Source organism: Ylistrum balloti, unplaced genomic scaffold, assembly GCF_031769215.1.
Source record: "Ylistrum balloti isolate Yb309-2 unplaced genomic scaffold, AGI_CSIRO_Ybal_v1 Utg370204, whole genome shotgun sequence".
Lineage (NCBI taxonomy): Eukaryota > Metazoa > Mollusca > Bivalvia > Pectinida > Pectinidae > Ylistrum > Ylistrum balloti.
Window position 1 is genome coordinate 1,140,131 of NW_026782177.1, and position 72,089 is coordinate 1,212,219.

The following is a 72,089-nucleotide window of genomic DNA, read 5'->3' on the forward strand; positions in this document are numbered from 1 at the left end:
TGATGAAAACTGAAAGAAATTTGCTGCTAAACACATTCCTGAAAAAAATTCATAAAGAAAAGTTATAAATGATGGGAATATTTTGAAAGAAGCACCGATGCTGGCAAAGATTGATGGAGACAAGGGATGAATTGAAACACAAAGAATACATAAAGGCAAGAAATAAAGTGAAAAACTTGGTGAGAAAGGCCAAAAAAAAAAGATGGAACAATCTTGGTTTTTCCAGTAATGGTCTAACTCGGTTTTAAACCTATCGACAGTTTTTGCAGTAACAATATGGTCTGGTAATTTTTTCTAGATCAATGCTGATCTTATGGAAAAAAATTTTTGCGTAGTCTAGTTGAAGCTGGTTTTGGAAAAATTGTTTTCGAGTTGACTCGCCAACTGTGGCATTGAGTGGCCTCAGCCCATAGTTGGACCGAGTTGCAGCATTCCTGGTCATACATTCCATGGGTGATTTTATGAAGTTCAATCATTTCTCCCTGACTCTCCTGATGGCTAAAGTTGGTAGGTTCAGCTTTTCCAATCTCTGGCTGTAGGTAAGATTTTGCATGCCAGGTAGGCATTCAGTTGATCTTCTTTGAACTTGCTCAATTTTATCAACATACTTCATCTGGTATTGTGCCCAGACTGAGCTCGCATAGTCCAAGTGAGAGCGTACTAAGCATTTATACAATGGGATGAAAGATTGTTGATCCATGAACTGAAATGTCCTTCTGAGCAGTGCAAACACGGAGCTGGCTTTCTTTACTTTTTCGCTTACATGATGACCAAATGATAATTCCGAGTCTATGATAACTCCGATATCCTTTTCCTGAGCCCTAGCCTGCAAGGATTTTCCCTGGAGTTGGTAGATTTGCGTGAATGTTTCCTGTCCTCTGGCTGTTCAGTTATATAATCTGATGTGTTTGCGCTTGTCAGGATGCATTTGAAGTAGCCACATGTTGCTCCAATTTGTCATGTGATCTAAATCCTTCTGCAGACTAATAGTATCCTTCTCGTCTTGTATGACTTTATAAAAATTTTAGTATCATTTGTAAAGAGGTCAATGTCTTAACTACACTTGGTAGGTCGTTTACGAAGATTACAAATAATAACGGCCCAAGTACAGTTCCTTGGGGTATTCCAGACGTTACCACAGCCCATTCGGAATCTGTGCCATTTACTGACACTTTTTGTTTCCGACCTTTTAAAAATGCTGCTATCCAGACAACTATCTCTTTTGGAATACGTACAAACAGCTAGATGGAATTGCTGCTACACCGCCGACGTCCTCAGCCAAGGCCATCCTTCATCGCATGTTTCCACCCCTTTCTCGGTACACTCTCAGGATGGGGGGTCCACAGTGGTGATCAGTCACTGCGTGTCGATGGTGGGTCTCCAGCTACTCTCGTCCCTCTTCATCCAAACCTAACAGGATGCCCTCTCTGCTGCCTGGGTGAGCCGCTGCACTACCCTTCTTCTAGTACAGCCGGTAACACCCAGTGCACTGAGCATTCTCCAAACAGATGGTGCTGGGAAGCCTCTACACCCAATCTCTACCGGGAAGTTCCAAGTTTTCCAGCCTTTCTCCCTGCATTCTGCCAGTAGCTCTTCATGCTTGGCTTTCTTCCTCTCATGGGCTGTGTCTGTTCTTTCCTCCCATGGTATGGTCAACTCAATGACTGCAATCTTCTTTGTCCCTGATGACCAAAGGACTAGATCTGGTCTGAGGTAGTTGGTACAATCTCCGGGAATGTAAGTTGCTGGCCGATGTCTGCTACCAACTTCCAATCTCCCGCCAGATCCAAGATGCCGCTTCGCCCTATCTTTCCTGTTGGTAATGTTTCCCCTGCCTTCACAAACTGTATGGTCTTAGGTCCCGGTGCCTTCTGCTTAATCCTGCTCATCCTCTCCCTTTCCAAGATGTCTGCCAGCTCTCGTAGGACCTGATTATATCGCCACGTGTACCATTCCTGTGACAGAGCAATGCTGCAGGAAGACAGTATATGCTCCAAGTTCCCTCTCCTTTCACAAAGGGGGCAATTCGGGTTATCGGTTAGGCTCCATCTCTCTAGGATGGCAGGTGTCGGCAGAGTGTCATAAACTGACCGTAGGAGAAACCTCAGCTGGTAATGAGGGTACCTCCAAAGTTCTGTCCAGGTAAGTGATCTTTGCTCTGTGGTCCATCTGGTCCACACCCCCTGGCTTCCCATTTCGACGGCCTTTGCTTGCCTACTCTCTTCTTCCTTGGATCGAATCTCTCTCTGGATCATGTCCCTTCTCTCTGATGTACTTGCATCTTTCCCGTAGGTCATTTCCGTCATCCCGAGGCCTAGTCTACCTTGTGCGACTGATCCAACAATATCCTTATGTGGGAGTCTACTTTCCGCCTTGTCTACTGCTTTGCTAGCTGACCACTTCCTCCCTGTTCTTACTTGTACTCCTGCCATCCGCACTTTCTCATCCCTCGAGTCTCGTAGGGTCATTTTCAGCCTGGACTTTCCCACCTTAAATTCCTCCACTAACGAGGTGATTGGTAATTGGAGTTTGGCTGTTCTGCTGTAGAGGCCAACGGATGTGAAGCTTGGTGGTACACCAAGCCACTTCCAAAGATTCCTGTTGACAACCCTTTCAATCTTCTCTACTTGTGAGAGTGATTTCATACAACATCAATGGCCATGTAAGTCTGGGTAAGAGTCCATGCTGGTACATCCACACCTTAAATTTCCCTGGTAGACCGGTCTTGTCAATGTTTCTCATCCCTTCCTCCACTTGAAAATTATATGACTGCAACTTGCTGATCAGGCGATTGTGTGTTACTGTATCAAATGCTTTTCTATAGTCCATATATATACAGTCTATTTTGTTTCCTTTATCTAAAGCCTTTGTCCATTTATCCAATACTTTCAAAAGTTGTAGGGATGTTGACCTTCCTTGTAGGAAACCATACTGTCTATCTGAGAAGTAACCATTTTTCTTCATATGACTATAGATATGTTCCTTTATTACAGATTCTAGGATTTCTCATATTACTGATGTAAGGCTTACTGGACGGCAGTTTCCAGCTGTGCACTTGTCACCCTTCATGAATATGGCAGAAACTCTTAGCTAATTTCCAGTCTTCTGGTTTGCTTCCCGTGGATAAAGATTGGTTGATTAGTTTTGTTAGTGGGTACACTATGTTATGGGCAATGTTTCTGAGCAACCTTGGTTGTAGATTTTCCAGACTTTTCAGGTGTTAAGGTCTTCAATATTTTCAGTACCATTTCTTCCTTTACCGTTAAGAGTGGCATTTCATCGATGACCTCCTTCAGGGGTAGACATGGCATGTCTTCCTCCTCCTCTTCCTTCACAAAAATATCACTTAAGAATTAGATCTTTTTGCTTTTTCTTGAAAATAGACCATGATGCCTTTTGACTTTCAAAGGACAATTTTTATCTTTTAGTATTTTGTTACATATTTGACATCACAATGTAAAGATAAACATGCTTATTACAATACAGTTTCAACAGATGCAAGATTTTATCTATTTAATAGGTTTTGGATCAAAAACTGACCCTTGGTGTACACCTGTGGTTCACTACATTAAATGAGTTATAGCACAGGCCCCTGGGGCCTTTTGGAATTTTTAGGTCATCTAATCCGAAGGGTCGAGATGACCTATAGCCATCGTGCTTCATCCGTCGTTGTCCGCCGTGCGCCGTCCACTGTGCGCCTGTGCATTGTCTTTTCATTCAAAAAACTTCTTCTCAAATACTAGAAGGCCTAGGGGGCTAATACTTGGCCCATAGCATGCTGGCATGGAGCCTTACAATGTTTGTTCAAATTAATGACATTGACCCACTTTCAAGGTCACAGTGGTCAAATATGTTGAAATATACAAACGACTTCTTCTCAATAAGCAAAAGTCCATGAGTGCTGATATTGGGTCTGTAGCATGCTTGGGTGAAGGACTACCAAGTTTGTTCAAATGAAAGACCTTCACCCACTTTCAAGGTCACAGGGGTCAAATATGTTAAAATATACAAACAACTTCTCAATAAGCAAAAGTCCAAGAGTGCTGATATTGGGCCTGTAGGATGCTTGGAGGAAGGGCTACCAAGTTTGTTCAAATAATGACCTTGACCCACTTTCAAGGTTACAGGGGTCAAATATGTTAAAATATACAAACAACTTCTTCTCAATAAGCAAAAGTCCAAGAGTGCTGATATTGGGGCTGTAGGATGCTTGGAGGAAGAGCTACCAAGTTTGTTCAAATAAATGACCTTCACCCACTTTCAAGGTCACAGGGGTCAAATATGTTAAAATATACAAACAACTTCTTCTCAATAAGCAAAAGTCCAAGAGTGCTAATAATGGACCTGTAGGATGCTTGGAGGAAGGGCTACCAAGTTTGTTCAAATAATGACCTTGACCCACTTTCAAGGTCACAGGGGTCAAATATGTTAAAATATACAAACAACTTCTTCTCAATAAGCAAAAGTCCAAGAGTGCTGATATTGGGCCTGTAGGATGCTTGGAGGAAGGGCTACCAAGTTTGTTCAAATAAATGACCTTCACCCACTTTCAAGGTCACAGGGGTCAAATATGTTAAAATATACAAACAACTTCTTCTCAATAAGCAAAAGTCCAAGAGTGCTAATAATGGACCTGTAGGATGCTGGGATGACATGCTACTAAATTTGTTCAAATGAATGACCTTGACACACTTTCAAGGTCACAGGGGTTAAATATGTTAAAATAAACAAACAACTTCTTCTCAATAAGCAAAAGTCCATGAGTGCTGATATTGGGTCTGTAGTATGCTGGGATGAAGGGCTACCAAGTTTGTTCGAATGAATGACCTTGACCCACTTTCAAGGTCACAGGGGTCAAGTATGTTGAAATTTTTAAACAACTTCTTCTCAACAACTAAAAGGTTCAGAATGCTGATATCAGGTCTGTAGCATGCTGGGATGAATGGCTACCAAGTTTGTTCAAATGAATGACCTTGACCGACTTTCAAGGTCACAGGGGTTAAATATGTTAAGATATGCAAATGACTTCTCAATAACCAAAATGATTAGTGCTGATATTGGGCCTGTAGGATGTTTTGAAGAAGTGTTACCAAATGTGTTCAAGTGAATGACCTTGACCCACTTTCAAGATCACAGGGTTCAAATATGTTAAAATCTGTTAACGACTTCTGCTCAGTAACCAAAAGGCTCGGAGTGCTGATATTGGGCCTGTAGGATGCTGGGAGGGAGGGCTACCAAGTTTATTCAAATGAATAAAGCCCACTGTTTAAACGGCAGACTCACTGTTGTTAGAGTTTAGCTTGCTTTTTATCAGATGACCGTTAAAGCCCATAGGCCTCTTGTTAAAACTCATTTCCTAGTTTGTCTCTCAAGGTGCTACAAATAGCATCCAGTTTGGTTTTAATTGGTTTGTGGGCAAAATTCTGTTGTTCCTGAAAGAGGTCCTTTTAAACATATATTGATATTTATGTTGGTGGAGTTTGAATCGTCTGTAATTTCATCGAAATCTATTTGGCTTAGTTCTGTATTAATCGCTGCATAGTTTGCAGTATTGTAGCAGGATTTCTTCTTCTGCTGGAGATTAATCTTCATATTGCACATAACATTGAACACTTAAGATGCAGTGGTCACTCTTGCCCAGTGGATTTGATATTCAGTTGTGGATATTGTGCTTTCATTGTTAGTTATTATAAGGTCCAAGATGTTTGGGTTGTCTCCTCCTCTCCATCTTTGTCTGGATCTTTTCTATAAATTTGTATTCCCTATACTCTGTATTATCTCCTTTAGTGTTCCAAGAATCCCACTTTATCCCTGGGTAATTACAGCCCCCCATTATCAAGAGCCTTTTGTGGCCCTTGTCTGCAGCTTCCATCAACAAGTCTTGTAGTCTATTGTTAATTTCTATTGACCAGGAATCTGATCTATATATAAGGCCTATTAAAATTTTTGAGCTATAATTAATTTTTATAGATACAAAAAGATTCTCCTGGAATGATGTAGTAATGTTTACTTCCTTGATCTCCGGGCATTTATCATTAACAGCATACCCCCCTGCATTTTCAACATTTTTGCTAAATATTTTATAATTTCCATTACCTTCAATATTGTATTCTGATGCTTTAGTGTTCTGTACCCTTTGCTTTAACTTGAGTGATGTCAATGACATCTGGGTTTGTATCATTTACTCTAATACTTAGTTCTGACATTTTCTTTTTTTAATTGGTCTGCATTTGTGTACATACATTTAAAATTATTTATTGATTTAAATTTACAGCCTGTTTCCCTATTATTATTTTTCGTTTTTTGAAAACTGGTCTATTTTGCTGTTGTCCACAGCTTGGTAACTTTACGGCCCATGGCCGGCTGCAAACTTTTTATCTTTCCTGTGACGTCGAAAGTGTTTTGGAAGTTTGGCGCAGAATTCAACTTCAGCATTCACCTGGTACTGTCACATTATTTATCATATTTTTAGTTGTTATCACACACATATTTAATCAAGTACGTATGCATATGTTAGCAATTGATAACATGTTAAATGGAAAGCCATGGATGTATACATGTACATCCGGGAGAAAGTCTACTAGTCAGCTGATCACAGACTTGCATTATTTATATCTGTATTTAAAGTCTGTGGTATTATCAAGATGTCTTTGGATGTGAAAAATCTATCACAGAAAACGTGTTAACAAGTAGTCACACTCAAGAAGCGACACATCTTTCCTTTTTATACTCATTCTTAATAACATGAATGGTTCAGTATTTTAAACACCATATAACAACCTAATAGTAGCTAAAATTCTCATGATTACTTAACTACCATAGAAGTATAGAAAAACTGTGTTAGGTTTGATTTTTCAGAGAGTGTGTGTAACTATTCTGTGTGTGAATCGGTTAAATTTGGTTTTAAGTAGGTTGAAAATTATGTCTGTGCCCCGTATACTAATACGGATACAAGTCATGACGCTGACTCATGGTTTGGCTTGGTGGCCGTTTTCTGCCATTTCGTTGTTTTGTCATCCCAACATAACACGCCTAGATACTCCAGGGGCAATGATCACTGTCTCTGCGTAATCTACATTCCCCCGCAAATTATTACATTGTTTTAAATTTAAAGCCTGCACATGCCAGCATAGTGTTCCTCCATGGCTCTTGTGGCCTTTGCTGGTCTACAAAGTACTAATCACCATTGTTGTAGAGGCAACGGACACAATGATCAGCAGATATCTGTGGTGTTATGGTTGAGCGTACCCTGGAGCTTCAGAAGTGTAAGTTTGTACAGCTCAGGAGCCAAATTCAAGGTAACCAAGCTGTGACAGGTCATCATTCTGAGGGATAGTTCTGAAGAGCAAGGGTAGAGACAAGGACAGGAAGGAAATGGAACTCCAAGCAGGCATTAGACATAGCACAGGCCATACTCCAGCATGGCTTGGGAGCTATTCCAAGACCACGATTGGGGTAATTCTAACCAGCGGGAACACAGGGACATGGCTCAGACAGAGATTAGAATGATGGATGAACAGACAAGTGAGGGCAGCTGGTATGAGATGGCAAGGGAGCTGGACTCACTGGATGGGAACAGCAGAGAGTATCCTAGCTGTGGCAACACCTGGAACATGGAATTGTGTGCAGGCTTAGTTTCCTCTTGAAGTCAAGATATGGTGTTCTGCAGAGTCCTTCTGGGGGAATTAAGGACAGCACGGCATGTGCACTGTAACCGAGAAGTTAATTTAGCTCATTTGCTTACATAATGCCAGGCAGCACTGACAAACGACAAATACACATGGCAGCACAACCATCTTGGGCATCAGACTGTAGCACCAACATGCAGTGGCGAGAGCCAACCAGTCTCTGGTTGGGCCTGTTCAACCTAGCCGCTGCACCTCTGGAGGTCATCATGGAAAGCACCGAAACATCTGAAGGAAGAGGATCTACCTGATGATGGGACTGGCCAGCATTAGATTATTCCAGCATGTTCAAGGTAGTCATTTATAGAGACGGCACCCACCAATAACAGATCCCAGAGGGATCTTGGCGCCCACCATTTGAGGATCTGTTTTCAGTTCTTGAAGATTTGTTTATTTTTTTATGTTTGTTACAGGTGTCGTAAATGTTCATGAACTGGTCTTCATTGAATGTACTAAATGATGGCACAAGATATTTCTATTAAGCACCTATTAGCAAATATCATTTGAGAAAGATCCTAAAGTATTGTTAGATAGCAGTCAGTTACAGGTGGATAATGGACAATATGCTTGTGCTGTGTTACTGTCGACATCCAAGATGGCTGCCTGTGGGCCACCTTGATTTTAAATCAGTCCAAAAAAAGGTACAATGCACAACTAGGGACCAAGGGAAAACAATATCTATGAAATATCAGAAGGATCCATCCAGTACTTCCTCAGATATAGAGCAGTAACAAGATTTTACTCTCAAAATCCAAGATGGCTGACAGGCAGCCATCTTGATTTCGGATCAGTCCGAAAAGGTATAATGCACAACTTGGAACCAAAGGGAATCTGCATATGAAATTTGAGAAAGATTCATCAAGTACTCTCTCAGAAATAGCGGTAACAAACTTTTACTTCCAAAATCCAAGATGGCCACCTGAGAGTTAATGACACACCATACTGATGATAACATGGTTAAATAGTTTTGAGTGTATATGACACACAGTACTGATGTTAACATGGTTAAATCACTTAGAGTGTTAATGACACACAGTACTGATAGTAACATGGTTATATCCGATCAACATTTGTGTTATCCCAGTGTTTGTGTATTTTGTAGATAGATACCAGCTTGTAGAAGTTGAAAGTTCTGTTCTTGTTGTAATACAAATGTAATGATTTATTTCAGTGATAGTTTTAATTATCTATCTTCTGTAAAATGAAGGACCTCCAGACTGGATCAATACAGGGCTTTATCTAAGATGTAGGACCTCCAGACTGGATCAATACAGGGCTTTATCTTAGATGTAGGACCTTCAAACTGAATCAATAAATCAGGGCTTTATCTTAGATGTAGGACCTCCAGACTGGATCAATACATCAGGGTTTTATCTTAGATGTAGGACCTCCAGACTGGATCATTACATCAGGGCTTTATCTTAGATATAGGACCTCAAGACTTGATCAATACATCAGGGTTTGATCTTAGATGTAGGACCTCCAGACTGGATCATTACACAAGGGCTTTATCTAAGATGTAGGACCTCCAGACTGGATCATCACATCAGGGCTTTATCTTAGATGTATGACCTCCAGACTGGATCATTACATCAGGGCTTTATCTAAGATGTAGGACCTCCAGACTGGATCAATACAGGGCTTTATCTAAGATGTAGGACCTCCAGACTGGATCAATACAGGGCTTTATCTAAGATGTAGGACCTCCAGACTGGATCAATACAGGGCTTTATCTTAGATATAGGACCTCCAGACTGGATCAATACATCAGGGCTTTATCTTAGATGTAGGACCTCCAGACTGGATCAATACATCAGGGCTTTATCTTAGATGTAGGACCTCCAGACTGGATCATTACATCAGGGCTTTATCTTAGATGTAGGACCTCCAGACTGAATCAATACATCAGGGTTTGATCTTAGATGTAGGACCTCCAGACTGGATCAATACATCAGGGCTTTATCTTAGATGTAGGACCTCCAGACTGGATCATCACATCAGGGCTTTATCTTAGATGTAGGACCTCCAGACTGGATCATCACATCAGGGCTTTATCTTAGATGTAGGACCTCCAGACTGGATCAATACAGGGCTTTATCGAAGATGTAGGACCTCCAGACTGGATCATCACATCAGGGCTTTATCTTAGATGTAGGACCTCCAGACTGAATCATTACATCAGGGCTTTATCTTAGATGTAGGACCTCCAGACTGGATCATCACATCAGGGCTTTATCTTAGATGTAGGACCTCCAGACTGGATCATCACATCAGGGCTTTATCTTAGATGTAGGACCTCCAGACTGGATCAATACATCAGGGCTTTATCTTAGATGAAGGACCTCCAGGCTGGATCGTTACATCATGATTTATCTGGGATGTAGAACATCAAATCTGGATTGTTCGTTACATCATCATACCAAAGTTTTGAAATACCTCCGAGAGATTAACAATAATCTTTAACTGTCAAATCCAAAATTGTTGCTGTACTGCCACTTTCATTTTTTCTAATAACCCCAAAATGAAAGGGCACAACTAGCGACCAAGATGAATCTGCATATGAAATTTGAGGCACTAGATCCATGCTGTATTTCTAAAGAAAAAGTGATAGCAACTTTCGTTGTTAAAATCCAAAATGGCCACCTGATCATGCACAGTCCTAAATAAAACAGGCACAACTAGCAACCAAGATGAACATACAAAAGGAATTTGCAAGAGATTTATCCAAAATTTTTTATACTGTCAAGAAAAAGTGGTAAAGTTTCACTGTTTAAATTCATCATGTCTACCTCTCATCAGCCATTTTCTGTTTTTTGATCAGTATCAAGATCAAAAGGGCACAGATGAGAACCAAGGAGCATCTACATGGGAATTTGAGAGAGATCCATGCAGTATTTGTCAAGTAATAGTGACAACAAATTGTCAAAATCCTTCAATGCTTGCAGATGCTTATACGACATTGACACAAGACGGTCGCATGCTAGATGATCGATTCTAAATTGGTTACTAAAGATGTTCTTACTGCACAGGTAGAAGTTGATCATGTAATTTATTTTAAAAATTTGAATAATTGGTTTACTTTCTATTAGTTTCTATACTTTCGAGCTATCTGGTAATTTATGCTGATTAATTCCTATAATTATTAATTGTTTCATAATTTCTGCCAATTAGTTCCTATAGTTCAAAAGTGTTTCATAAGTGATAACTTCCAAAGCAAATGAACAAATCTTTCTCTCTAAAATCAAGGACTTATTCAAGTATCATTTTTAAATGCAGTTTTTTATTTAAACAAAACTATAGGCTTTCTGTTTATTAATGGTGAAACAATACATACACAATGTTTACATTTACTAGTCAAGGGTAAATAATTATACAATATACATTGTTGAACAAGTTGTGATATAACAGCATTAGCACTGATAGAACATTCAATTAATTACGCAGGTATTGCAGATCTGTCACAATAAATAAGTATTCAAAGGAAACCGCTGAAAAAGCACTTTATCAAGACAAAAAACTTCTGCCAAATGATTTCCTTGACCATGTATGGAAAGCGAAGCAATCTTGTGACCTTGGCCTACTGATTATGATGCACCTTCACTCAGAGATGAAAGGATGTGTCCTAAATATCTGTCCTAGAGTCTCAGTTGTCCTAAAGTCTGTCTGATAGTTGTACATGTTCTACTGTCTGTCCTACACAGCTAATGGTAGTGTCAGCTCCTCACAAATGTCTGGCTGTCGGTGTTACACATCTGCGATAGTGTCTGTCCTCTACAGTTACAGTAGTGTCTGTCCTACACAAATGTCTGTCCTATATGGCTCTGTCCATCACAAAGGTCCTTGTGCATAGCCTACTCATCTGTCCTACATAGCTGCAGTAGTGCCAGCCCTTCACAAATGTATCATTGTCTGTCCTACACAGTAGTTCTAGTGTTTGTCCTACACACTGCACTAGTGTCAGTCCTGCACAGGTGTCCTAATATACAATTTTATCAGTGTCTACTGTCCTACACAGCTGTAAAAGTGTCTGTCCTACACAGCTGTACAAGTGTCTGTCCTATGCAGGTGAACTGGTGTCTGACCAACACAGCTGTCCACTTTTTTGTCCTACACAGTTGTTATAATGTCTGTCCTAAACAGTTGTCTTAATGCCTGTCCTACACAGCTGTAATAGTGTTTGTCCTCTACAGCATTAGAAGTGTCTGTCCTATACAAATATATCATTGTCCTACACAGCTGTACATGTGTCTGTCCTACATAGGTGAACTGGTGTCTGCTCTAAAATGGACTAGTGTCTGTCCTACACAGCTGTCCTATTCAGGTGAACTGGTGTGTATCCAACACATCTGTTTCCTTGTATGTCCTACACAGCTGTACTAGTAATGCTGAGGTTAGACACTGCACGGATCAGAGAGTTGTTTTCCAATACCAATTTCTGGTTTTCATCATCAAAGTCCTCAAGATCCTGAAAATAAACAAAGCAATGCAAGTATAGAATACTAGTACTCAACTTTTCCCCTGACAGCTCATATTAAACATACTGAAAATAATGTTTTGAACAGTATTTTTATTTTACATATCAGTGTTGACAAGCAATGTTGATTTAGAGGGACATCACTGTAAAAATGTTATTCTTTGATCTTTTTGATCGTGCATTTTTTACACACTTCCACTTATGTTTCTTTGCTAACCCGATATTCTCAATCAATTTCAAATTTTGAGTTTGACCACTCATTTGGGAAATTTCTCACAAATTCAAAGCGGATAGCATCACGTGACAGTTTTGAAAACAAGGCAGATCATTTGTATACATGAACAAAATGTAGAGATGCAGTACATTAACACCCATATTTTGATACCCGAGTTTGTTAACATTAATAGTTTCTGTAAAACACTTGTCTGATAAGTTCCCATCTACCATGGTAAGCTCCAGTGAAATTCTAATTTTTTCTTCTGCAAATCTGTCTGTCCTTTGATTTGTGGCTGGCACTCAAATATTTTCTTCAACTGTAACCGATTCACGTGGGAAGCCTTTCTTACTGATGTGGCAGGTTGTGTTTTATATATAAAGAAATTTGATCAATGGTGAGAGTTTCCTTTTACAATTATTAATTTAAATTTTCGTGTGTATTTCAGTAGACACAAAGTAGTATTGTCAATAAGGTAATATGCAATATATATGCAAAGGGACAAAGCCGCAATTGGCCAGGTTGCGCGATGAGTGCAATGTTATATGGTATCTATAAGATAGTTAAGGGTGTTTCATTTGTTGAGTATGTAGAATATTTGTTATAAGAGAGAAAGTTTGGTTGTATTTTATTAATTGGTGCAGACGAAGGGCATTTGAAAAAAGAAGTCATTTTTGATTCTTAGATGTTCAAAAAATAGACAATGGACATCTAGGGCCCCAAGGTGATTTATATGAGGAAAATGACTAAGTTCCTAAGCCTGGAAAATCCTGAGAAATGTCCAGAATGAATCCATAATAGGAGGTGCACATCTTCAACATATATATATATAAACATTCTACAAAGTTTCAAGCTTCTACGTCAAAAACTCTAGGAGGAGTTGATTCTACAAAACTGATGCCCCTTTTCCTGCCAAACTGCGGAAAAAAACTAAGTTCCAAAGCCCAGAAAATCCAGAAAACTGTCCGAAATGAATCCATGATAGGAGGTGCACATCTTCAACATATATGTATATATATAAACATTCTACAAAGTTTCAAGCTTTTATGTCAAAAACTCTAGGAGGAGTTGATTCTACAAAACTGGTACCCTTTTTCCACACCCGCCCGCCCATCCAATTTCACCATACTATAACCTGGATTTGCACTATGTACAACCTGGCCAATAATAATAAAACAACAGAGAAATAATTGTTTTACTATGGTAATTAATCATTTCAGCAGATACTGGACCCTCAGTATGATCTCCAATTTACATTTATAGGAACAGTACACTTCAAAACTCAGGTGCTATGTATTCATGTCCACAATTTTACATTCTTATGTGATCTTCAGTTGGACATACAATGAATTACTCTAATAATTAAGCAATAAAGTATTTAACAGTTACATACATTTATAATGTATATTTCCCAAGAAGAAACCTTCCAAGTAGCATATATAAGACCTGGGAAACTGTCAATTAGACAAACACATTAAACACACAGGAAACTGTCAATTAGACAAATACATTCAACACATAGGACACTGTCAATTAGACAAACACATTAAACACACAGGAAACTGTCAATTAGACAAACACATTCAACACACAGGAAACTAAATTAGACAAACACATTCAACACGCAGGAAACTGTCAATTAGACAAACATATTCAACACACAGGAAACTGTCAATTAGACAAACACATTCATACACATGTCAGAGAAGAGGACAGTTAGACATATAGGAAACTGTCAATTAGACAAACACATTCAACACACAGGAAACTGTCAATTAGACAAACACATTCAACACATAGGAAACTAAATTAGACAAACACATTCAACATGCAGGAAACTGTCAATTAGACAAACACATTCAACACACAGGAAACTGTCAATTAGACAAACACATTCAACACACAGGAAACTGTCAATTATACAAACACATTCAACACACAGGAAACTGTCAATTAGACAAACACATTCAACACACAGGAAACTCAATTATACAAACACCTTCAAACCACAGGAAACTGTCAATTAGACAAACATATTCAACACACAGGAAACTGTCAATTAGACAAACACATTCAACACACAGGAAACTCAATTATACAAACACCTTCAAACCACAGGAAACTGTCAATTAGACAAACATATTCAACACACAGGAAACTGTAAATTAGACAAACACATTCAACACACAGGAAACTGTCAATTAGACAAACATATTCAACACACAGGAAACTGTCAATTAGACAAACATATTCAACACACAGGAAACTGTCAGTTAGACAAACACATTCAACACACAGGAAACTGTCAATTAGACAAACACATTCAACACACAGGAAACTGTCAATTAGACAAACACATTCAACACACAGGAAACTGTCAATTATACAAACACATTCAACACACAGTAAACTGTCGATTATAAAAACACATTCAACACACAGGAAACTGTCAATTAGACAGACACATTCAACACACAGGAAACTGTCAATTAGACAAACATATTCAACACACAGGAAACTGTCAATTAGACAAACACATTCATACACATGTCAGAGAAGAGGACAGTTAGACATACACGTCAGTGAAGAGGACAGGTAGACATACACATGTCAGTGAAGAGGACAGGTAGACATACACATGTCAGTGAAGAGGACAGGTAGACATACACATGTCAGTGAAGAGGACAGGCAGACATACACATGTCAGTGAAGAGGACAGGTAGACATACACATGTCAGTGAAGAGGACAGGTAGACATACACATGTCAGTGAAGAGGACAGGTAGACATACACATGTCAGTGAAGAGGACAGGTAGTCATACACTTGTATGTAATGGGGACAGATAGTCATACACGTGTATGTGAAGGGGACAGGTAGTCGTACACATGTATGTGAAGGGGGCAGGTAGTCATACACATGTCAGTGAAGAGGACAGGTAGACATACACATGTCAGTGAAGAGGACAGGTAGACATACACATGTCAGTGAAGAGGAGACATACACATGTCAGTGAAGAGGACAGGCAGACATACACATGTCAGTGAAGAGGACAGGTAGACATACACATGTCAGTGAAGAGGACAGGTAGACATACACATGTCAGTGAAGAGGACAGGTAGACATAGACATGTCAGTGAAGAGAACAGGTAGATATACACATGTCAGTGAAGAGAACAGGTAGATATACACATGTCAGTGAAGAGGACAGGTAGACATACACATGTCAGTGAAGAGGACAGGTAGACATACACATGTCAGTGAAGAGGACAGGTAGACATACACGTGTATGTGAAGGGGACAGGTAGACTTACACATGTCAGTGAAGGGGACAGGTAGACATACACATGTCAGTGAAGAGGACAGGCAGACATACACATGTCAGTGAAGAGGACAGGTAGTCATACACATGTCAGTGAAGAGGACAGGTAGACATACACATGTCAGTGAAGAGGACAGGTAGACATACACATGTCAGTGAAGAGGACAGGTAGACATACACATGTCAGTGAAGAGGACAGGTAGTCATACACGTGTATGTAATGGGGACAGATAGTCATACACGTGTATGTGAAGGGGACAGGTAGTCGTACACATGTATGTGAAGGGGACAGGTAGTCATACACATGTATGTGAAGGGGGTGGATGGACATACATGTATCTGAACAGTCAAATAAAACACATGTAATTAAACAGACCAGTAGGTCTTTTCCAAAATCTTTACTAAAAAGGTGGTATTTTTTATTTTTATTCGTGTACAGAGATGAAGCAGGATGTTTCAGATCCCAGATGATTTAATGGTAACTGTTTGGAAGACTTAATTAAGTGACCTAGCTACCTTGTTTAAAGAAGAAACTTCCTTTTCCAGCTCTGCAATTTTCTTATCTTTTGATTCTAACATTGCCTTCAGTTTCCTGTTTTCTTCTTTTTCTTTTTCCAATAACTGTAAAAGAAATCATCTTAAAGTATCAGAAAATAATTATAACTCCCTGTCCTAATTTCAGAATAGTGTATCAGATAACCCCCTGTCCTAATTTCAGTATAGTGTATCAGATAACCCCCTGTCGTAATTTCAGAATAGTGTATCAGATAACCCCCTGTTGTAATTTCAGTATGGTGTATCAGATAACCCCCTGTCGTAATTTCAGTATGGTGTATCAGATAACCCCCTGTCGTAATTTCAGTATAGTGTATCAGATAACCCCCTGTCCTAATTTCAGTATAGTGTATCAGATAACCCCCTGTCGTAATTTCAGTATAGTGTATCAGATAACCCCCTGTCCTAATTTCAGTATAGTGTATCAGATGATCCCCTGTCCTAATTTCAGTATAGTGTATCAGATGATCCCCTGTCCTAATTTCAGTATGGTGTATCAGATAACCCCCTGTAATAATTTCAGTATGGTGTATCAGATAACCCCCTGTAATAATTTCAGTATAGTGTATCAGATAACCCCCTGTCCTAATTTCAGTATAGTGTATCAGATAACCCCCTGTCCTAATTTCAGTATAGTGTATCAGATAACCCCCTGTAATAATTTCATTATTGTGTACCAGTCTTCAGATTAGGTAAATAACAGTCAAACTGAGGTTTAAAAAAGAAAAACAAATCACAAGAATTGAGAGAATGCTTTTGCAAAGTTCCCAGAGATAACAATATTTCCTGGTCATTATCACTAAACAGTTGATATATATAGGCAGAAATCAATTTGGTCACCTACTCCAGTTTGTCTCCCTTGGACACAGTAACTCACCTGCTACAGTTTGTCTCCCTTGGACACAGTTACTCACCTACTCCAGTTTGTCTCCCTTGGACACAGTTACTCAGCTGCTCCAGGCTTTGTCTCCCTTGGACAGAGTAACTCACCTCCTCCAGTTTTTGTCTCCCTTGGACACAGTTACTCACCTGCTCCAGTTTTTGTCTCCCTTGGACACAGTTACTCACCTGCTCCAGTTTTTGTCTCCCTTGGACACAGTAACTCACCTGCTCCAGTTTTTGTCTCCCTTGGACACAGTTACTCACCTGCTCCAGTTTTTGTCTCCCTTGGACACAGTTACTCACCTGCTCCAGGCTTTGTCTCCCTTGGACACAGTTACTCACCTGCTCCAGTTTTACGTCTCCCTTGGACACAGTTACTCACCTGCTCCAGGCTTTCGTTTGCTTTGGACCGATTTAAGAAGAGTTTGTGGCTGACCCCTGATCTCTGAACGTTGTCATGGTGACGGAAACCACTGTAACCATTATTGTCACTGTCTGATTTACTTTCCTTGTATCTGTTCACTACAGATGTCAAAGGCTTTATCACGGGTAAATCCTTTTTCACTACGCTATTCTCTTCTGCTTCCTGCCACTCAGCTGCGTTAGTAGAATATCCATACCTACTATGATGACTGCCCTGAAGAGAGCTTGATGAGGATGAGAGAGGCTTGGTATCACAGATGTTTGGAGAGCTGTAAGGTTTGATATGAGACACTTTTGTGGATGGAATGTCTACATTACTTCCAGGACCATATTTCGGAATGTGTTTATAGTTTGATTCTTTGGAATCTGGTTTTCCAATTAAAGTCAAGTTGGTCTCTGATTGACTGACGGTACTGTCATAATCTTGGTTGTCTTCCAAGTCAGCTTCAAGATCAGATGGACTGAAAGACAATCAAATAAAACAAAAGCATCAATGAGAAAGTTTTAAAAACAAGAGGTCCGATGGGCCTAAATGACTTATATCACCAAGTATTCAATACAGTACTAACATTTTTAAATACTCAAAGTGAGCTGAAACATTTTCACATCAACTGCCTTGAAACTTTGTTAATATCATATTGGAATTGTCGCTAATAGCAATGAAAAATTCTCATTATCACTTTACATCAATAGTAATAGTCTCTCTCACATTCACAGTGATATGACATCACGAATGAAAGACTTTCACATAATGTCACTGTATCAGACTGAGCTTGAACTTCACAAGTTTTGAAAGGTCTTCCAGAAAGGAAATACACTTAAAATATGGTCCTTATGCCAATTTTTTGTCAAACTTTTGAGGTTTTCTTTTGAAATTTCAATAGAATAAATGCTAGAATCTTGTATTTAACAAGTGAATATATGCAAAATATTTTTAAAAATTTTGCTGCTGTGGTATTTGATAGACTGACACAATAGACCCTCTCATGGTGGTATTTTTTATGTCGGCAAACTGAATATTTTTGTTACTGTTGTATCTTTAAACTTTGAAATCAATAAAACCATAACTGTATCCCTCTGTAGATACAAGGAATAACTTTCTATTTGGTTCAGGTTCTGAGAACACAATTGACTGGGAATTTTTTTTTTTACATAACTTGCTTCCCCTGATAACCTCAATAAACAGAAAGTTAATTTGTAAATATAGTGCCAACTTTAGGCTACAGCACTAATTCTGTTTGATTACATCTGAGGTATTACTACTTGTTCCATCTACTGACTTAAAAATATTACAACAGTTACATTAAGCTGTCTGAGAAGATATATCAGTGAAGAGTTTAAGAAGGAAGAAGAATTCACATCTTAACATTGATCAGATAAGTAAATGGATACTCGTCTGAATAGTTCTGTATAAACATATATTTGAGCCTAAGTGGGATGACTTACCTCTTAGTTCTCCTGGAAATAAAACCTTTGGGGATATGGCGATCCTGAAAAAAAAAAAACATTAGATGTAACTGAGAAGTCTGTAACCAATATCTTGTCCCAATAAATCAAGAGTACCGAAACATCACATTCAAATTAAAAACATCCTATTTAGACTCATGTGAACGATGAATGCTAGCTTGAATGAAGGCCCTGACAGAAACCTCTTCCAAAAGTTTAGGTAATTGGTTCTAGGTGAACTGATTAGGGATTAAGATACTCTAAATATGGTTATTTCACCGGAGGTACCAAGGGGAACCTGCATGATGAAATTTCACAAAAGATCCACCCAGTATTTTTCAATAAATTCATCAAAACAATAACAAAATTTCAAAAATGTAAGATGGTCACCTATGGGCTATTTTTGTTTTTCTGATCCGTCTCAACAAATGGAGTAACATCACTGTACTAGTGACCACAGGGAATCTATCAATTTAGTAAAACCGCTGTACTAGTGATCACTGGGAATCTATAAATTTAGTACTACCAGTGTACTTGTGACCACTGGGAATCTATAAATTTAGTACTACCACTGTACTAGGGACCACTGGGAACCTATTTATTTAGTACTACCACTGTACTAGTGACCACAGGGAACCTATTAATTTAGTACTACCACTGTACTAGTGACCACAGGGAACCTATTCATTTAGTACTACCACTGTACTAGTGACCACAGGGAACTTATTCATTTAGTACTACCACTGTACTAGTGACCACAGGGAACTTATTCATTTAGTACTACCACTGTACTAGTGACCACAGGGAACTTATTCATTTAGTACTACCACTGTACTAGTGACCACAGGGAACTTATTCATTTAGTACTACCACTGTACTAGTGACCACTGGGAACCTATTAATTTAGAACTACCACTGTACTAGTGACCACAGGTAACCTATTAATTTAGAACTACCACTGTACTAGTGACCACAAGGAACCTATTCATTTAGTACTACCACTGTACTAGTGACCACAGGGAACTTATTCATTTAGTACTACCACTGTACTAGTGACCACAGGGAACTTATTCATTTAGTACTACCACTGTACTAGTGACCACTGGGAACCTATTAATTTAGAACTACCACTGTACTAGTGACCACAGGTAACCTATTAATTTAGAACTACCACTGTACTAGTGACCACAAGGAACCTATTTATTTAGTACTACCACTGTACTAGTGACCACAGGGAACCTATTAATTTAGTACTACCACTGTACTAGTGACCACAGGGAACCTATTCATTTAGTACTACCACTGTACTAGTGACCACAGGGAACTTATTCATTTAGTACTACCAATGTACTAGTGACCACAGGGAACCAATTCCTTTGGTACTTTGTAAGAAATTTTTAAGAAGTAACAATCACAAGGATTGTTTAATGACTGACCACAGAAAAAAAGTGACAGAACAGCTGACAGTGAGCTAAAAAGATAACTGACAACGGGTCAAAGTGATCTGGATGATAAGAAAGGTGCGTACCCATATATTTTCATTAATTGGTAACACCAAAGGATATTACAACCACGTAGTTAACAAACAAAACAACACTTAATGTTCTTACATCTGAGGGTGTCTGAGGGTTGTCCTCGTCAATGATTTCATTGTAGGATGTGTTTCGTTTGGTCTCTGTGGAACCTTTAGGATCCTCATCATCCTCATCCAAAGAGTCACCAGTGCTCTATTAAAAACAACACCATATACAATAGATAAAACCTCAAGTTAACAGCTTTAACATCAGACAGGTAAAACACCAGACAACATGTAAAACAGACAGTAGGTAAAACAGCAGATGGTAGATTAAATACCAGACAGTAGGTAAAACATCAGACAGAAGATTAAATACCAGACAGTAGGTAAAACATCAAACAGTAGATTAAATATCAAACAGTAGGTAAAACATCAGACAGATTAAATACCAGACAGTCAGTAAAACATCAGATAGTAGATTAAATATCAAACAGTAGGTAAAACATCAGACAGAAGATTAAATACCAGACAGTAGGTAAAACACCAGACAGTAGATTAAATATCAAACAGTAGGTAAAACATCAGACAGATTAAATACCAGACAGTCAGTAAAACATCAGATAGTAGATTAAATACCAGACAGTAGGTAAAACATCACATAGTAGATTAAATACCAGACAGTAGGTAAAACATCAGACAGTTGGTAAAACATCAGACAGTAGATTAAATACCAGACAGTAGGTAAAACACCAGACAGTAGATTAAATACCAGACAGTAGGTAAAACATCAGATAGTAGATTCAATACCAGACAGTAGGTAAAACATCAGACAGTAGATTAAATACCAGACAATAGGTAAAACATCAGACATTAGATTAAATACCAGACAGTAGGTAAAACATCAAACAGTAGATTAAATACCAGACAGTAGGTAAAACATCAAACAGTAGATTAAATACCAGACAGTAGGTAAAACATCACATAGTAGATTAAATACCAGACAGTAGGTAAAACATCAGACAGTTGGTAAAACATCAGACAGTTGGTAAAACATCAGACAGTAGATTAAATACCAGACAGTAGGTAAAACACCAGACAGTAGATTAAATACCAGACAGTAGGTAAAACATCAGATAGTAGATTCAATACCAGACAGTAGGTAAAACATCAGACAGTTGGTAAAACATCAGACAGAAGATTCAATACCGGACAGTAGGTAAAACATCAGACAGTAGATTAAATACCAGACAATAGGTAAAACATCAGACATTAGATTAAATACCAGACAGTAGGTAAAACATCAAACAGTAGATTAAATACCAGACAGTAGGTAAAACATCAGACAGACTAAATACCAGACAGTAGGTAAAACATCAGACAGTAGATTAAATACCAGACAGTAGGTAAAACATCAGACAGTAGATTAAATACCAGACAGTAGGTAAAACATCAGACAGACTAAATACCAGACAGTAGGTAAAACATCAGACAGACTAAATACCACACAGTAGGTAAAACATCAGACAGTAGATTAAATACCAGACAGTAGTTAAAACATCAGATAGTAGATAAAATACCAGACAGTAGATAAAACATCAGACAGACTAAATACCAGACAATAGGTAAAACATCAGACAGTAGATTAAATACCAGACAGTAGGTAAAACATCAAACAGTAGATTAAATACCAGACAGTAGGTAAAACATCAGACAGACTAAATACCAGACAGTAGGTAAAACATCAGACATTAGATTAAATACCAGACAGTAGGTAAAACATCAGACAGTAGATTAAATACCAGACAGTAGTTAAAACATCAGATAGTAGATAAAATACCAGACAGTAGGTAAAACATCAGACAGTAGATTAAACATAATGAACACATCGATCATCATCTGAATAGATCACATCATCATCTGATCACATCACACCATCATCTGATCATATCGATCAACATCTGATCACATCACACCATCATCTGATCACATTGATCATCATCTGATCACATCACACCCATCACGCTATCACTACCCACTCAACACATTGATCATCATCTGATCACATCACACCATCATCTGATCACATCACACCATCAGATCACCATCATCTGATCACATCACACCATCATCTGATCACATTGATCATCATCTGATCACATCACACCATCAGATCACCATCATCTGATCACATCACACCATCAGATCACCATCATCTGATCACATCGATCATCATCTGATCACATCACACCATCATCTGATCATATCGATCAACATCTGATCACATCACACCATCATCTGATCATATCGATCAACATCTGATCACATCACACCATCAGCCTATCACTACCCACACAACACATCGATCTTCATCTGATCACATCACACCATCAGATCACCATCATCTGATCACATCACACCATCAGCCTATCACTACCCACACAACACATCGATCTTCATCTGATCACATCACACCATCAGATCACCATCATCTGATCACATCGATCATCATCTGATCACATCGATCATCATCTGATCACATCACACCATCAGATCACCATCATCTGATCACATCGATCATCATCTGATCACATCACACCATCATCTGATCATATCGATCAACATCTGATCACATCACACCATCATCTGATCATATCGATCAACATCTGATCACATCACACCATCAGCCTATCACTACCCACACAACACATCGATCTTCATCTGATCACATCACACCATCATCTGATCACATCACACCATCAGATCACCATCATCTGATCACATCACACCATCAGATCACCATCATCTGATCACATCACACCATCATCTGATCACATCACACCATCAGATCACCATCATCTGATCACATCACACCATCATCGTGTTATCTCAATAGAATGATTTATTGCCTACTTTACATCAAGATTACGACTTGGTGGTTACCTCGGTTGATGGAAGGTGTGCGAGACCTCCAAGGCCTACTCCAGTGCTCCTTCTTTTTTCCCTCAGTTTCCTTTTGTCCTTTGGCAGTTTGCCTTTGTGCAGGTGATTTGGTCGAGTACGCTTATCCTTCGTCCGGCTTGTAGCTATGCACCGGGATGGAGACTCGTGCTCCGGGATGACACCCCATCCTGGTGTATCCTGGTCACACGGAATGTCGCAGGAATCCTCCTCTCTCTCTCGATCCGTACTCCGGGGTAGTGGATTCAACCCTCGAGCGCGCATGTTGCGTATCTTACTTTTACGGATACTGATTGCAAAATCTTCCGTATCTAAGCTCTCCTGACTCACTGAACTTGACGCCATGTTATCATCAATTAATGATCTCAGTTTCAGGTAGAATTGTCAAGTCTCGAGTTTACTCACTATGAAGGTGCGTAATGCGGTCGCTTTGAGACTCGGCATATTTCAATACTTGTTTGTTTCATCTACCTGAACACAGAGTCTATAATTGAGCTGTCATACATACCCTTACCTCACTTCGCTTCCGTTCAAGCTGTGTGTGTATACTGCCTCGTTTTCATTTCGCACCTGAATGGACGACGACATAGCATTACGTCATAAATATTCGTAAACATATGTGCTGGTGTTTTACTTCTGCTGTAAAGGTTTAAAACATATAACTACCACTGAGAAATCTATTGACATGTTGACCGTGATCACTGTCCCTTTGCTAAAGACAGGAGCCTAAAATAACACTCCACTGAGCATATCGACCGCCGTATGCACACATGTATGTCACGTGTGTTAACGGTACACATGAAACCAAACGATCAAAGCTCAGTTTGAACATTTTTATATTTTTTTTTAGTGTTTGCCAAGCCACATACCATAAGATAACAGGCATAACATATAACTAATCTTCTGCATGTGTTCATAGTTTTGCAACATCGTATACTTAATATTTGGACAAATGGTTTGATTATCTGATCTAATATGCATAACATATTTTGTTTTAATATTTTAATCGTAGAATTTTTTTAAGTGACATAACTCTTAGCTTTTCATTAAAGTCATTTAAACTTGATCAAATGCTTTAGCTAACTACAGCCTATGATTTACAAATATTACATGTCTGTATAATACAAATATTACATATCTATATTATACAAATATTACATGTCTGTATAATACAAATATTACATGTCTATATAATACAAATATTACATGTCTGTATAATACAAATATTACATGTCTATATAATACAAATATTACATGTCTATATAATACAAATATTGCATGTCTGTATATTACAAATATTACATGTCTGTATACTACAAATGTTACACCTCTATATAATATAAATATTACATGTCTGTATAATACAAATATTACACCTCTGTATAATACAAATATTACACCTCAGTATAATACAAATATTACATATCTATACAAAAGGCCCAGAGGGCCTGTATCACTCACCTGGATCTTTATGACCAACATTACTATATCTGTGCATATGTTCCGCGTTTAACACATTTGACCCCTTGTGACCTTGACTATGGGTCAAGGTCATTTCTTTTACTTTCTTAGACTTCATAAAAGGAACATACTGGCCAAATATAATGATTCTAGGCCTTCCAGTATTTTGGAAGAAGTTGTTTAAAGGTTTAAACACATTTGACCTCTGTGACCTTGAATATGGGTTAAGGTCATTTCTTTTTGTAAACTTTGTTGGGCTTCATCAAAGGAACCTTCCAACTAAATATAATGATTCTAGGCTTTCTGGTATTTTGAGAGAAGTTGTTTAAAGGTTTTAACACATTTGACCTCTGTGACCTTGAATATGGGTCAAGGTCATTTCTTTTTGCAAACTTTGTTTGGCTTCATCAAAGGAACCTTCCAGCCAAATATGATAACTCTACGCCTTTCGGTATTTCAGAAGAAGTTGTTTAAATGAATAGTTGACAGACGCCGGACAACAGACAGACGCCAGACGGATGGATGACGGATGCCGCGCTATGGCATAAGCTCACTTGGCCCTTTTCTAATAATACAAATATTACACCTCTGTATAATACAATTATTACATGTCTGTCTAATACAAATAGACACAGATGTTGTATACGTATCTGTATAATACAAATAGACACAGATGTTGTATACATATCTGTATAATACAAATATTACATGTCTGTATAATACAAATATTACACCTGTGTATAATACAAATATTACATATCTATATTATACAAATATTACATGCCTGTATAATACAAATATTACATGTCTCTATCATACAAATATTACATGTCTGTATAATACAAATATTACACCTGTGTATAATACAAATATTACATATCTATATTATACAAATATTACATGCCTGTATAATACAAATATTACATGTCTCTATCATACAAATATTACATGTCTGTATAATACAAATATTACACCTGTGTATAATACAAATATTACATATCTATATTATACAAATATTACATGCCTGTATAATACAAATATTACATGTCTCTATCATACAAATATTACATGTCTATATAATACAAATATTACATATCTGTATAATACAAATATTGCATGTCTGTATAATACAAATATTGCATGTCTGTATAATACAAATATTACATGTCTGTATGATACAAATATTACACCTCTGTATAATACAAATATTGCATGTCTGTATAATACAAATATTACATGTCTGTATGATACAAATATTACACCTCTGTATAATACAAATATTACATATCTATATAATACATATATTACATATATATTACATATATTACTATATAATACAAATATTACACCTCTATATAATTCAAATATTACACCTCAGTATAATACAAATATTACATGTCTATATAATACAAATATGACATGTCTGTATTATGAATATAGAAATTATATATCTATATATAATATATATAACATGATTGAATCATGAATATAGCAATTATATATCTGTATATTATAGATATTACACGGCTGTATAATACAAATATTTAGTCCCCTGTAATATGGATTCAAAATCGGAAGTCTCCCTTCTAATTAGGAAGGGTTGGCAAGTATATTTTAATTTGGGGTTGGTCATATGTAAGTTTTATGATCTTCTTGTCTCAGATTCCGGTCCGGATTCGGATCCATCGAACATTTTTTTCGACTTTGTCGGCGTCTGTAAAGTGTTTGACAATATAGCGGGAAAGACGAGTACATAAACATATCTGTACGGTGCTCTCGTACATTGGCATTTGCACAATGGAAGACTTAAACAGTTCACCAACGTGGAAGAAACCGTCGGATATAATGAAGAAGCATCGGAAGAAGAAACGGATTTCGCTTCAAAAGGCCTCTGAAAAACCACCGGATAAAGTGACTGAAACCTGCATAACAAAAAATGTATCTTTGCATGCAAAAAGGAAAAATCCTTTCTCAGCATCACTGGAAAGTCAGACCAACTCTCCATCCAAACGGAAAAAGTCTGATCCGATAGAAATGTCACACAATCCAGAAAATTTGAAAGAGAATACATTTTTCAAAATGTTTGGAGGAATTGGAAAGGTACAGTACAATTCATCAGTCGAACATGTATCTGGTATTAAATTATGTCAGGGACGTAAATAACTGTTATCTACGTCCCTGATTAAGTGTAATTCCTAGGAAAAGTAAAGAGTGTGTTGGTTTTACGGGAGACACGCCCAAGTTGTTCCCTATATAAAACAACAAACATTTTAAATTTATTTTGTATCGATATTCGCAAATGCTCATTTTTTCGAGTTTAACGGCCACTTTTGAAGGTAAGATATCAACATCAAAGTTGAGTTGGCGTATCCGGATGCTGGATAGGAAATTATTACTCCCGTAATACTAGACATTTATCTAAATGAAAAATCGGTGTGCCCCCTACAGCCACCCCCCTCTCCCCCCAAAAATTAAAAAAAAAAAAATAATAAAGGTTTGAAAGACTTCAAAAGTCCATAAGTCCATCTTATTTATTACATTATGTTTGTTCAGTCAAATGACAGTAGAGGTATGCTGGGTTTTCCATAAGAGCCGATCACCGGCCAATTTGACCGGCTACTTTGATCATTTGGCCGCCTACACCAATCCAGTTCCATAATAATGTTCCGTACACGACTACACGTACACGGCAGGCCAGCCTCCTACTTTCACTACACAGCCCACTACTAGCAAAATTATGGAAAACCCTGCATTTGATGTAAAATCCTTAGACTAGTAGATGATTAAACTTCGTAGCCACTAGCAAATCATCCTAGCATTGAAAGGTTTTACTGCCAGATATAAAATGCTCGAGTAATTGAATAAAGATTAAATATGTATGATAGGATGGAGAATTTTTGGGTTGTGTGAGAGAAATGGGGGTATTTTTTTTGTAATTTGGTAAGATTGTAATTTTGATATATTTTAACAAAGCAAGTATCAACCACAACAAGCGCAGGATAAGTTGGTGGTGAGTTTAATTCGTCTGGTCGACCAGTTTCGCCCGAGCTATGTGGGCTTCATCAGGACAGCGAATGTAAGAAAATTACCCCTGAAGTACTGAAAATGTGGGCACGGTTATATTGTGACGTAATAATAAGAGTCACGTGCAATATCATATATAGTGTCCATAACGGTTATAGTTAGCACAGTTCATTATAGATAGTGGTGTCTAGGAAGTTAACCTTGTTATCGCCGATATCCAAGGTAAACTTAATCATTGGGTGAAAAGAGTTCATGGCTTCACTAAAGGAGGTAAGTTCCTCTCTTGAATGTGTCCATATGAAGAAAAATAGCTTGGGCGAAACCAGTCGACCAGACGAATTAAACTCACTACCAACTTATCCTGCGCTTGTTGCGGTTGATACTTGCTTTGTTTGTCCCTATTCCTCAATCGCCCTGCATACCGGGTGGTATCCAAGCAAGGGATATCAGGAACAACCTACCCACATCTAAAAATACAGCGTTGGCTCTAACCCATGGAGTTATTGTAAATTGTTTACTTTAGAGCCCCTGCATCTCTAGTAGATCAGCGGAAGGAGCAACCAAGTCCAAATCCGGACCATTTCCATATATCGAACATGACCGATCATGAAACTGAAGAATTCAGGTTCCAATTCCCACAAGAACCACAAAAAGAAATAAACTGTAATCAAGAACTTAAAAGGAAGAGGGGGGAGGCACCCACAGAGAAAAGATCACTACCAGCTTCGGTAATACCACATTTCAAAGTATTAGAAAATAAGTTCCTATCTACACAAGTTAAAACACCACTTGTCTGGTGGAGATATATAGATGACATTTTCTTCATATGGACACATTCAAGAGAGGAACTTACCTCCTTTAGTGAAGCCATGAACTCTTTTCACCCAATGATTAAGTTTACCTTGGATATCGGCGATAACAAGGTTAACTTCCTAGACACCACTATCTATAATGAACTGTGCTAACTATAACCGTTATGGACACTATATATGATAGCGCACGTGACTCTTATTATTACGTCACAATATAACCGTGCCCACATTTTTAGTACTTCAGGGGTAATTTTCTTACATTCGCTGTCCTGATGAAGCCCACATAGCTCGGGCGAAACCGGTCGACCAGACGAATTAAACTCACTACCAACTTATCCTGCGCTTGTTGCATTTGATACTTGCTTTGTTTGTCCCTATTCCTCAATCGCCCTGCATAACAGGTGGTATCCAAGCAAGGGATATCAGGAACAACCTACCCACATCTAAAAATACGGCGTTGGCTCTAACCCATGGAGTTATTTGATATATTTTTGTATGAAATCCTTTTCTCAGCTCAAGATCTGTTCTATCTATCTTCAAGCTTATACCTGTTTCAAACCTAAATTCTTCAAAGGGTTTTCCTTTTGGAACTGCAGAACAGGTAAGTGATTAAGGCCCATCAGGCACCTTGTTTTTCTTTCAATAACTAAGTCAAAAACTTTGATTTCAGGTACAAGAAAGTGAAGAAAGCCATTGTTCCATACAGACTAAGGAGTCTAAGCCTATCCCTAGACACACTGAAAATTATGCTTTAGAGGATGAGGACAGCAAGTCACAGTTTGATTTTCTTGAAAAATTTTTCAACAACAAACAAAAGGAACAACTAACAAAGGTATTTTACAGTAATTTTACTGAAACAATTAAAGAATAAAATATATGGTGTAAAGTTTATATAAAGTATTCACAGATACTCTCTTACTCTAGATTGATTCTTTATAGAACTTTTATTTGAGGTTGTGTGGACACTGACATAGCACCCAGAGTGTAAGCCAATTAGTGTAATTAGGATCACTAGTGGTGTAAGCCAATTAGTGTAATTAGGATCACTGGTGTGGTATTAGCCAATCAGTGTAATCAGGATCACTGGTGTAGATCACTGGTGGTGTTAGCCAGTGTAATTAGGATGATTAGAATCACTGGTGTTGGCCAATCAGTGTAATTAGGATCACTGGTGGTGTTGGCCAATCAATGTAATTAGGATCACTGGTGTGGTATTGGCCAATTAGTGTAATCAGGATCACTGGTGGTGTTGGCAAATCAGTGTAATTAGGATCACTGCTGTGGTATTAGCCAATCAGTGTAATCAGGATCACTGGTGTAGTGTTGGCCAATCAGTGTAATTAGGATCAATGGTGGTGTTAGCCAATCAGTGTAATTAGGATCACTGGTGTGGTATTGGCCAATTAGTGTAATCAGGATCACTGGTGGTGTTGGCAAATCAGTGTAATTAGGATCACTGCTGTGGTATTAGCCAATCAGTGTAATCAGGATCACTGGTGTAGTGTTGGCCAATCAGTGTAATTAGGATCAATGGTGGTGTTAGCCAATCAGTGTTATCAGGATCACTGGTGTGGTGTTGGCCAATCAGTGTAATCAGGATCACTAGTGGTGTCGGCCAATCAGTGTAATTAGGATCACTGGTGTGGTATTGGCCAATTAGTGTAATCAGGATCACTGGTGGTGTTGGCCAATCAGTGTAATCAGGATCACTGGTGTGGTGTTAGCCTATCAGTGTAATCAGGATCACTGGTGTAGTGTTGGCCAATCAGTGTAATTAGGATCAATGGTGGTGTTAGCCAATCAGTGTTATCAGGATCACTGGTGTGGTGTTGGCCAATCAGTGTAATCAGGATCACTAGTGGTGTCGGCCAATCAGTGTAATTAGGATCACTGGTGTGGTATTGGCCAATTAGTGTAATCAGGATCACTGGTGGTGTTGGCCAATCAGTGTAATCAGGATCACTGGTGTGGTGTTAGCCTATCAGTGTAATCAGGATCACTGGTGTAGTGTTGGCCAATCAGTGTAATTAGGATCAATGGTGGTGTTAGCCAATCAGTGTAATTAGGATCACTGGTGGTGTTAGCCTATCAGTGTAATTAGGATCACTGGTGGTTGGCCAATCAGTGTAATTAGGATCACTGCTGTGGTGTTGGCCAATCAGTGTAATCAGGATCACTGCTGTGGTGTTAGCCAATCAGTGTAATTAGGATCACTGGTGGTGTTAGCCAATCAGTGTAATTAGGATCACTGATTGTGTTAGGCAACCAGTATTAGCCCCTCTGTTAGATAGATGTAATGTTTTGGGGAAAATACAAGGTAATTCTCTCAGAAAAATTGTACTCATTGATCCGTAATTAGAAAATATACAAAATCTGTATTTTGTAGAAAAGAATATAGTGTTCAAGGGATAAAGTTAGTAATTTTTCCATTATTACAGAAAAGACTTGAACTGAAGACTGAAGACAAGCAAGAAAGTGATGGACTTCTTGATATTCCAGTAGACTGGAGTTTAAAGGTCAAACTAAGAATCATCTCTGAAAAACCGTTATTATGGTGTACACAGCTACGGACCACTGATGAAGCTAGAGGGATCACTCAGTTCCTCAAAGGAAACCTAGACATACAGGTACAACACCATCATCCCTCACACTAGATATATAGGTACAACACCATCATCCCTCACATGTACACTAGATATACAGGTACAACACCATCATCCCTCACATGTACACTAGATATACAGGTACAACACCATCATCCCTCACATGTACACTAGATATACAGGTACAACACCATCATCCCTCACATGTACACTAGATATACAGGTACAACACCACCATCTCTCACATGTACACTAGATATATAGGTACAACACCATCATCCCTCACATGTACACTAGATATACAGGTACAACACCATCATCCCTCACATGTACACTAGATATACAGGTACAACACCACCATCCCTCACATGTACACTGGATATACAGGTACAACACCATCATCCCTCACATGTACACTAGATATACAGGTACAACACCATCATCCCTCACACTAGATATACAGGTACAACACCATCATCCCTCACATGTACTGTAGATATACAGGTACAACACCATCATCCCTCACATGTACACTAGATATACAAGTACAACACCATCATCCCTCACATGTACTGTAGATATACAGGTACAACACCATCATCTCCCATATGTACTGTAGATATACAGGTACAACACCATCATCCCTCATATGTACACTAGATGTACAGGTACAACACCATCATCCCTCACATGTACACTAGATGTACAGGTACAACACCATCATCCCTCACATGTACACTAGATGTACAGGTACAACACCATCATCCCTCACATGTACTGTAGATATACAGGTACAACACCACCATCCCTCACATGTACTGTAGATATACAGGTACAACACCACCATCCCTCACATGTACTGTAGATATACAGGTACAACACCATCATCCCTCACATGTACACTAGATATACAGGTACAACACCATCATCCCTCACATGTACACTGGATATACAGGTACAACACCATCATCCCTCACATGTACACTAGATATACAGGTACAACACCACCATCCCTCACATGTACACTAGATATACAGGTACAACACCATCATCCCTCACATGTACACTAGATATACAGGTACAACACCACCATCCCTCACATGTACACTAGATATACAGGTACAACACCATCATCCCTCACATGTACACTAGATATACAGGTACAACACCATCATCCCTCACATGTACACTAGATATACAGGTACAACACCATCATCCCTCACATGTACACTAGATATACAGGTACAACACCACCATCCCTCACATGTACACTAGATGTACAGGTACAACACCACCATCCCTCACATGTACACTAGATATACAGGTACAACACCATCATCCCTCACATGTACACTAGATATACAGGTACAACACCATCATCCCTCACATGTACACTAGATATACAGGTACAACACCACCATCCCTCACATGTACACTAGATATACAGGTACAACACCATCATCCCTCACATGTACACTAGATATACAGGTACAACACCATCATCCCTCACATGTACACTAGATATACAGGTACAACACCACCATCCCTCACATGTACACTAGATATACAGGTACAACACCATCATCCCTCACACTAGATATACAGGTACAACACCACCATCCCTCACATGTACACTAGATATACTTCACATACATTGAGATATTGATTAAATTATTGTTTGATTTGTCAGGAAACAGAGAAAAAGGCCAATTTTCATGAAGCCGGTTTATATTGGATTCATCCCAGCATTCCGTGGATGAAGCTTTTCCCACGAATTGTCCCAGATTCTAAATTAAGGTAGACTGATTTGATTTATTGATGTACTGGAGTTAGAATCCAGTTTTTTTTTTTTTTTTTTTTGAATAGTGTGTATTTAGGTGATGTTTTACTACTTCTCGATCCCACTGGTGAAATTCATCTGAAATTTTATGTTAATGGTAAGAGACTGAAATGAGGAGTCAGGTTTTGCCTTTACTGTTAAAATATTCCTTTTTTAATCATTTAACATCTATTCTTCTCACTGCTGTTATATAAAATGCACCATGTAGATTTTAATTGTCCAATGACTGTTTAAACTGCTGGGCCTTGTGTTTTCATCTGCTGCCATAGTTACCTGGTCCACTGTATTTATTTGACTTATCAAACAACATTGTTTAAACAACTTAAAAAGGAAAAAAAAAAAGAATTAAGATATGTAATTATCACAATCTTATATTTGATTCCAATTTAAGACTTATGACACTTTGTACCTCCTCAGAGGCTCAGTAAAACTAACACACAATGTCACATCCTCTGTTTGATTCTTTGTTGTATTCATACTGCAAGAAAAAGCAATCAAAACACTTTTCAGTCCCTATATAAATAACAATAGACATTTCAGAATGTGATACACAGACACAAATAATATGATGGAAGTATAGCCAATTTCATTCTCTTTTGATGTAGAACAGCAAGTATAGGTCAAGATAACATGGTGCAGAGTGCCTTACAGTCAGATTGGTAAGTACCCCAAAAATATAGAACATAACGGCAGGTACCCAAATAAATATTGCCCACAGCGGGAAGTACCCCAAAAATTATAGCACATTGTGGCAAGTACCCAAATATAGCAAAAAGTGCAGAATACTCCAGTAATAAAGTGGAGAGTACCCGAGACATGAAGCAAAAAGTGGAGAGTACCCGAGACATGAAGCAAAAAGTGGAGAGTACCCGAAAAATAAAGCAAAAAGTGGAGAGTACCCGAGACATAAAGCAAAAAGTGGAGAGTACCCGAGACATAAAGCAAAAAGTGGAGAGTACCCGATACATAAAGCAAAAAGTGGAGAGTACCCAAGACATAAAGCAAAAAGTGGAGAGTACCCGAGACATAAAGCAAAAAGTGGAGAGTACCCGAGACATAAAGCAAAAAATGGAGAGTACCTGAGACATAGAGCAAAAAGTGGAGAGTACCCGAGACATAAAGCAAAAAGTGGAGAGTACCCGAGACATAAAGCAAAAAGTGGAGAGTACCCGATACATAAAGCAAAAAGTGGAGAGTACCCGAGACATAAAGCAAAAAATGGAGAGTACCTGAGACATAGAGCAAAAAGTGGAGAGTAACCAAGACATAAAGCAAAAAATGGAGAATATCTGAGACATAAAGCAAAAAATGGAGAGTACCCAAGACATAGAGCAAAAAAGTGGAGAGTACCCGAGACATAAAGCAAAAAAGTAGTGATTACCTCATATAGTAAGCAAAAAGTGGTGAATACTGTCATTGAAATATTTCAAAAAGTAGTGAATGTTCTAGAAGTATAGCAGAATAATGGTGAATTACTCAGGAAATAAGTTAATGGCTAGTATCTCAGAAAATGTGTCAAAGAGGAGTGAGTACCCAAGAAAAAAAAGTAAATAGTGGTCAGTACCTAGGAACTAGAGCATGAAATGGTGAATATCCTAGAAATCTCAAGTAAATAGGTGAGCACAAATTGTAGAAAATATATTTAAGGTTATCGGAACTAAAAAATAGTTTATTTAGGTCTTGCAATACCTAATTCCAGTGTCGATGGGAAACTTTTAATTATCTTCGAATGTCAAGCATCACCAGAAAAAATAAAATGTTGAAAATGACTTTTTTCTTTTTCAACAGGACGGAGAGCTTCACCTCTGTGTTTCATCAATTACGTGCTCAGTGCTGTCCCTACTTCTATGTGTGCACTCATCAGTTCTCTGTGTTGTTCCGGGCATCAGTTGTGGCAGGGCAGAAAAATGTTAGTGCTGTACTCACCCCTACCACAAGGGGTATGAGAGAATCACTCACCAATGAAGGTAACTTACTCTCAGACAATCAGGGAATACTGTCAGTGTAGTAACACACTTTCAGACAGACAGGGAATACAGTCAGTGTAGTAACATACTCTCAGACAGACAGGGAATACAGTCAGTGTAGTAACATACTCTCAGACAGACAGGGAATACAGTCAGTGTAGTAACATACTCTCAGACAGACAGGGAATACAGTCAGTGTAGTAACATACTCTCAGACAGACAGGGAATACAGTCAGTGTAGTAACATACTCTCAGACAGACAGGGGTTACTGTCAGTGTAGTAACATACTCTCAGACAGACAGGGAATACAGTCAGTGTAGTAACATACTCTCAGACAGACAGGGAATACAGTCAGTGTAGTAACATACTCTCAGACGGACAGGGAATACAGTCAGTGTAGTAACATACTCTCAGATGGACAGGGGTTACTGTCAGTGTAGTAACATACTCTCAGATGGACAGGGAATACCTTTACCATTGTACCTACAGATTTATTGTTTACTTTTGTACCTACAGATATATTGTTTACCATCGTACCTACAGACATATTGTTTACCTTGTACCTACAGATATATTGTTTACCATTGTACCTACAGAAATATTGTTTACCATTGTACCTACAGACATATTGTTTACCTTGTACCTACAGACATATTGTTTACCTTGTACCTACAGACATATTGTTTACCTTGTACCTACAGACATATTGTTTACCTTGTACCTACAGATATATTGTTTACCATTGTACCAACAGACATATTGTTTACCTTGTACCTACAGACATATTGTTTACCTTGTACCTACAGATATATTGTTTACCTTGTACCTACAGACATATTGTTTACCTTGTACCTACAGACATATTGTTTACCTTGTACCTACAGATATATTGTTTACCATTGTACCTACAGATATATTGTTTACCATTGTACCTACAGATATATTGTTTACCATCGTACCTACAGATATATTGTTTACCATTGTACCTACAGATATATTGTTTACCTTGTACCTACAGATATATCATTTAAAATGCCCTTTCTGGACCGTACTAAAGCCAGCTTGAATCCAGAGATAGAAACAGAAATTCAGCTGGAATCAGAGTAAGTATTCAGATGTTGTTTGTACCAAGATGTCTAATGGTTTGTATAGCTGACACCTAATCATGGTTTACAAATTGCATGGTAAATATTTACTGTTGTTTGTACCAAGATGTACCAGTAGACAATTCTCCCTACCACAGACCTACATTTGTAACAATAGACTAACCTCCCTACCACAGACCTACATTTATAACAGTAGACTATTCTCCCTACCACAGACCTACATTTGTAACAGTAGACTATTCTCCCTATCACAGACCTACATTTGTAACAGTACACTATTCTCCCTACCACAGACCTACATTTGTAACAGTAGACAATTCTCCCTACCACAGACCTACATTTGTAACAGTACACTATTCTCTCTACCACAGACCTACATTTGTAACAGAACAATATTCTCCCAACCAGACCTACATTTGTAACAGTAGACTATTCTCCCTACCACAGACCTACATTTGTAACAGTAGACTATTCTCCCTACCACAGACCTACATTTGTAACAGTAGACTATTCTCCCTACCACAGACCTACATTTGTAACAGTACACTATTCCCCCAACCACAGACCTACATTTGTAACACTAGACTATTCTCCCTACCACAGACCTACATTTGTAACAGTAGACTATTCTCCCTACCACAGACCTACATTTGTAACAGTAGACTATTCTCCCTATCACAGACCTACATTTGTAACAGTACACTATTCTCCCTATCACAGACCTACATTTGTAACAGTACACTATTCTCCCTACCACAGACCTACATTTGTAACAGTACACTATTCTCCCTACCACAGACCTACATTTGTAACAGAACAATATTCTCCCAACCAGACCTACATTTGTAACAGTAGACTATTCTCCCTACCACAGACCTACATTTGTAACAGTAGACTATTCTCCCTATCACAGACCTACATTTGTAACAGTACACTATTCTCCCTACCACAGACCTACATTTGTAACAGAACAATATTCTCCCAACCAGACCTACATTTGTAACAGTAGACTATTCTCCCTACCACAGACCTACATTTGTAACACTAGACTATTCTCCCTACACCAGGACTAAGAAGTGTGGCCAATCCTACCAGCATCTTGATGATGACGACCACATGATTGACACAGATGAGGGTGCATCAGTGTGGCTGGAGAGCATAGGTCTGGACAAAAAACAGTTTCCTTCTCTTGAACCTAACAAGGTGAAAATGTATCCTTTTAAATCACACCTGTTGTGGATGATTAACACTGCACAATGTTATTTGAAATATTTTTATATTGCTGTGGCTCAGCATCTGTCGTCAGTCTTTTCAATAACCATCTTGCATCAAATTTGTCTTTTAGTGTGTAGCCTTTATTAAGCCATGAATTACTTCATATCATACAATGAAAGATCAAGAAAGTGTGGATGTGGTGTTGATTCCATTCCGCAGCTACCCAGTTATTGTGATTTACCTGAAATGCACACCTTATCACCTTTACAGCCTAGTAACAGATTTTAATTTTAATAGCAATAATTATTGTGAACAGATGCATTTCTCTGTGATAGTAATTTTGTTCTCAATAGGTAAATGTACATTGTATTTTGTGAGAAAGTGTAAAGTTGTAATAATTTGTGCTTCATCTCTTGTTCTATGTTTAAATTGATAACTGTATGAAAATTCTGACAAATTTCATATGTCTGTTTACTGTTTACATAATATTATCATCAGAATGATCTAAATCCTCAAAACTTTAAAAAAAAAATCATTTGCAATCTGATGTTGCACAGCGATTCTTGATCTCACCATTTCCTTCCATGGTGGCTGCTACTAGTGGTTGAACATGTGATATCACAGCTGATAGGGTCCCATTCAGTGTGAGCCACTCTTAGGCTGATCAGTTTTAGAAAGACAGGTGAAAATCATACATTTTACACATCAATATTTGGGTATTGGGCTGGCCGATTTTGGCACAGTTTTCGACCTTGTTGATTCTGGATTATTTATAATAATTTGATATCAATATCTTTTTTGACTCAGGATACTTTTTAAAGGAAACTAAACCACCTAGGTCACAGGAACTTGTTGAATTTCACTCAATTTCCTCTCGTAAAGCAAAATCCTAAGAATCATCATTTTTGTCTTATAGTTTCAAGAAAAGATGCCTGCCAAACTCTATTTATAGAAAAATAACCTTGAACTCTATCAAAGGTCTCAGGGGTCGAATTTATCTTCTTAAAATAATATTAAAAAACATGCTAGTTTTATCATTTAGAAGGAATAAGTAGTTAATGTCCTGGAATGTGTTGTTTCTTTGCTCCTTGGGATGGAAGGGATAGAATTCAATCGATAAGAAAAAGTGAGTAGGTGAGGAGAAGTAAGTGTCAGTAGTAAATGTGAGTAGGTAAGCAGTGGTAAATGTGAGTAGGTAAGGAGAAGTAAGTGTCAGTAGTAAATGTGAGTAGGTAAGCAGAAGTTAGGGTCAGTGGTAAATGTGAGTAGGTAAGCAGAAGTTAGGGTCAGTAGTAAATGTGAGTAGGTAAGGAGAAGTAAGTGTCAGTAGTAAATGTGAGTAGGTAAGCAGAAGTTAGGGTCAGTAGTAAATGTGAGTAGGTAAGCAGAAGTTAGGGTCAGTAGTAAATGTGAGTAGGTAAGCAGAAATTAAGGTCAGTAGTAAATGTGAGTAGGTAAGGAGAAGTTAGGGTCAGTAGTAAATGTGAGTAGGTAAGCAGAAGTTAGGGTCAGTGGTAAATGTGAGTAGGTAAGCAGAAGTTAGGGTCAGTAGTAAATGTGAGTAGGTAAGCAGAAGTTAGGGTCAGTAGTAAATGTGAGTAGGTAAGCAGAAGTTAGGGTCAGTAGTAAATGTGAGTAGGTAAGCAGAAGTTAGGGTCAGTGGTAAATGTGAGTAGGTAAGCAGAAATTAGGGTCAGTAGTAAATGTGAGTAGGTAAGCAGAAGTTAGGGTCAGTAGTAAATGTGAGTAGGTAAGCAGAAGTTAGGGTCAGTAGTAAATGTGAGTAGGTAAGCAGAAGTTAGGGTCAGTAGTAAATGTGAGTAGGTAAGCAGAAGTTAGGGTCAGTAGTAAATGTGAGTAGGTAAGCAGAAGTTAGGGTCAGTAGTAAATGTGAGTAGGTAAGCAGAAGTTAGGGTCAGTGGTAAATGTGAGTAGGTAAGCAGAAGTTAGGGTCAGTAGTAAATGTGAGTAGGTAAGCAGAAGTTAGGGTCAGTAGTAAATGTGAGTAGGTAAGCAGAAGTTAGGGTCAGTAGTAAATGTGAGTAGGTAAGCAGAAGTTAGGGTCAGTAGTAAATGTGAGTAGGTAAGCAGAAGTTAGGGTCAGTAGTAAATGTGAGTAGGTAAGCAGAAGTTAGGGTCAGTGGTAAATGTGAGTAGGTAAAGAGAAGTAAGTGTCAGTAGTAAATGTGAGTAGGTAAGCAGAAGTTAGGGTCAGTAGTAAATGTGAGTAGGTAAGCAGAAGTTAGGGTCAGTAGTAAATGTGAGTAGGTAAGCAGAAGTTAGGGTCAGTAGTAAATGTGAGTAGGTAAGCAGTAGTTAGAAGTTAGGGTCAGTAGTAAATGTGAGTAGGTAAGCAGAAGTTAGGGTCAGTAGTAAATGTGAGTAGGTAAGCAGAAGTTAGGGTCAGTGGTAAATGTGAGTAGGTAAGCAGAAATTAGGGTCAGTAGTAAATGTGAGTAGGTAAGCAGAAGTTAGGGTCAGTGGTAAATGTGAGTAGGTAAGCAGAAATTAGGGTCAGTGGTAAATGTGAGTAGGTAAGCAGAAGTTAGGGTCAGTGGTAAATGTGAGTAGGTAAGCAGAAGTTAGGGTCAGTAGTAAATGTGAATAGGTAAGGTGAAGTTAGGGTCAGTAGTAAATGTGAGTAGGTAAGCAGAAATTAGGGTCAGTAGTAAATGTGAGAAGGTAAGCAGAAGTTAGGGTCAGTGGTATATGTGAGTAGGTAAGCAGAAATTAGGGTCAGTGGTAAATGTGAGTAGGTAAGTAGAAATTAGGGTCAGTAGTAAATGTGAGTAGGTAAGCAGAAATTAGGGTCAGTAGTAAATGTGAGTAGGTAAGGAGAAGTTAGGGTCAGTGGTAAATGTGAGTAGGTAAGGAGAAGTTAGAGTTGATTTCTTTAACTATGTGAAAGGCAGAGAGAAGGATTCAAGGCAATTGACAACAGACCAGAGTCTACAGTGTATGTAACAGGCTCGGATGTGCAGGGCCTTTATAATTACCTTCTCAACTGTCGCAGCTGTGTGGCTACTTCAGGAGTCCAGGCAGGCCTGCCTCCTACGATTCTCGCCCCTAGAGCATTCAAGGGTGCAACTCTGAAATCACATAAAGTAAGATTGATTGTTCACAGCATGCATTTATGTTATTGGTAAATATTATTAGATGGATTATGAAAATGGCTACAATTAAAAGAGTAGTTGCCTGCTGTGTCATCATGATACAAATTTGACTAAAATCAAAACAAAAGTTGTTTGACTTAGGTTCAAGGTCATTTGTAAAAGGTCATTGCCAAGTTTTGAATGTTTTATTGATAAATATTTTGGGTCAAGGGATTGGAGGGCAAGGGTAAATTTTCAATATTCAATCTGGTTTGCTTGTTGGTGATATGTTTTCTTTTTTTTATACAGGTAAAACATTCCTTGGTCAAGCAAATGGACAACAACAAGCAGATAAAATCTGTCCATATTTTGGAGGTATTAGGAGCAGTTCTGCCACACCATTTAGCCAACTATATGTCATTGCTCTCTAACACACAGGAAGGAGAATTCTCTCTTACATTGAACACACATGAACCTAGTGTAGCATTGAATGTTCCTGTGGGTATGGAGACAGATCAGTCTCCCGTGGGTAGTGAGACAGATCAGTCTCCTGTGGGTAGTGAGACAGATAAGTCGAAGGTGGGTGCTGCACGGGAACAGTTGGAGATGGCACACAAAAAGTTTGACCCTTTCTTTACCAACAAAGCATTAGACAGTAAATTGACTTGTATCAAGGAAGTTCATTGTAAACAAAGTCAATTTTCCTACTTGGTTTGATGTCGTGAGATACATATATATAAATGTACTATTACCATATATATATACAGAGATAGAATACATAGTCAGTGTCTTAAGATACAAGCTGTATTTTTGCAAGGGTGGAAACCTCTGTATTCTATTTATCCTGCAACATTGATTGAAAATCAGTCAATACTTCAACAGTTTTGGTGTTCAATCTTTGTTTACCTGACCTTGAAATATAGTTCCAAACTTCAATGAATATGACATGAATTTTTTAAAATTTTCGTTAATAACTTGCTATTGCAACATATAAAATCACCTATTTAAACAGTTATTTTTATTTTTAAGCGTAATTTTTAAATAATTCCAAAGAGTGTTTTTGTCAAATTACCGAGGGTAACGCACATATTATAAATACAGCAGCTTTCTGTCACAGCCAAATACAGCAAAAATATATGTGGCAGGTGTATTCCAACCATGGCAGCACCAGTTGAAGTATGAATAAATAAATAAATAAATAAATTTTATTGGAATTGTTACCATAAAGATATATATTCAAATGTTGGTAGTATCACTATATAATTTGGTACTATTATAATGTGTAATTAGACTTAAAATCACGAAGCACAAGACATTTCTTCAGGCCTTTCTGTCTTCTCCCGACAGAATGTTTATTTGTTGTCACTGATTGCAGAAAAGGCAGAAAGCCTTGTGGACAGTCTTGTCATTTTGTTACATTGTATTTATGACTTTGTAAAGCATTAATTTTAATTTTATCTACTTTGTGGAATAATGCATATTACATAATTGTGTTTAAGTGCTACTAATATAAAAATTAAATGAAGATTTGAAGGATACAGTTAAATTTACTCAGTAATTATGAAAACTTAATAACAATATACATGATGAGTTACTCTTACATTACCTGTATCACATGACAGGGATACCTACGTTTTATTAAAACCAACTGAAATAATTGATTTGTTTTTATTATGTTCTACACAACACCCTGATTGTCTAAAATCATTTAAATAAATGGTGTTGGCCTACAATCAAGGTCACAGAGTTAATATTTGTTGAGATCTTGAATTTTCTCTTTCAACAAGAAATAGGTCTGGTTTCATGGTGTTTGTGTAGTTGCATGTATAAGGAATAGGATTTCAAAATGGAGAAAATTGTTTTATGAGCTGACAAATTCTTCTTTGTAAGTTGTGGAGAAGTTGTTTAATTGAGGCTTATTTGGCCTCTATTGTATACCGCGGTATTGGTTCTTATAGTCAGATGACCGTTAAGACCCATGAGCCTCTTGTGGTGTTCTGAACTTGCAATAAAAGTATGTTAAACTGGAAATTGTTGGCTAACAATTTGTTAGCTTTTAAAAGATCCAAGGAAATTTTCAAAATGCGTCTAACATGAACAGTAAATACTAAGGAAAACTGAGGGCATCAAATTAATCAGAATGGCATTCTGCGTTGACCTGTGGAAAAAAAACGAAAAAAAACAAACATGAAATTTGTGACCTTTGACCTAACAGCAAGCTATATTTTGACATTTTGAATGTCATGGGAAAATGTTAAGATATTGATATTATCTACAAATAATATAAATGTACTGTTTAAATGACTGTTGACCTACTTAAAAATAAGTGGCATTGCAACCCTCAGAAACATACCAATAACATGCTAAATAGACTACAAATCTATATCTCACAGATCAACAGATCATGACACAACGAAGTTCAAAAGAAGAAGAGGAAAGAAGCAATAACAACCGGTCTTGTTACGAGTTAATGCTCTAATGATTAAATAGTGTTTATTTTCATGTTCTAATCAGCTAAGAATATGGCATTTTGAAACGGACGTGGTTATGGGATAAATAATATTCCAATACTAAAATGTTCCAACTATATTATAGTTCAATACTAGAACGTTCTTACAACAAGATATTCCAATAATATTGCGTTCCAACTATATAATATTCCAATAGCATAACATTCTTATAACATAATATTCCAATATCATAACATTCCAACTATATAATATTCTAATACTTTAACATTCCATCTATACCATAGTCCAATACTAGAATATTCTTATAACATTTCACCATATTAGTCGTCAGTGTGGGGCAGTAATTTTGTCCAAGAAGAAAATAAGCATCAGCGTTGTGCTTGTTGTGTCGGACAACACTTATGTAATTAATAAAAATAAGACAACATGCAAATTTTAACTATTCAGAAGCTCTCATCGGGGGTCATTTGATTGGATCAGAAAATGGACCCTATCATTGTGTTACTGATGTCAATCAATACATTTAAACAAATTTTCTTGAAAACCAGACGCCCTAAATATCCTCCAATCGGAAACTGCTATGCAACGGCCATATTTTCCAATCGAAAAACTAATGTCACCATTGTCACCATTTTCATGGAAATTAGACGATATTTAAACTTCAGTCAATTAGAAGTCGCTATGTGGTGGCAATATTGTCCAATAAAAAAACGAAACAATTGTGTTGTTGATGTAAGACTCCACTTTCCCACATGGAAATCAAACAATGTCTAAATATTTGATATTGACCAATCAGAGGCCGCTGTTGAACAGTCAGATGAAATTTCAGCCAGTCTAAAGCCGCTATGTTGAGTCTATCTTGTCCAATTAGAAAATGAATGTTACCACTGTGGTGTTATACCATATCTACATATAATTCCTATGGAAATCACACCTACATACAATTTTCATAAAAATTGGACGATAACTAACATTCAACCAATCAGAATGCGCTATAATCCATGATATACAACGACTGATTGCTCAGCACTCCTACTCATGCACATTCACTAGAGGGTTTTGAACTATCCAAATTGCTGTGCACATATAACATAATCATTGCAATGTTGCGCGACACCGTTTGTTTCATCCTCGATACTCCAGGGGTTTCGATCACTTTAACTCCCAACCATAGAGGTAAAGCCAAATATTGCCCTGATAATGATAGACCAATGTCCATATTACCAACTAATTCTAAGATGTGTGAGAAACACATCATCTGTACACATATTTAATGAAATATAACTTTTTGCATCCTTCTCACTTTTTACACAGAAACATTCTTTTTAAACAGTTCTTCATAAACGGACTGGTTATTCAGTTTAGATAACATCTGTGGGATGTTTATTTGTTGTCAAAACAGGTGTACCACAAGGTTCAATATTAGGTCCTCAACTGTACCACAAGGGTCAATATTAGATCTTCTACTGTACCACAAGAGTCAATATTAGGACATTTCCTGTACCACAAGGTTCAATATTAGGTCCTCTACTGTACCACAAGGTTCAATATTAGGTCCTCTCCTGTACCACAAGGGTCAATATTAGGTCCTCAACTGTACAACAAGGTTCAATATTAGGTCCTCTACTGTACCACAAGGTTCAATATTAGGTCCTCTACTGTACCACAAGGTTCAATATTAGGTCCTCTCCTGTACCACAAGGTTCAATATTAGGTCCTCTCCAGTACCACTAGGTTGAATATAAGGTCCTCTCCTGTACCACAAGGGTCAATATTAGGACCTTTCCTGTACCACAAGGGTCAACATTTGGTCCTCTCCTGTACCACAAGGGTCAATTTTAGGTCATCAAATGTACCACAAGGGTCAATATTAGGTCCTCTACTGTACCACAAGGGTCAATGTTAGGTCCTCTCCTGAACCACAAGGGTCAATATTAGGTCCTCTCCTGTACCAAAAGGTTCAATATTAGGTCCTCTACTGTACCACAAGGTTCAATATTAGGTCCTCTCCTGTATCACAAGGGTCAATATTAGGTCCTCTCCTGTATCACAAGGTTCAATATTAGGTCCTCTACTGTACCACAAGGTTCAATATTAGGTCCTCTCCTGTACCACAAGGGTCAATATTAGGTCCTTTACTGTACCACAAGGGTCAATATTTGGTCCTCAACTGTACCACAAGGGTCAATATTAGGTCCTCTCCTGTACCACAAGGGTCAATATTAGGTCCTCTCCTGTACCACAAGGTTCAATATTAGGTCTTCTACTGTACCACAAGGGTCAATATTAGGTCCTCTCCTGTATAACAAGGGTCAATATTAGGTCCTCTACTTTACCACAAGGGTCAATTTTAGGTCCTCAACTGTACCACAAGGGTCAATATTAGGTCCTCTCCTGTACCACAAGGTCCTCTCCTGTACCACAAGGTTCAATATTAGGTCCTCTCCTGTACCACAAGGTTCAATATTAGGTCCCCTCCTGTACCACAAGGGTCAATATTAGGTCCTCTCCTGTATAACAAGGGTCAATATTAGGTCCTCTACTTTACCACAAGGGTCAATTTTAGGTCCTCAACTGTACCACAAGGGTCAATATTAGGTCCTCTCCTGTACCACAAGGTTCAATATTAGGTCCTCTCCTGTACCACAAGGTTCAATATTAGGTCCCCTCCTGTACCACAAGGGTCAATATTAGGTCCTCTCCTGTATAACAAGGGTCAATATTAGGTCCTCTACTTTACCACAAGGGTCAATTTTAGGTCATCAAATGTACCACAAGGGTCAGTATTAGGTCCTCTACTGTACCACAAGGGTCAATATTAGGTCCTCTAATGTACCACAAAGGTCAATATTAGATCCTCTCCTGTACCACAAGGTTCAATATTAGGTCCTCTACTGTACCACAAGGTTCAATATAAGGTCCTCTTCTGTACCACAAGGGTCAATATTAGGTCCTCTACTGTACCACAAGGGTCAATATTAGATCCTCTCTTGTACCACAAGGTTCAATATTAGGTCCTCTACTGTACCACAAGGGTCAATATTAGATCTTCTACTGTACCACAAGGGTCAATATTAGATCCTCTCTTGTACCACAAGGTTCAATATTAGGTCCTCTACTGTACCACAAGGTGCAATGTTAGGTCCTCTACTGTACCACAAGGTTCAATATTAGGTCCTCTCCTGTACCACAAGGGTCAATATTAGGTCCTCTCCTGTACCACAAGGTTCAATATTAGGTCCTCTACTGTACCACAAGGGTCAATATTAGGTCCTCTCCTGTACCACAAGGGTCAATATTAGGTCCTCTCCTGTACCACAAGGGTCAATATTAGGTCCTCTCCTGTACCACAAGGGTCAATATTAGGTCCTCTCCTGTACCACAAGGTTCAATATTAGGTCCTCTGATGTTTATATTTGATATCAATGGCTTACCACGATTTGTTCCCAATTGTGATACTGATATGTATGTAAATGATACAACCTTACATGTAAAAGGAGCTAACTCTGCGAATATTGTAAACTACAAAATGAATGTAATCAATATTGTGTTCTATTAATAACATGCTCATACATCTACAAAAAGGGTCAATATTATGCGTACATGTATTTACCACCTCCCATTAGAAGTTGTACAAAGGACTGCCATAAACATTGCTGTACCACAGATGGTTTTGATCTTACATCAACAAAAACTCAAAATGTCCTTGATGTACCACAAATGAAACTTTACTTGTACCACAACGTCAAAAGGAATAGAAAACTGTCTTCAGCTGTTGCTTTACTGTAAAAGGGTCAAAAGTCCTCTACCATCCAATGCTATGAGTACTAAATTACAATGCCTACCTCTCCAACAATAATTATGTGATACCACAAGGGTGATGGTCTAACTAAAGGTCAAATTTAACTATAACAAAGTTGCAAAAACTAGCTTCTTTCACAAGGTTCAATATTAGGTCCTCTGATGTTTATATTTGATATCAATGGCTTACCACGATTTGTTCCCAATTGTGATACTGATATGTATGTAAATGATACAACCTTACATGTAAAAGGAGCTAACTCTGCGAATATTGTAAACTACAAAATGAATGTAATGAGATTGTGTTCTATTAATAACATGCTCATACATCTACAAAAAACTACTATTATGCGTACATGTATTTCCTCCCATTAGAAGTTTACAATGGAGACTGCCATAAACATTGCTGTAGATGGTTTTGATCTTACATCAACAAAAACTCAAAATGTCCTTGATGTTGATATAAATGAAACTTTACTTGGGCAGAACACGTAAAGGAAGTTTCAAGAAAACTGTCTTCAGCTGTTGCTTTACTATGTAAAATCTCAAAGTATCTACCATCCAATGCTATGAGACTAAATTACAATGCCTACATTCTCCAACAATAATTATGTGATATACGGGGTGATGGTCTAACTAAAGGACAAATTTAACTTATAACAAAGTTGCAAAAACTAGCCTTTCCAGGTACATTACTCAAATCTGTTTTAACACCAAGTACGGAACTTTTTTAAGGACAGTGATATTCTACCCTATAAACTTATAGTTAAGTATCATACTTGTATAACCCTGGTAAAATACTAGCCGCAATATACCACTTGGCTAGAGAGAACTTCTCTTTAGCTCAATTAGGTGAGCATCAAACTAGTATGAATATACGTGAACTTAACATATATATATATATTATATTTACATATATATGAATATTTATCTAGTTACAAAATTTTATAATTAAATTTCATGTAGTCTTAATTGACACACCTGAATTAAGATCAAAGTTAATTATCTTGTAATCTTTTAATTAGTTCATTATTATATACATTGTATATTGTTGTTGACTTTGGTTTACTTGATTTTAGGGTAACCATTTATCTTCAATATACATATGTATATCAATGGGGTAGATAGTATATATTTGTAGGTTGTCAGTATATCATTGTCATTTGGGAGGCCTGTGTGTAAGATTGTTATATTTGTACTGTACCCTCTGCAAACTAAGAATTATTATAACAAAAATAATTAAGATAATTATTATTATACAGCTAACACATGTGTTCATAGTACGAGCAAACACCTCATCCGCCACAATTGACATTTTATTCACTCAAGTAGCTACATATAACCTCACATAATGTGAGCAACGATTTAACATGTTAACACAATTATGTTTACGTCAAATTCGCAACTCAAAACAGACCCAGACGTTTTCTTTCAAGGGCAGATAACCCCTTCTGCTCATTTAAGTAATCATTTCTTCTTTTTCTTCGATCATGTCGTCGATTTTGGCTATTGTAGGTTCTTATCGGTAAATAGAAGTCCTTTATTTACAAACGTACTCATGACATAGATTATGATTGCGGCCAGAGAAGGTGGGAAACAAGATCTAGAGGGATGTCTATTGATATTACGCCCGATCACGGATACGTTGTTTTAGTCATAGCTTCGACATGGTTCCTCTTAAACTGGACGGCAATGAAAGTCTTGGAGGCAAGACGGATGTACTCTATTCCGGTAACGCAAAAACTTTGTTTCCATGGTAGCTTGCATTTAAATGGGCAGACCTTTTTTTGTGGAAAAAAATGCACATTGGAAAGAAATTCAGTGAAATGCTTCCTCTTGCACTCCAACTAACTTTTTAAGGACGTATACCTATTTGACTGAAAAAGTTTTTTAAGGTAAAAGCCAAGCACGCACACGGAAGGTTCGGGATGCAAAAAGGAAGTCTTACAAAGGGGGAAAATATTATTCGTTTGCGAGGCGTAGAACATGTAGATGGTTAAACTTATCTTTCTTTAACTGAAGGGTTCGACTGTCAGGAATCTCCTCCGATGGTAGAGATTTCTCTGTCTAACTATCAAGGTAGGGAACTATCCTTTCCTACCCCTTGTTCTCCTTAAAAAATAAATATGCATGAGATATTATAACCATGGGTATGGTCATTTGCATTTGAGGCCCCAGTGACAATTGTTAATGACACCATTGACCCCAACTGACCACGACACATCATAAAGATGTTGTAATTAACAATAACTCGCACCCGACTTGTACTTCCTGTGCATGCAGACTGTTTTGATGAGGAAGACGTCTCGATCAAACCCTCATTGGAAGTGTGGGCATTTCTGGCTGGTGGGGTAGAAAGACTGATCCACAATTTTTGTTATTCTAAATAGCATGGCAAAGCTTGGTATTACATTAATACATAGCATAGAATAGAGTGTAATGCAACATATGCTCCATGTTGGTGACACGTAACCTGCTTGCAGGTTTCATTCAATTAAATGAGATACGATCATATGTGTCTAGATAATTAGCCCTGTCCCGAAACACACTTCTCATCGCTCTTCTTCTTTCTTCCTGTCCTAAATCTTTGTAGCTGCCATTTTGGATTCACTGATGCAAGTGGGTGTGAAGATACATATGAATTTTAACTACTTCAGGCGGTGGTGTAAGTTTCACCCGATGCTCCTAAATAACACATGCTTGGTTAAACAGGGTTGTAACTTTTACGTATGGCTTACAAACAGATATACACTCACTTGTAAGTGGCACCCTGTTTGTTAAACAGTTCCCAGAAATAGAAGCTTTATGTTAATCTTGGTAAATCCATGCAGTGTCTGAGTTTGGAGCAGGTGGCATGGTAAGCCATTATCATTACACACAATCCCAAGACTTTTCTCCATTCCCAATAAAGCACTACAAAACGGTGGGAAACAGCTTGTTAGTAATCCAAAGCCACTAGATAAGTATTTCTCAAAACTAATTTACTTATTTACCAAATACATAAGTCTGAAACCGAAAACTGACAAACTCAGACCTGTTCAAATTGATACAAAAATACATCAAAATTCACACAAAATAAAAAAAAATCATTGATAGTGCTAACAGATAACCAGTAAATAGTTTACAACTGGAATTCAGATAGGATTGACAGCAGCAGTACCTAAACATTTTATTAGAGATAACAGGAGCCTAACAGATGTACGCCCTTTCCTGTTGGCTGTTGGGGACCAAAGGAGCCACACAAAGTCAAACCTATATCCTGGTATGGTTGCAACAAAGCCTGCAGCAAAAGAGTTGGAATGCATATTTGTGTTACAATAGTCCAAAGAACTACCTATCTGTGATTTTATCATCAGAATTCCCTCCTTTGTTGAAATATGACAATTTAGAGATCAGTGTATGGCAAGCAATGTTAAGTTTACAAGAGTGTTCTACCAATACTTTTAGTACTGTGTGTTACAAGGACATAATTGGATATGTTTGTTTATTAAAGATCAAATTGAATACTGGGTGATACTTTTCATAACACTGGAATGCATCAATAGAATTCTTTCAGTCCTCGAAACTAATTTTGAATAAAAATTAGCGATTTATAGAAAATGGTTACAAAGGCAAGCATTCAATAAGTTTGGTCAAATCTGGGTATAGCAGTTTGTTATGATTAAGGCAAATGAACATGAAATAAACAACAGTGTTGTTACTGGTCTCACAGTAAAATAACTTGTCATACAAAGATAATGTCAATCTGTAGGCTAAAGAACTACATAATATTTGAAGTTCAACACAAGTAACAATTGTCTAGATTCATAGAAATATACCTGTCAAAGACTGCAAATGGCTTAATTGTGTAGGTCAGGTGACATCTCAGATTGTCATTGCCTTCAGAAGTCAACAACCAGAAGTTTATAGATGAAACTAATCATACCCACTGACATTTATACGTGTCGAAATCTACCCTACATATCTTGAAATGTTTTAAAACTATACATTTTCATGAAGCCAAATCAATGCATATTTCTGTTATATATTATGACTTGTACATCTTAACCCCAAAAGTACAAAATCTCAGTTCAGGTAGGGGCTCTAAGTAGATAAAATCCCAGTCACTAATTGATGGATTTCATTGTGTCTTTTAAGGCTTCTTTTTTCTCTTCTCGGTTCGTTACAGTGTTGACTTTATGGTAAACTATTATTGATATGACTTAAAATCTGTGTCCTGTCATCTCCCTCAGGACATAAATTACTTATCCCAGGTGGTTGACATTACCATACCTAGATGCTCATCCCTAACCTAGCTTTTTGTGTTTACTATGTCGTGTCTTGGGGTACTGCCAGACTGGGATCCGTTTGGTACCATCAAATACATGTATACGTCACATTTGTGTGTTTACATGTTGGATGAATAGAGAAAAACACCAAATCAGAAATTTTTATATTGATACAATCCAATCCTTAGATAAAAACAATACTTCTGTAGATCTGTTCTGGTAATGAAAATTCTGCAGATTTGTAATAATAAGGATGCCTGTAAGCCTATTTTCACTTTTCATAAACAAGCATCAAAAGCAAATAAAAGAATAGAAAGAAGATCCGACTTTTAAAAGAACAAATAAAGATAGAACGATGGTGGACACCACCATCCCTTCAGAATCTCTTGTTTTGTGATGGTACTATCAAGATGTATTTCCATAAATAAATCAATAAATAAATTTATTTTACAATTGCTAAACAAGTTTTCCAACTTTTATTAATCACTCTTGTTGGCCTGAATGGAAGGGCGTAAGAGGTCTCACAGTTGGAGGGAACTGTAGTACTGGGGGAAAACCCGCGTGGTCGGGCAGGTGACCCCATACCTTTTTACATTAATTCCGGGAATTGAATCCTGGATGTGTAGGTGAAAGGTGAACGCATTACCATGGTGCCACTGAACCACCCATTGTATTCTCAATTTTCGTTTTCACTATTCACTGTTTTCCAGTGTTTTTTTTCACAAAATCAAAACATAGACCACTTTATCCACTGCTTCACAATGTTAACATAAAGACTTATCCTTAACTTAATGGGATAACAATGTCAGCGACACAGACCGCTGAAAATTGATTGGGTTAAGTACAGACTCAATAAAGCTTAAACTGTCGCAACTGTCTTCAGTATTTCCAGTACTTTGATGTAGTAAAGTTTTCTTTTCTTGAATTTTCAGGACCCAAGAATGTATAGTGCCAATGATGACCGGTTCAACTGTATACAGAGAGCCCATCAGAACACGTAAGTGATGATGGGTGTTGTTATGTAGGATATGTAGAGTTTACAAAAGGTTGATGTGTACTTATCACAAAGGGAATCACAAGCTTAGGGAGTATTTTTGTAACTTTTGAAAAAATAATGAGTGTGAAAAAATATTATATATAACAAAAGTGAGTTTCTGTGATCTGTTTTTACCCCGATGGAAATGTTACACTGAGGATGAATTGACGTGTTCTTATGTATGGCATGTTTTGTGTTGTCGTCTTGTCGTCTTGACATCTTAATAGGTCCTGTAATGAAATACCAATTACTGAAATGCAAAACAAAAAATTTAAGAAATATTTGGAAATATAACAACTCATTACAGGTGATAAATGTGTTATTTTCAAAGCAATTAATTAATAAAAATTCATCTATCTTACACTACAGATATCTACTTATTGCACAATGTAATATATTACTGTAGGGTGTTATATCTGTCACACTGTAGATTTGTGTGTCACACATTACTGTAGGATATTATATCTGTCACACTGCAGATTTGTGTGTCAGTCACACATTACTGTAGGGTATTATATCTGTCACACTGTAGATTTGTGTGTCAATCACACATTACTGTAGGGTATTATATCTGTCACACTGTAGATTTGTGTGTCAGTCACACAGTACTGTAGGGTATTATATCTGTCACACTGTAGATTTGTGTGTCAGTCACACAGTACTGCAGGGTATTATATCTGTCACACTGTAGATTTGTGTGTCAGTCACACATTACTGTAGGGTATTATATCTGTCACACTGTAGATTTGTGTGTCAGTCACACATTACTGCAGGGTATTATATCTGTCACACTGTAGATTTGTGTGTCACACATTACTGTAGGGTATTATATCTGTCACACTGTAGATTTGTGTGTTAGTCACACATTACTGTAGGGTATTATATCTGTCACACTGTAGATTTGTGTGTTAGTCACACATTACTGTAGGGTATTATATCTGTCACACTGTAGATTTGTGTGTCAGTCACACATTACTGTAGGGTATTATATCTGTCACACTGTAGATTTGTGTGTTAGTCACACATTACTGTAGGGTATTATATCTGTCACACTGTAGATTTGTGTGTCACACATTACTGTAGGGTATTATATCTGTCACACTGTAGATTTGTGTGTCAATCACACATTACTGTAGGGTATTATATCTGTCAAACTGTAGATTTGTGTGTCAATCACACATTACTGTAGGGTATTATATCTGTCACACTGTAGATTTGTTGGTCAATCACACATTACTGTAGGGTATTATATCTGTCACACTGTAGATTTGTGTGTCAGTCACACATTACTGCAGGGTATTATATCTGTCACACTGTAGATTTGTGTGTCACACATTACTGTAGGGTATTATATCTGTCACACTGTAGATATGTGTGTCAGTCACACATTACTGTAGGGTATTATATCTGTCACACTGTAGATTTGTGTGTCAGTCACACAGTACTGTAGGGTATTATATCTGTCACACTGTAGATTTGTGTGTCAGTCACACATTACTGTAGGGTATTATATCTGTCACACTGTAGATTTGTGTGTCACACATTACTGTAGGGTATTATATCTGTCACAATATAGATTTGTGTGTCAGTCACACAGTACTGTAGGGTATTATATCTGTCACACTGTAGATTTGTGTGTCACACATTACTGTAGTGGTCACACATTACCGTAGGGTACATTATATCTGTCACACTGTAGATTTGTGTGTCAGTCACACATTACTGTAGGGTATTATATCTGTCACACTGTAGATTTGTGTGTCACACATTACTGTAGGGTATTATATCTGTCACACTGTAGATTTGTGTGTCACACATTACCGTAGGGTATTATATCTGTCACACTGTAGATTTGTGTGTCAGTCACACATTACTGTAGGGTATTATATCTTACATTGTACATCATTTTGATCTTGTAATACACTGTTTCTTTTTGTTCAGGTTGGAAGTGTATCCCACATACATAATACTACAGATATTTGGAGGCCTGTATGCACCAGTAGGTATTTAAAAAAGATACTCTATGCTTTTACCCTGAAGGATCATGTGGGTATTGGCTTAAAATGACATGATGTGTCGATTCCATCAGGATTCCTGTTGTATTCACACAACTTCAATTTGGATACTCACTTCAATATCCTTGGTGGACCGCTATAGATGGGTATTACCACCAAAATCTCTAGTTTTAGCCCGGTATCATCAGATGAATTTTGTCAGGTAATGCAATTTGAGAAATAGCCATTTTCCAAGCATCCGATTGACTTGAAATTGGGGACAGACCGTCGTTTAATAGTACCATCAAATATATATCAATTTTTTATTCCTTTAAATAAAACTGAATTGTTGGTGGGTTTTTGTTTGGACTCTCATTTTTCCAGTGTAAATTTTTTTTTGTATTAAGCTCTGCTAAGTGTGTTGGCATTTAGTTTGCACATACATTGGTGATAAAAGTAATTTTAATGACAGAAAAAATTACACGTATTTTGTGTCCAGAATAATAATACAGTGACAGTTCTACATGATGTATTTCAGTCTTAAATGTGTGGTGGGTAGGTACTCATAAAAACCCCAGTACTGTCATAACCCTGTCCCTGGGGCCTGAGGGGCAGGGCCAAATAGGAAAAAAATCTTTCAAAAGTCTGCTCTGTTTTTACAAGCAGAATAAAGTGACAGTATATTGAATTATAGATATCAATTAGTCTTCTTTCGAATTTATGAAACTAATGGCCCTTGGGCCCAGGGGTCAAGTGGTACAGCAGGGTCAATATTACTTTATGTAATTACATGATATCTCCCTAGCTATTGAGATCCCCACCCCACAACAATACATAACATTGCTGGTCATTATAAAATAAACACAATCATGATGTTGGAATTGGCTCCAGGGTTCTGGCCCCACCCCTTGGGATTTAGTTTCTTGTTCATATATCTTTCAAACAGTTGAGATCCTCCCCCCATAACCATATTATGGTATTCCTAGGCATCAAAAGATAAACATAATTATGATTATGGTTGGCCTGATCCCCCTGGACTAAGTTTCAGGGTTATATCTACGTATACTAACATAAGTGTCACAGACCTATAAGTAAATTGTGAAATCTCAGGTTTTATTTTCTAGATCCATCAGTGTTTCCAGAAGAGCAAAATTCAATCAGATTAAATCTAAATCTTATCAACACTTAGGGAGGTCAGTTATTTCCCTTTAGTTCAATTGATCTCAATGGACAGGAGGGAAGATCCTGAATGAGGAATTTTACTAGCATTTGAAAATAGTCTCTCTTAATTCTGTGTGGATTTCTGTCAAATTCAGTCTGTATCATCACTTGGGGAGGTCAATTACTTTTCAAACTCAGGAAGGTGATTAGACCCCAGAAAGTAAGGATTGGGCCCCAGAAAGGGTTCAGCTGAGATTTTCCATTGGTAGAATTCCTAAATGGCCTTTTGAATTTCAACAAGATTTCATGTAAAACATTGCTTTTGGTGGATAATAATTTCTGAAATGTCTAATTGTGAAATGACTGTTCAGGTATAAGAGCCGTTAAGGCAAGTGAACTTAGGCTATGACCTGGTTGTCTGTGTGTTTGGAATCAACTTTTCCTTTCAAACGACTTCCTCTCAATAAGCAATATACCCGTTGTAATGATATTGGTTTTATAGTATGCTTGGGTTGAAGGGCTGCAACGTCAAATGAATGACTTTGACCCACTTTCAAAGTCAAAGTCAGCAACTTCACAAAACACCAAAAGGCCTAGGTGCTGATATTGATCTTTAGCATGCTAGGATGAAAGGCTACCATGTTTGTTGAAATGATTGATGTTGACCATGTTTCAAGGTCATAGGGATCAAATTTGTTAGAATGTTCAAACAGCTGTTACAATTACCAAAACGCCCAGGGTACTGATATTGGTATTGTAGCATGCTGGGATGATGTGATATCAAGTTTGTTTAAATGAATTACCTAAAGACACTTTCAAGGTCACAGAAGACAACATGATAAAATATTCAACTGTAGATATCTTCCCAATAACCAATAGGATCAGGGTGCTGAAATTTTGCCTTTTAGCATGCTCTACATTGGAAGAAAAAATATCCAGTTTGAGCAGTGGATTTACCTTTACCCTGTTTAAAAGTCACAGGGGTCAAATGTGTTAAAATTTTAAAGATACTTCTTAAAAAGCAGGAGGTACTGATATTGGTCCTGTTGTATGCCTTGAGGAAGTGCTTCAAAGTTAGTAAAAATAAATCAGACCTTGACCTACTTTCTAGATTACTAATGTGTGAAAGTTTTTACCCAATTTCTGCTTAATACTGATACTGTAACTGTATATAGTTTGGGGTTAATTTTATTCTAAAGGGATTTTTGTGCTAAAGATATTGCGCTTAAATATGATTGTGCTAACTCTAGATTCTTTATGTCATTATAACAGTTGATTTCAAATGCTTGAATTTATCATTCCACTTTGACAATTGTTCCATAATCAATATTAGGCTAAAATTTAATTGCACCAAAAAAGTATGTTCATTTGTTTTACAACATGCTGAGATTAATGGCTAAATGACCTAAGTTTGTTCAAATGATTGACCTTGACCCACTTTCAAGGTCACATGGGTGCATGTCCAAAAGTCTTCTTCTCAATAACAGGACCAGGGTGCTGATTTAAGGCCTTTTCATGTGGGGATAAAGGGCTATCAATTTTTTCAAAATATATATCTAGAGGTTGGGAGGGGTGGTGTCATATATAAGTTCTTTACAAAAAAAATTCTGGAGTGTTGAGGATGAATACAGTCTGTACTTGATATACTGATCACTTGCATGTCAGCAGGCATGTGTATAATTTGACAGCCAGACGTGAAAGAAAACTTGACTGGCAGAGATCATAATTACCTGGTCATTAATAGGTAGATAATGACTTGTACCCGTGATTTCAACACTGCATACTGTTGATTAATGCCTAGTGTGAAGACAAGTGTTGGTGTATGTAAGATAAATAAATATGGATAAATTGGATAGGTAACAGAATAATGAAGCTTAACACATCTGATGTCAAAGAAAACGAATAACAAAAACTAATAAGAGGTTGATTATTTTCCATCGTATTATTGTTCCAATAATTAAAGATAAGACAGTAATTAAAAGTCAATATAAGAGATGAAAACAAACTTATAAGAAAATACATTCAAGTTTTGGACCTTATATTGTTGTTCTGAAGTGTCAGCTGAACATTCCGAGATAGATTTCTCAGCTTTTGGGAATCATTTATCACTGAATTTTTGGGTGTGCACATCATGCAAGAAGAAGCATTTTTCAGTTTTTTTTTAACCCTAAAAAGCACATTACATGGGTATTTATGGTTTAATTAATTCATTGCCACATTTGTCTACAGGTAACAGTTCAGCTGAAGCCCAGTTACTAATGACTGCTATGCACTCTTGTGTTTATAGAAACTTGGAGCTGTCAGTGGCCTGATCTGGATGGCTGGACGGGTAGCTTATGCACTTGGATATTACACAGGGGGTAAGTGTATTCACTAGTTACAATGAGCTACACATTTTGGTATAATTTATACTTTGAGTAAATGTATCACACAGCTAGAACTAACATCGACTTTCATGTACTATGATTTCACTATAAATTGGAAAATTTTATTTAAGTGTCAGTGTATTCAACAGCTGGAAAACTGAAACTGTTAGGGTATTATACTAAAGCTAAAAATTCCATGGCTAGAGTGACCTACACATGGGTCCATTATACTTGTGATAAGTACATTTTAAAGACGGAGTGACCTACACATTGGTCCATTATACTTGTGATAAGTACATTTTAAAGATGGAGTGACCTACACATTGGTCCATTATACTTGTGATAAGTACATTTTAAAGATTGAGTGACCTACACATTGGTCCATTATACTTGTGATAAGTACATTTTAAAGATGGAGTGACCTACACATTGGTCCATTATACTTGTGATAAGTACATTTTAAAGATTGAGTGACCTACACATTGGTCCATTATACTTGTGATAAGTACATTTTAAAGATGGAGTGACCTACACATTGGTCCATTATACTTGTGATAAGTACATTTTAAAGATGGAGTGACATACACATTGGTCCATTATACTTGTGATAAGCACATTTTAAAGATGGAGTGACCTACACATTGGTCTATTATACTTGTGATAAGTACATTTTAAAGATGGAGTGACCTACACATTGGTCTACTATACTTGTGATAAGTACATTTTGTATTGGGTATTACATTAGTTGTCAGTAAGTGTATCCGACATCTTGAGCTTCACAACAGATAAAAAAACAGGGTTCAGTTTGTGGTACTCTGCTATGATCGATAGTAATGAATTTGAACTAAGACTTAACAGAGAAATCTATCTTATGACAATACCATTGTGGAAATGAAAGCAATTTGTATTTTATTTTGCAGACCCAGAGAAGAGGAAGAATGGTTTTTTCGGATATATAGGCATTTTAACTTTACTTGTGTGTACAGTGATGCTTGGCTTGTCACTTCTTGGAATTGTATAAACCACACACATACAGTGACATCTCACGTCCTTTTCTGTGGAGAAAAGAAATTACTTAATTAACTGGCATCTATAGAGAATAGAAAACCCTCTCATCACCTGTAATTACATGCCAGGAATTACAAATTTTGTCATTAAGTCAAATTCTTCAGTGATATCCTGTTACGAAAATTCAATTGTCATTAATGTATTTTTGCTGCCATTGGTCTGTCATCATTTGATCACTGTGTCTGTCATCATAACACTGTCATTGGTTTGTCATCTTTAAATTGTGTCATTGTACCCATCATCTTCATCGTAACTTGCAGATATCTATCATGGTTTGTTTGTTAATTCTTTTATTAAATTGCTTAAAATCTTAACGAGTTCAAACTTTATCCTTTATCTGTCCTATTTTCTTATTACATCACATGAGACGAAGTCTTAAGTGAACTGTTGCAATAATCTTTTGTCGTGCATTGGCAGTCATGCATCATTAACAGTTTACATTTTCAACTTTTTTTCAATAACCAAAAGGCCCAGGGTCATGGTATTGGGCTAGTGGTATTCTGGGATGAAGGGCTATCATGGTTGTTCAAATGAATTACCTTGACCTTTTCTCAATGTCAGGGGTCAAATGTGTTAAAATCTTTTGACGACTTCTTCCCAATAAGCAAATGACCCATGGTCATGATATTGGTCCAATAGCATGCTGGAATGAAGAACTATCATGTTTCTTCAAAAGAATGACCTTGCCCTTCATTCAAGGCCACAGGGTTCGAATATGCTAATCTAAAAACAACAGTTCCGTTGGATCGAAAATTATGCCTTCAAACTTAGAAGCAATAAAAACTATATATCAGTTCTGTTCTGCCTGCCAAAATGCTTGGGCTGATAGACAGGCTTCAAATCTGTCCAAGGACCTGGCGACCTCAGGTGACCGTTATTGGCCAAGGACTCTGACATCGTTCTGCTGTAAGATCGTTCTAGTCACGTGACTGTTGTGGGATGTCACATTATCATGCTAAAACAACGGATCCAGCTCCTTGACGCTGAAACAAACAGGATGGCAACGGGCACTAAAATTTTGTCCTGATACAGAATTGCATTTATATTGCCATTGCCTATGACCGATTGGATTCCATCGGATATTCCGCTTTATTGCATCACACCCGACTAATGTAACTTGTTGGGGATCCAGCGGCCAATATATACAGATAATGAGATACGTGTAGCTACTGACAATAGCTAGCTTAAACACTAGTCATTTCCCGTTCTCTCAGGTAATGACACAGGTCACGATTATGTTTATTCTGTCACCTAAATTTATATTTTTGCCAAACCCACTAAATAGTGTGAAATATACCCGCGATGTTAACAGCATGACTAGGTTAAGGAGAATGACGCTCTCGCGTGATTGATTGATTGATTGATTGACAGGTCTTCCATCTCCGCGACTCCTCAGCGTGTCCGGTTAATGTGTCACCGACAAACGTTCTGGCGACCTGCATCCCCTCAAAGGAGTGGAACCATCTGTTACAGTTTGTCCAGAAGTGGAGAAGAAGGAAAGGGACCTACATAGATTTGGTTTGGGTTTGGGTAAAATTGAAGTCAGTCAAATAAATGCCTTAACAATTATATGGCCCAACACTATAACGCCGGTTATATTTCGAAAAGCTTAAAGTCATTTGCCCCTCATGATCCTTTACATTCAGAAGTCAGCACAATGAACTATGATCTGTTTGCACAGGTCGCATGCACTTTGTAAAATGAACCACTGCTAGTAACTCCTGGTTACACAATGTTTTCTCTCCGCTTTGGTCAGATAACGGCTTGCACATGTTACAGGTCTCTCAACGCCATTTATCACGTGAGAAAGTACTGCCCCAATGGCATCGTGACTAGCCTCTGTATCGAGTGTGAATTTCTTTGTATAATGCGTTAGATCAACACAGGTGCTTTTACCAATGTCTCAGCTGCTCTGCCTGCTAGCAAGTAGACGTCGATTCCAACTTTCGCCCATTTTCTGTCAACTTATGAAGACATTTTGCAATTTGAACGGAGTTTTTTTCTATACATATATATAAACCTCCTACAATGTATAATAGATACAGAGCCCAAAAATTATCTCGTCTCTTTCCCATTGTGAGGGATAGGCCGTTGCTCGACTGCTGTAGTCTTGCTAGGGTATGTGGCAATGCCTTGCTCCGACACCACATGTGAGACATATCTGCCATTGCAGATCAGATAGGACTGCTTCCATCCAGCGATCAAATGTAGTGGGTGCCAATGCCTACCGTAAAGGCTTCATTCGAAACTCATACAATCCAGTTTGTGTGGCAAACACAATATTTTGTTGGTCTTTTGGCTCTATCGTGACTTGTCCGTAACCAGAATTCAGATCTAGTGTCTAGATCCAAGAACAGCCTGCTAACTGATATAAAGACATTGATAACGTATTCCGGTAACATTGGTTTTGGTCTGACGTGTAAGAGATGTCACTTGGCAATAGAATAATGAAATAACCAGCCGGCTTAAATTATCTTATCTACATTCTTGTTCAAATTCCTGCCCCCAGGAATCTCCGGTCTGACGGGAGTTAATGAATGTTGATTTCACGGGAGATATCAAGAAATCAATTTGAATATTAAACCATTATTCATTTTTCTCAGTTGCCTCCCCAGAGGGACGTAACAGCAGTGTGATGCAGTTTAACTTATTATTTGTATCTATTGTAGTTAATTCTATCTTTGTAACGAAAGTTTCTGTTCACTAGTGTGTCCTTTACACAGTCTTCAGGGTTGCTGTTGGTAGGTACTGGTGAAGCACCCCTGTGATTTGTGGTAACATTCGTGCCATGTTTTAACTTCTTGCTGAATTCCTTTAGTTTTCTTTTTTTTTTTTTATATTTATTCCTTGTTGAACCATTCTTTGGTATCATTCTTTAATTAATCTTAATTGTATTGACTAACAGAACATACAGAAGAATCTCTGACGCCCACTATCGTTTGATATTAATTTGATATTCAAAAGTTAGATGTTTTCCCTTCTTTTCTCTTCTGTCTTCTGCAAGAATGATCTTAAACTGCCAAAACCAAGCTGTCTTCTGCAAGAATGATCTTAAACTGCCAAAGCCAAGATGGTCGCCTTCGGCCATTTTTGTTAGAAATATCGATCCTGTACCTCTCATGAAATCACGATAACAAACCTACTTCGTCAAACTCCAAGAGGACCACTTGTCAGCCGTTTGCTCTTGCCCCAAAATAAAAGGTCCGTTCATTACAAATAACGCTGACAAACGTATACCGTCAAACCCCAAGATGGCCTCATGTAAGCAATTTTGTTTTCCAGATTAGTTTCAAAGTCATATGGGCTCAAGTAGAGACCAAAAGCAAACTAGATATGAAATTCGAGAATCTATCTAGAACACGGCAAGAAATATTGATAACATGCTTTCGTGTCAGATTCCAAGATGGCTGCCTAAATCGGCAGTTTTTTACTGCTCAGTCCCAAAATCAAACCGCCACAAAAAAGGACCGTGGGTTAACAAATATAAAACTTGAGAAAGATACGTCCAGTACTTCTAAAATAAACAGCAATAACAACTGTCCTTGTCAAAATCTAAGCTGGCGGCGGTCGGCCATTTTATTTTTCTTGTCAGTCACAAAAATATTTGAGCATAATTAGAGATCAAGGGAAACCTACATGTGAAATTTGAGATTGATCCGTCCAGTACCTCTCTAGAAATAAAAAGTCAACTTTATTTATTTTACATTTGTTGTATACCAAGCTGCCAGCTTACATGAATCACTCTTGTTGGTACTGATAGAAGCGCGCGAGGAGTCCTACTGTGGGAGCAAAGCGGAGTACCCGGGGGAAGCCCACATGCTTCGGCAGGTGACCCCATTCCTTTTCACGCCTGTTCCAGGAATCGAATCCCGGACGGCTGGGTGAAAAACAAGTCATTACCGATGCGCTATCCAGCGCCCCAATCGGCGCTTAACGCATTAAGGAACCAAAAACGAGGGCATCATAGGTAGATATTTATTCACATTTAACACAATAGAAACATTGAAAAATAAACAGATAATAACACTATACAAAATTCAAAAGATAAAATAGATAAGTATGAAAAATACTTTAAAAAGTAAAGAATATAAACAAAAACAAAACAAAAAGCAACGTTTGTTTTATTATATTTTTTCTGCATCGATTTGAAAGACTCCTTTCCACCCTCTGAGATTGACATGCTTATGTTCCGAAATCACAAAAATGCAGATTAATATGTAATAGAAGCCGTACTGTCATGTTTGGAACAACACACCAGTCGCCGGAAGGCCTTGCGAACGAGAGGAATCTTATATGCGTAGATAATGGGATTGGCCAAACTATTGAGGTAGAGAGGACATGATATGTACAACAGGAGTGTCCCTTGTGTTCCAACGTCCAGGTCATCCATCATACCAAACAAAACACACGGCACGTAGATACCTGTAACGAGAAATATCCACCCTCGTATTAGATATATATTATCACATAATGTACATTATTTATTACTTGAAACATGAGTGTTGTTACTTAAAATAATTTAAAATCGTGGTAAATGTTATCAACAGTAAGAGATCATTACACGGAGAGAGGTTACACTTGCTTAAACATTTTACCTTTAGACAATTATTAACTTTTTAACGGGGTGTATTGATAACATACCTACCATCCTATTCTTCTCGCTATTACTATTATCTGATTTTTTGTGCGATTCTACTTTTAGCTGTTACAAATTTATTTATCATTAATCATGGTCGAATCAGCAAAGAAAATTATACCAGATGAAAGCAGCACTTGGTCAATGGCTGCAACGCGTGTAATATTGTATGTGTTTTTAGCGATAATATACTGTGTCAAGTAACTCAGTGGTAAAAAAAATGGTGAAACATTCAGGATAAAAGCTTAAAGGCCAACTGATGTAAATATGAAACATAACATTTATCAAAAATATTAATTACTATATGTTTATATAACATTTTCCCCTATATATTTTGTTTGATGATCTTCACTTTTTGGAGGAAGTACAGATGTTCAATTCAAATCAATTCAATTCATCGCTTTGGGACCGGATATAGTCCAATCGCCAGACCATTTGACTTAAGGGTGCCGTATACTCCTGATGATTTTTAGAAAGCTGAGAAACAAACACGACAAGTGACTGACCTCCTGTATGTTGTTCAGTGAAGTAGCAACCAGCTACTATAAGGAAACACCGCCTAAAATGATTTGGCTGTTGACGGAAGATAAAACCAGCAAATAAAATCAAGATATTCAATCTCTATGAAATATAACTTTGAAAATCAACTGAAGTAAGACCTCGGTTCACTTGGCAATATTTGGAATTTGCCGAGAATGAAAAAAATTGGAAAAGGTAGAGTGATCGTCATTGCTATAAGGATGTAACCGTTAAACCCTCATAGCACCATGAAACTTATACGACTGGCTTTCAATCCATAAGGTGAAAACCGCGTAAACGTCATAGACAGAAATAATGACCAAACTACTATTCCATTTCGAGAATTATCTGAAATTTATAATGCAAAAAAATTGTTACAAGTGTTTGTTCCTCTAAAAACTTTGATAATTATCGAGTCAATTCAAGGCCTGGTCCTTCATGTTTATAATTATTTATATAATATAGCATTGTAATTTTGTCCCTATTATCACACTCCACGTGTCATCTAACGTTGGAAACCATCTTGATGCAAATTTGGATTGGATACAGTAGAGCCAAACAATAAATTAAACCGCAACATACAGTTGTTTTGTCCTTCTAGGACTTGTCAGTAATGATGCTGCTTGCCTTAAATGTTAAACGTAAGGGACGACCGAGGAACTCCATATTGATAGATGAAGATGTCAAAATTTAGATATATCTTATATATCTATAAGAATTATAGATTACGAAATTACGAAATTGACGAATTTACGAATATAGCTACCATCTTTACATCGACGGCCATAGCAACTATCCTTATACTGACGGCCATAGCAACCGTCCTTATACTGACGACCATAGCAACCATCCTTATACTGATGGACATAGCAACCATCTTTATATCTGAGGACATAGCAACTATCCTTACATCGACGGACATAGCAATCATGCTAACAATGACGGACATAGCAACCATCTTTATATCTGAGGACATAGCAACTATCCTTACATCGACGGACATAGCAATCATGCTAACAATGACGGACATAGCAATCATCTTTATATCTGAGGACATAGCAACCATCTTTATATCTGAGGACATAGCCACTATCGTTGTACTGACGGGCGTAGCAACCATCCTAACAATGACGGACATTGCCACCATCCTAACAATAACGGACATAGCAACCATTCTTATATTGCCGAACATAGCAACCGTCCTGACAGTGACGGTATCAGAATATTTGAAGACATTTCTTTCAGTATAACTCATCTGAAGTTATGATAAATCTGTTCCACGTGGACATTGTACTTACCAACTGGAGTATAGCAGAGGACGTTGATGCCTATAATGAGGAGAATGATTTTGGTTGGTTTCCACCATAAAGCCTTGACGGGATTACGTGATCTGTACACTGCCAGTCCTTGGATCTGTAACATTCGTTCCTGGAACAGTTGTGTTTGGGAACTCTTGGCCGAGGCGATGATAAGAATATGTATGTACATGACACACAATAACAGAAATCCTATCAAAACTATCAACAGAAGCATGGCGAGGTAGGCTCTAGTAAACACTCCAAAATAACCGCAATAGTCGGTGTTTTGTTCCGTGTGCCAACCCACAAGAGGCACTAAGGCCATTACAATGGTAAAACACCACGTGACAATAGTGAAAACCTTTGCTCTCTCTTCCTCAAATATTCGCCAATAAATATACGGTGCAGTTATCTTCACGTATCTGTCAAACGTCAGTGCAAACAGATTCAGCGAAGAGTTCAATAAAATGCAGTTTAACACTCCAAATCGAAAAAGGCATTCATAGAATAATTTGTAATGGATTAAGTTATAGAATATGTTGTAAATTGTAAATAGGCCGCACAATGCATCAGAAATGGCCAAATTTTTTATGAACACATAGGTGACGTCCCAGTTATGCGGTTTACATGACATCACATATGCTGCATAGGAGTTCAGCAACAAAATGGCTAAACCTAGTGTTGCTACGATGAGGTTCATCAGAAGGTAGGTTATTGTAACCCCGTATCCATTAAAACCTTGGTAAACCACGACGTTGTACCAGGGTGTCTGTCCGGCGGAGCTAGTAAGGTCACTTGTAACACTCGTATTGTCCATTTTGATTAAATTCCAGTTTTGAATTAGAATTGTAAGCTATTATCTATAATGTCTGTTATCTATTCCTTTTTGTTCTGTTTTCTACATAAATATTTAAGATCAATGCAATCAAACGTTATAACGACCCAGATGTAAGGTTGTCTCCGACACTGAATTCTAAGTTAATTAATCCACGTCCTCTTAGAGAGAGGAAAATAGCTCTCCAAGTGTACAACAATTCCAAGACGTATCCTACTGTCGTCCAATTATATATGTGAAACTGAAGCCTGATAGTAAAGTCCGGCTAATTTATATGTAAATCAATAGGAGAGATGTAGGTAGACACGTGCAGGATTTCTTACACAGCTGCAGCACCGGTAGATATAACGTACAGTAACAACACTTTTCTGAAAAAGCTTTTAAATACTGATTTTTTTTTTTTGTATTCAAATATAAGGTTAACGTCAAAACAGCGGGTCACATGTCTTTTTTCATGTAAACGGAAAAAGAAAGTTGTATTAAATTACTCACTTATAGTTCTTCACTAAGGGGTGGAGTTTGGCACTTGGTATTTTTTGCCTTATTTTCAAGATTCAGGATGTCTGTTTAGTGCCACCTACATCGATACTAGGAAAGAACAGAACTCTGTAGGCATTTTACCTTACATGAGTCATTAGAAAATTATCTAAATCACATTCCAGGTACACAGCCAAATAACATATATACTGGTCATACAAATGATATATGAAAATCGACTATGTGTCATATGCTTTTAACACAAACTATAATTCAATAGCATACAAGTCCCCCTCCCCCCCCCCCAAAAAAAAAAAAAAAAAAACAAAAACAAAAACAAAACAAATACGATTTGTTTTTAACAGATTTCAAATTTGCACAAAAATAGCAAAGCATTTTATCTACCCTCAAATTTTTATGCTTAAAATTACTTTCAGATAATTATCATTTCATCAAAACAATTTTGTGTTTGTGACTAATTGGATATATCAAGATTCTGTAACTTTTTTCGTCTATCCCCCCACCCCCTAATTTTGACTAAATATCAAAGCGCTAAGTGTACATGGTCAAATCTTACAACAAAAAATAACCTCTCAAATGCAGGATTAATCGCTCTCCAGTTTTGACATAATTTTATACATCAGACTTAGATGTGCATGTTTCCAACTTGTGACTAATCAAACAACAAAATGGCCGATAGGCAGCCATCTTTAATTTCGACAATTGAAGAATCTTGCTATTTTCAAATGATATTTTGAATGGATTTTTTCGTGTGTTTTAATGATAACAAATAATTTAAGCAGCCCTACACTAAATCAAACAAATTCTATTGTCCCACGCACATTAACTCGTCATATTGACCATTTCCAGTAGCATACATAGTTACCTTTAAATTTCTACATAACAGTTTACTTTCTATGTTGACATTAGATGTAAAAACAAACTTGAACATGTGTTATTATGAGTATATACGTTGTGTCAGTCATTCTTCTCCCTACAACCACCTGGCGTCAGTCGTCTCCCTCCAACCACCTGGCGAGACTTCCGTCAGTCGTCTACCTACAACCACCTGGCGAGACTTCCGTCAGTCGTCTCCGTACAACCACCTGGTGAGACTTCCGTCAGTCGTCTACCTAGAATCGCATAGCGAGACTTCCGTCATTCGTCTCCCTAAAATCATTTAGCGAGACTTCCGTCTGTCGTCTCCATACAACCACCTAGCGAGACTTCCGTAAGTCGTGTCCATACAACCACGTGGCGAGACTCTCGTCAGTTGTCTCCCTGGAACCATCTGGCGAGACTTCCGTTAGTCGTCTCCCTACAACAACCTGGCGAGACTTCCGTCAGTCGTCTCCCTACAACCACCTGGCGAGACTTCCGTCAGTCGTCTCCCTACAACCATCTGGCGAGACTTCCATTTGTTTCCCTACAACCAACTCACTTCCGTCATTCGTCTCCCTACAACCACCTGGCGAGACTTCCGTCAGTCGTCTCCCTACAACCATCTGGCGAGACTTCCGTCATTTGTCCTACAACCACCTGGCGAGACTTCCGTCATTCGTTTCCCTAGAACCAACTGGCGAGACTTCCGTCAGTCGTCTCCCTACAACCATTTGGCGAGACTTCCGTCAGTCGTTTCCCTAGAACCAACTGGCGAAACTTTCGTCATTTGTCTCCCTAGAACCACCTAGCGAGACTCCTATCAGTCGTCTCCCTAGGACCACCTGTCGAGACTTCCGTCAGTCGTCTCCCTACAACCAACTGGCGAGACTTCCGTCAGTCGTCTCCCTACAACCACCTTGCGAGACCTCCGTCAGTCGTTTCCCTAGAACCAACTGGCGAAACTTTCGTCATTTGTCTCCCTAGAACCACCTGTTGAGACTCCCGTCAGTCGTCTCCCTGGAACCACCTGGCGAGACTTCCATCAGTCGTCTCCCTACAACCACCTGGCGAGACTTCCATCAGTCGTCTCCCTACAACCACCTGGCGAGACTTCCGTCAGTCGTCTCCCTAGAACCACCTGTTGAGACTTCCGTCAGTCGTCTCCCTGGAACCACCTGGCGAGACTTCCATCAGTCGTCTCCCTACAACCACCTGGCGAGACTTCCGTCAGTCGTCTACCTACAACCATTTGGCGAGACTTCCGTCAGTCGTCTCCCTACAACCACCTGACGAGACTTCCGTCAGTCGTCTCCCTACAACCTCCTGGCGAGATTTGGCGAGACTTCCGTCAGTCGTCTCCCTACAACCACCTGGCGAGACTTCCGTCAGTCGTCTCCCTACAACCATTTGGCGAGACTTCCGTCAGTCGTTTCCCTAGAACCAACTGGCGAGACTTCCGTCATTCGTTTCCCTAGAACCAACTGGCGAGACTTCCGTCAGTCGTCTCCCTACAACCACCTGGCGAGACTTCCGTCAGTCGTCTCAGTCGTCTCCCTACAACCACCTGGCGAGACTTCCATCAGTCGTCTCCCTACAACCACCTGGCGAGACTTCCGTCAGTCGTCTCCCTACAACCATTTGGCGAGACTTCCGTCAGTCGTTTACAACCACCGTCAGTCGGGCGACCACACTTCCGTTTCGTCTCCCTACAACCACCTGGCGAGACTTCCGTCAGTCGTTTCCCTACAACCAACTGGCGAGACGAGGCTTTTCCTTCCTACAACCATTTCATTTCCGTCGTCGTTTCCCTACAACCACCTCTAGCGAGACTTCCGTCAGTCGTTTCCCTACAACCACCTGGCGAGACTTCCGTCAGTCGTTTCCCTAGAACCACCTGTTGAGACTTCCGTCAGTCGTCTCCCTGGAACCACCTGGCGAGACTTCCATCAGTCGTCTCCCTACAACCACCTGGCGAGACTTCCATCAGTCGTCTCCCTACAACCACCTGGCGAGACTTCCGTCAATCGTCTACCTACAACCATTTGGCGAGACGTTCGTCAGTCGTTTCCCTAGAACCACCTGGCGAGACTTTCGTCAGTCGTCTCCCTGGAACCACCTGGAGAGACTTCCGTCAGTCGTCTCCCTAGAACCAACTGGCGAGACTTTCGTCATTTGTCTCCCTAGAACCACCTAGCGAGACTCCTATCAGTCGTCTCCCTAGGACCACCTGTCGAGACTTCCGTCAGTCGTCTCCCTACAACCATTTGGCGAGACTTCCGTCAGTCGTCTCCCTGGAACCACCTGGCGAGACTTCCATCAGTCGTATCAATAGAATCATCTGTTCAGTACGTGATGTTCGGCTATGTTTTTGCGTCACGACTTGTTCATCAGAATTTGGTTTGTTATAAATTTGAACCTTTTCTTCCCACTTCTTTTTCATTTACTACTGCTTTAAAGAAAGAGGACAATAACCTAGTTCACTTAACACGCAATCGTTTTATATGTTAAGAACCGACATATCATGTAATCTGTATGTTTTGATATGGATGTAGCATTTAAGGAGGTCTGGATGAATCCGATTTCATAATTACCACATACGCTAATGGCTTCAGTTATTGATCCGTCAACAGCTATTCATTTTCCCTAGATCCTCCGACACAGATGTTGGCTCTGTTGATGTCTATACAAAGACTTTTGGTGTCAAACGTGCAAGCTTGACTGTCCACAATACACACAAATAACAGTCTGTCACATAGTGTATATCTGTTCCGGGGAGAAAGTACTGTTTATAAACCACAAAGTTTCGTTCACACTTTTTGTTTACAGAAAACGTCCTATATTATTCTGGCTTGTTTACGAAACAATAATTACAATTCAAGCTGTATATACGCGACAGGGGATTATAGATACACCTGTACCTAATCGGAAGACACAATAACTTAGTCTAGAACTTCCATAAATAATCCGTACGGCTTGATTAATATGAAGACTTCTAAAGACCCGGACTTCAATGTTTATTACGTGCCGTCGGGAGCTAATCCGTCCCAGATGTTTCTCTTGGCTTTGTGGACACACAAGAAACATTGAATGCATAACTAATTATAAAATCTTGCTAAATAAGATGCCTTTCAACAAAAGCCAAAATCTAACAGGAACGCTGGTGACATAGTAAAACAACACAAGAAAACAACAACTGACAATATATTAAATTGTAACCACCTGGCGAGACTTCCGGTGACATAGTACCGTGTTGTCAAAAACACAAGAAAACAACAACTGACAATATATTAAATTGTAATGATGTATGATCGTGTTATATGATGATAATGTATTTATGTACGGCGATCGTGTTGTATGATGATGATATGTACGGCGATCGTGTGTTGATATGTATTTATGTACGGCTGTGGCTGTGTTGTATGATGATGATAATGTATTTATGTACGGCGGCCGTGTGTTGTATGATGATGATGTAATGTATTGTATGATGATGTACGGCGGATGATAATGTATTTATGTTGTATGATGATGATAATGTATTTATGTACGGCGGCTGTGTTGTATGATGATAATGTATTTATGTACGGCGGCCGTGTTGTATGATGATGATAATGTATTTATGTACGGCGGCCGTGTTGTATGATGATGATAATGTATTTATGTACGGCGGCCGTGTTGTATGTTGTATTTATGTACGGCGGATGATAATGTAATTATGTACGGCGGCTGTGTTGTATGATGATAATGTATTTATGTACGGCGGCTGTGTTGTATGATGATGATAATGTATTTATGTACGGCGGCTGTGTTTCATGATGATGATAATGTATTTATGTACGGCGGCTGTGTTTTATGATGATGATAATGTATTTATGTACGGCGGCCGTGTTTCATGATGATGATAATGTATTTATGTACGGCGGCTGTGTTGTATGATGATGATAATGTATTTATGTACGGCGGCCGTGTTTCATGATGATGATAATGTATTTATGTACTGCGGCCGTGTTGTATGATGATGATGATACTGTATTTATGTACGGCGGCTGTTATGTATGATGATAATAATGTATTTATGTACGGCGGCCGTGTTTCATGATGATGATAATGTATTTATGTACGGCGGCTGTGTTGTATGATGATGATAATGTATTTATGTACGGCGGCTGTGTTGTATGATGATGATAATGTATTTATGTACGGCGGCTGTGTTGTATGATGATGATAATGTATTTATGTACGGCGGCCGTGTTGTATGATGATGATAATGTATTTATGTATGGCGATCGTGTTGTATGATGATGATACTGTATTTATGTACGGTGGCCATGGTGTATGATGATGATAATGTATTTATGTACGGCGATCGTGATGTATGATGATAATGTATTTATGTACGGCGGCCGTGTTGTATGATGATGATGTATTTATGTACGGCGGCCGTGTTGTATGATGATAATGTATTTATGTACGGCGGCCGTGTTGTATGATGATGATAATGTATTTATGTACGGCGGCCGTGTTGTATGATGATGATGTATTTATGTGTACGGCGGCTGTGTTGTATGATGATGATAATGTATTTATGTACGGCGGCCGTGTTGTATGATGATAATGTATTTATGTACGGCGGCCGTGTTGTATGATGATGATAATGTATTTATGTACGGCGGCCGTGTTGTA

At 38.0% G+C, this 72,089-nt stretch overlaps 4 protein-coding genes across 4 annotated transcripts; 2 read left to right on the forward strand and 2 right to left on the reverse strand.

Annotated features, from left to right (window-relative positions):
- Window positions 1-10,989: 10,989 nt before the first annotated feature.
- On the reverse strand, window positions 10,990-24,019 carry LOC132551508 (PRKC apoptosis WT1 regulator protein-like). Its single transcript, XM_060215660.1, has 6 exons — window positions 23,456-24,019; window positions 20,610-20,726; window positions 19,000-19,043; window positions 17,513-18,014; window positions 16,210-16,314; window positions 10,990-12,150 (listed from the first exon to the last, which is right to left on the reverse strand). Exons 1-6 carry the CDS (start codon window positions 23,816-23,818, stop codon window positions 12,049-12,051), a joined length of 1,233 nt encoding a protein of 410 aa, XP_060071643.1. The 5' UTR covers window positions 23,819-24,019; the 3' UTR covers window positions 10,990-12,048.
- Window positions 24,020-26,731: 2,712 nt separating this feature from the next.
- LOC132551516 (protein downstream neighbor of Son-like) lies at window positions 26,732-41,489 on the forward strand. The gene is made up of 10 exons (XM_060215668.1): window positions 26,732-27,034; window positions 29,441-29,602; window positions 31,209-31,397; window positions 33,064-33,170; window positions 33,819-33,872; window positions 35,002-35,180; window positions 36,200-36,284; window positions 37,355-37,498; window positions 40,411-40,606; window positions 40,904-41,489. Exons 1-10 carry the CDS (start codon window positions 26,732-26,734, stop codon window positions 41,309-41,311), a joined length of 1,827 nt encoding a protein of 608 aa, XP_060071651.1. The 3' UTR covers window positions 41,312-41,489.
- Window positions 41,490-48,380: 6,891 nt separating this feature from the next.
- On the forward strand, window positions 48,381-59,073 carry LOC132551510 (glutathione S-transferase 3, mitochondrial-like). The gene is made up of 5 exons (XM_060215662.1): window positions 48,381-48,597; window positions 52,067-52,131; window positions 54,112-54,169; window positions 57,613-57,685; window positions 58,612-59,073. Exons 1-5 carry the CDS (start codon window positions 48,478-48,480, stop codon window positions 58,710-58,712), a joined length of 417 nt encoding a protein of 138 aa, XP_060071645.1. The 5' UTR covers window positions 48,381-48,477; the 3' UTR covers window positions 58,713-59,073.
- Window positions 59,074-62,969: 3,896 nt separating this feature from the next.
- On the reverse strand, window positions 62,970-66,029 carry LOC132551535 (adenosine receptor A3-like). The gene is made up of 2 exons (XM_060215687.1): window positions 65,213-66,029; window positions 62,970-63,181 (listed from the first exon to the last, which is right to left on the reverse strand). The coding sequence occupies exons 1-2, from the start codon at window positions 66,027-66,029 to the stop codon at window positions 62,970-62,972; spliced, it is 1,029 nt and encodes a 342-aa protein (XP_060071670.1).
- Window positions 66,030-72,089: the final 6,060 nt, after the last annotated feature.

Coding starts and splice junctions, on each gene's coding strand:
- LOC132551516 (XM_060215668.1), top strand. CDS start 26,732: ATGGAAGACTTAAACAGTTCACCAACGTGGAAGAAACCGTCGGATATA. Junction 31,398..33,063: donor AAGGAAACCTAGACATACAG/GTACAACACCAT, acceptor TTGATTTGTCAG/GAAACAGAGAAAAAGGCCAA. Junction 37,499..40,410: donor GAACCTAACAAGGTGAAAAT/GTATCCTTTTAA, acceptor ACTATGTGAAAG/GCAGAGAGAAGGATTCAAGG.
- LOC132551508 (XM_060215660.1), bottom strand. CDS start 23,818: ATGGCGTCAAGTTCAGTGAGTCAGGAGAGCTTAGATACGGAAGATTTT. Junction 20,727..23,455: donor CACACCTTCCATCAACCGAG/GTAACCACCAAG, acceptor TGTTTTTAATAG/AGCACTGGTGACTCTTTGGA. Junction 19,044..20,609: donor ACCCTCAGACACCCTCAGAT/GTAAGAACATTA, acceptor TTTTTTTTTCAG/GATCGCCATATCCCCAAAGG.
- LOC132551535 (XM_060215687.1), bottom strand. CDS start 66,029: ATGGACAATACGAGTGTTACAAGTGACCTTACTAGCTCCGCCGGACAG. Junction 63,182..65,212: donor CCTCTGCTATACTCCAGTTG/GTAAGTACAATG, acceptor TTCTCGTTACAG/GTATCTACGTGCCGTGTGTT.
- LOC132551510 (XM_060215662.1), top strand. CDS start 48,478: ATGTCTATTGATATTACGCCCGATCACGGATACGTTGTTTTAGTCATA. Junction 48,598..52,066: donor GACGGATGTACTCTATTCCG/GTAACGCAAAAA, acceptor TTGAATTTTCAG/GACCCAAGAATGTATAGTGC. Junction 52,132..54,111: donor CAGAGAGCCCATCAGAACAC/GTAAGTGATGAT, acceptor CTTTTTGTTCAG/GTTGGAAGTGTATCCCACAT.